The sequence below is a fragment of the Pseudophryne corroboree genome, unplaced genomic scaffold, assembly GCF_028390025.1.
Source record: "Pseudophryne corroboree isolate aPseCor3 unplaced genomic scaffold, aPseCor3.hap2 scaffold_890, whole genome shotgun sequence".
In the NCBI taxonomy this organism is placed as follows: domain Eukaryota; kingdom Metazoa; phylum Chordata; class Amphibia; order Anura; family Myobatrachidae; genus Pseudophryne; species Pseudophryne corroboree.
The window spans coordinates 40594-101541 of NW_026970469.1; the positions used below are offsets into that span (position 1 = coordinate 40594).

Below are 60948 nucleotides of genomic sequence, written 5' to 3' on the forward strand. Positions count from 1 at the left end.
GTCTTGTACCTTTGCATTTTTCTCCCAAACGAAGGACACTAGAAAGAAAATTTTAAAGCCTCCTGTTAGGCTATCATCTACACGGCATAGCCCTGAATTTTCCAATGCGCAGCTCTTTGCAAAATAGAAATATTGGCAAGGAAAAGCTGTCTTGTACCTTTGCATTTTTCTCCCAAACGAAGGACACTAGAAAGAAAATTTTAAAGCCTCCTGTTAGGCCATCATCTACACGGCATAGCCCTGAATTTTCCAATGCGCAGCTCTTTGCAAAAGAGAGATATTGGCAAGGAAAAGCTGTCTTGTACCATTGGATTTTTCTCCCAAACGAAGGACACTAGAAAGAAAATTTTAAAGCCTCCTGTTAAGCCATCATCTACACGGCATAGCCCTGAATTTTCCAATGCGCAGCTCTTTGCAAAAGAGAGATATTGGCAAGGAAAAGCTGTCTTGTACCTTTGCATTTTTCTCCCAAAGGAAGGACACTAGAAAGAAAGTTCTAAAGCCTCCTGTTAGGCCATCATCTACACGGCATAGCCCTGAATTTTCCAATGCGCAGCTCTTTGCAAAAGAGAGATATTGGCAAGGAAAAGCTGTCTTGTACCTTTGCATTTTTCTCCCAAACGAAGGACACTAGAAAGAAAATTTTAAAGCCTCCTGTTAGGCCATCATCTACACGGCATAGCCCTGAATTTTCCAATGCGCAGCTCTTTGCAAAAGAGAGATATTGGCAAGGAAAAGCTGTCTTGTACCTTTGCATTTTTCTCCCAAAGGAAGGACACTAGAAAGAAAATTTTAAAGCCTCCTGTTAGGCCATCATCTACACGGTATAGCCCAGAATTTTCCAATGCGTAGCTCTTTGCAAAAGAGAGATATTGGCAAGGAAAAGCTGTCTTGTACCTTTGCATTTTTCTCCCAAACGAAGGACACTAGAAATAAAATTTTAAAGCCTCCTGTTAGGCCATCATCTACACGGCAGAGCCCTGAATTTTCCAATGCGCAGCTCTTTGCAAAAGAGAGATATTGGCAAGGAAAAGCTGTCTTGTACCTTTGCATTTTTCTCCCAAACGAAGGACACTAGAAAGAAAATTTTAAAGCCTCCTGTTAGGCCATCATCTACACGGCATAGCCCTGAATTTTCCAATGCGCAGCTCTTTGCAAAAGAGAGATATTGGCAAGGAAAAGCTGTCTTGTACCTTTGCATTTTTCTCCCAAACGAAGGACACTAGAAAGAAAATTTTAAAGCCTCCTGTTAGGCCATCATCTACACGGCATAGCCCTGAATTTTCCAATGCGCAGCTCTTTGCAAAAGAGAGATATTGGCAAGGAAAAGCTGTCTTGTACCTTTGCATTTTTCTCCCAAACGAAGGACACTACAAAGAAAATTTTAAAGGCTCCTGTTAGGCCATCATCTACACGGCATAGCCCTGAATTTTCCAATGCGCAGCTCTTTGCAAAAGAGAGATATTGGCAAGGAAAAGCTGTCTTGTACCTTTGCATTTTTCTCCCAAACGAAGGACACTAGAAAGAAAATTTTAAAGCCTCCTGTTAGGACATCATCTACACGGCATAGCCCTGAATTTTCCAATGCGCAGCTCTTTGCAAAAGAGAGATATTGGCAAGGAAAAGCTGTCTTGTACCTTTGCATTTTTCTCCCAAACGAAGGATACTAGAAAGAAAATTTTAAAGCCTCCTGTTAGGCCATCATCTACACGGCATAGCCCTGAATTTTCCAATGCGCAGCTTTGTGCAAAAGAGAGATATTGGCAAGGAAAAGCTGTCTTGTACATTGGATTTTTCTCCCAAACGAAGGACACTACAATGAAAATTTTAAAGCCTCCTGTTAGGCCATCATCTACACGGTATAGCCCTGAATTTTCCAATGCGTAGCTCTTTGCAAAAGAGAGATATTGGCAAGGAAAAGATGTCTTGTAACTTTGCATTTTTCTCCCAAACGAAGGACACTAGAAAGAAATTTTTAAAGCCTCCTGTTAGGCCATCATCTACACGGCATAGCCCTGAATTTTCCAATGCGCAGCTCTTTGCAAAAGAGAGATATTGGCAAGGAAAAGCTGTGTTTGCATTTTTCTCCCAAACGAAGGACACTAGAAAGAAAATTTTAAAGCCTCCTGTTAGGCCATCATCTACACGGCATAGCCCTGAATTTTCCAATGCGCAGCTTTATGCAAAAGAGAGATATTGGCAAGGAAAAGCTGTCTTGTACCTTTGCATTTTTCTCCCAAACGAAGGACACTAGAAAGAAAATTTTAAAGCCTCCTGTTAGGCCATCATCTACACGGCATAGCCCTGAATTTTCCAATGCGCAGCTTTATGCAAAAGAGAGATATTGGCAAGGAAAAGCTGTCTTGTACCTTTGCATTTTTCTCCCAAACGAAGGACACTAGAAATAAAATTTTAAAGCCTCCTGTTAGGCCATCATCTACACGACAGAGCCCTGAATTTTCCAATGCGCAGCTCTTTGCAAAAGAGAGATATTGGCAAGGAAAAGCTGTCTTGTACCTTTGCATTTTTCTCCCAAACGAAGGACACTAGAAAGAAAATTTTAAAGCCTCCTGTTAGGCCATCATCTACACGGCATAGCCCTGAATTTTCCATTGCGCAGCTTTGTGCAAAAGAGAGATATTGGCAAGGAAAAGCTGTCTTGTACCATTGGATTTTTCTCCCAAACGAAGGACACTAGAATGAAAATTTTAAAGCCTCCTGTTAGTGCTTCATCTACACGGTATAGCCCAGAATTTTCCAATGCGTAGCTCTTTGCAAAAGAGAGATATTGGCAAGGAAAAGCTGTCTTGTACCTTTGCATTTTTCTCCCAAACGAAGGACACTAGAAAGAAAATTTTAAAGCCTCCTGGTTAGGCCATCATCTACACGGCATGGCCCTGTATTTTCCAATGCGCAGCTCTTTGCAAAAGAGAGATATTGGCAAGGAAAAGCTGTCTTGTACCTTTGCATTTTTCTCCCAAACGAAGGACACTAGAAATAAAATTTTAAAGCCTCCTGTTAGGCCATCATCTACACGACAGAGCCCTGAATTTTCCAATGCGCAGCTCTTTGCAAAAGAGAGATATTGGCAAGGAAAAGCTGTCTTGTACCTTTGCATTTTTCTCCCAAACGAAGGACACTAGAAAGAAAATTTTAAAGCCTCCTGTTAGGCCATCATCTACACGGCATAGCCCTGAATTTTCCATTGCGCAGCTTTGTGCAAAAGAGAGATATTGGCAAGGAAAAGCTGTCTTGTACCATTGGATTTTTCTCCCAAACGAAGGACACTAGAATGAAAATTTTAAAGCCTCCTGTTAGTGCTTCATCTACACGGTATAGCCCAGAATTTTCCAATGCGTAGCTCTTTGCAAAAGAGATATTGGCAAGGAAAAGTTGTCTTGTACCTTTGCATTTTTCTCCCAAACGAAGGACACTAGAAAGAACATTTTAAAGCCTCCTGTTAGGCCATCATCTACACGGCATAGCCCTGAATTTTCCAATGCGCAGCTCTTTGCAAAAGAGAGATATTGGCAAGGAAATGCTGTCTTGTACCTTTGCATTTTTCTCCCAAACGAAGGACACTAGAAAGAACATTTTAAAGCCTCCTGTTAGGCCATCATCTACACGGCATAGCCCTGAATTTTCCAATGCGCAGCTCTTTGCAAAAGAGAGATATTGGCAAGGAAAAGCTGTCTTGTACCTTTGCATTTTTGTCCCAAACGAAGGACACTAGAAAGAAAATTTTAAAGCCTCCTGTTAGGCCATCATCTACACGGCATATCCCTGAATTTTCCAATGCGCAGCTCTTTGCAAAAGAGAGATATTGGCAAGGAAAAGCTGTCTTGTACCTTTGCATTTTTCTCCCAAACGAAGGACACTAGAAAGAAAATTTTAAAGCCTCCTGTTAGGCCATCATCTACACGGCATAGCCCTGAATTTTCCAATGCGCAGCTCTTTGCAAAAGAGAGATATTGGCAAGGAAAAGCTGTCTTGTACCTTTGCATTTTTCTCCCAAACGAAGGACACTAGAAAGAAAATTTTAAAGCCTCCTGTTAGGCCATCATCTACACGGCATAGCCCTGAATTTTCCAATGCGCAGCTCTTTGCAAAAGAGAGATATTGGCAAGGAAAAGCTGTCTTGTACCATTGGATTTTTCTCCCAAACGAAGGACACTACAATGAAAATTTTAAAGCCTCCTGTTAGTGCTTCATCTACACGGTATCGCCCTGAATTTTCCAATGCGTAGCTCTTTGCAAAAGAGAGATATTGGCAAGAAAAAGATGTCTTGTAACTTTGCATTTTTCTCCCAAACGAAGGACACTAGAAAGAAATTTTTAAAGCCTCCTGTTAGGCCATCATCTACACGGCATAGCCCTGAATTTTCCAATGCGCAGCTCTTTGCAAAAGAGAGATATTGGCAAGGAAAAGCTGTGTTTGCATTTTTCTCCCAAACGAAGGACACTAGAAAGAAAATTTTAAAGCCTCCTGTTAGGCCATCATCTACACGGCATAGCCCTGAATTTTCCAATGCGCATCTCTTTGCAAAAGAGAGATATTGGCAAGGAAAAGCTGTCTTGTACCTTTGCATTTCTCTCCCAAACGAAGGACACTAGAAAGAAAATTTTAAAGCCTCCTGTTAGGCCATCATCTACACGGCATAGCCCTGAATTTTCCAATGCGCAGCTCTTTGCAAAAGAGAGATATTGGCAAGGAAAAGCTGTCTTGTACCTTTGCATTTTTCTCCCAAACGAAGGACACTAGAAAGAAAATTTTAAAGCCTCCTGTTAGGCCATCATCTACACGGCATAGCCCTGAATTTTCCAATGCGCAGCTCTTTGCAAAAGAGAGATATTGGCAAGGAAAAGCTGTCTTGTACCTTTGCATTTTTCTCCCAAACGAAGGACACTAGAAAGAAAATTTTAAAGCCTCCTGTTAGGCCATCATCTACACGGCATAGCCCTGAATTTTCCAATGCGCAGCTCTTTGCAAAAGAGAGATATTGGAAAGGAAAAGCTGTCTTGTACCTTTGCATTTTTCTCCCAAACGAAGGACACTAGAAAGAAAATTTTAAAGCCTCCTGGTAGGCCATCATCTACACGGCATAGCCCTGAATTTTCCAATGCGCAGCTCTTTGCAAAAGAGAGATATTGGCAAGGAAAAGCTGTCTTGTACCTTTGCATTTTTCTCCCAAACGAAGGACACTAGAAAGAAAATTTTAAAGCCTCCTGTTAGGCCATCATCCACACGGCATAGCCCTGAATTTTCCAATGCGCAGCTCTTTGCAAAAGAGAGATATTGGCAAGGAAAAGCTGTCTTGTACCTTTGCATTTTTCTCCCAAACGAAGGACACTAGAAAGAAAATTTTAAAGCCTCCTGTTAGGCCATCATCTACACGGCATAGCCCTGAATTTTCCAATGCGCAGCTCTTTGCAAAAGAGAGATATTGGCAAGGAAAAGCTGTCTTGTACCTTTGCATTTTTCTCCCAAACGAAGGACACTAGAAAGAAAATTTTAAAGCCTCCTGTTAGGCCATCATCTACATGGCATAGCCCTGAATTTTCCAATGCGCAGCTCTTTGCAAAAGAGAGATATTGGCAAGGAAAAGCTGTCTTGTACCTTTGCATTTTTCTCACAAACGAAGGACACTACAATGAAAATTTTAAAGCCTCCTGTTAGTGCTTCATCTACACGGTATCGCCCTGAATTTTCCAATGCGTAGCTCTTTGCAAAAGAGAGATATTGGCAAGAAAAAGATGTCTTGTAACTTTGCATTTTTCTCCCAAACGAAGGACACTAGAAAGAAATTTTTAAAGCCTCCTGTTAGGCCATCATCTACACGGCATAGCCCTGAATTTTCCAATGCGCAGCTCTTTGCAAAAGAGAGATATTGGCAAGGAAAAGCTGTGTTTGCATTTTTCTCCCAAACGAAGGACACTAGAAAGAAAATTTTAAAGCCTCCTGTTAGGCCATCATCTACACGGCATAGCCCTGAATTTTCCAATGCGCAGCTCTTTGCAAAAGAAAGATATTGGCAAGGAAAAGCTGTCTTGTACCTTTGCATATTTCTCCCAAACGAAGGACACTAGAAAGAAAATTGTAAAGCCTCCTGTTAGGCCATCATCTACACGGCATAGCCCTGAATTTTCCAATGCGCAGCTTTATGCAAAAGAGAGATATTGGCAAGGAAAAGCTGTCTTGTACCTTTGCATTTTTCTCCCAAACGAAGGACACTAGAAAGAAAATTTTAAAGCCTCCTGTTAGGCCATCATCTACACGGCATGGCCCTGAATTTTCCAATGCGCAGCTCTTTGCAAAAGAGAGATATTGGCAAGGAAAAGCTGTCTTGTACCTTTGCATTTTTCTCCCAAACGAAGGACACTAGAAATAAAATTTTAAAGCCTCCTGTTAGGCCATCATCTACACGACAGAGCCCTGAATTTTCCAATGCGCAGCTCTTTGCAAAAGAGAGATATTGGCAAGGAAAAGCTGTCTTGTACCTTTGCATTTTTCTCCCAAACGAAGGACACTAGAAAGAAAATTTTAAAGCCTCCTGTTAGGCCATCATCTACACGGCATAGCCCTGAATTTTCCATTGCGCAGCTTTGTGCAAAAGAGAGATATTGGCAAGGAAAAGCTGTCTTGTACCATTGGATTTTTCTCCCAAACGAAGGACACTAGAATGAAAATTTTAAAGCCTCCTGTTAGTGCTTCATCTACACGGTATAGCCCAGAATTTTCCAATGCGTAGCTCTTTGCAAAAGAGAGATATTGGCAAGGAAAAGCTGTCTTGTACCTTTGCATTTTTCTCCCAAACGAAGGACACTAGAAAGAAAATTTTAAAGCCTCCTGTTAGGCCATCATCTACACGGCATGGCCCTGTATTTTCCAATGCGCAGCTCTTTGCAAAAGAGAGATATTGGCAAGGAAAAGCTGTCTTGTACCTTTGCATTTTTCTCCCAAACGAAGGACACTAGAAATAAAATTTTAAAGCCTCCTGTTAGGCCATCATCTACACGACAGAGCCCTGAATTTTCCAATGCGCAGCTCTTTGCAAAAGAGAGATATTGGCAAGGAAAAGCTGTCTTGTACCTTTGCATTTTTCTCCCAAACGAAGGACACTAGAAAGAAAATTTTAAAGCCTCCTGTTAGGCCATCATCTACACGGCATAGCCCTGAATTTTCCATTGCGCAGCTTTGTGCAAAAGAGAGATATTGGCAAGGAAAAGCTGTCTTGTACCATTGGATTTTTCTCCCAAACGAAGGACACTAGAATGAAAATTTTAAAGCCTCCTGTTAGTGCTTCATCTACACGGTATAGCCCAGAATTTTCCAATGCGTAGCTCTTTGCAAAAGAGATATTGGCAAGGAAAAGTTGTCTTGTACCTTTGCATTTTTCTCCCAAACGAAGGACACTAGAAAGAAAATTTTAAAGCCTCCTGTTAGGCCATCATCTACACGGCATAGCCCTGAATTTTCCAATGCGCAGCTCTTTGCAAAAGAGAGATATTGGCAAGGAAATGCTGTCTTGTACCTTTGCATTTTTCTCCCAAACGAAGGACACTAGAAAGAACATTTTAAAGCCTCCTGTTAGGCCATCATCTACACGGCATAGCCCTGAATTTTCCAATGCGCAGCTCTTTGCAAAAGAGAGATATTTGCAAGGAAAAGCTGTCTTGTACCTTTGCATTTTTGTCCCAAACGAAGGACACTAGAAAGAAAATTTTAAAGCCTCCTGTTAGGCCATCATCTACACGGCATATCCCTGAATTTTCCAATGCGCAGCTCTTTGCAAAAGAGAGATATTGGCAAGGAAAAGCTGTCTTGTACCTTTGCATTTTTCTCCCAAACGAAGGACACTAGAAAGAAAATTTTAAAGCCTCCTGTTAGGCCATCATCTACACGGCATAGCCCTGAATTTTCCAATGCGCAGCTCTTTGCAAAAGAGAGATATTGGCAAGGAAAAGCTGTCTTGTACCTTTGCATTTTTCTCCCAAACGAAGGACACTAGAAAGAAAATTTTAAAGCCTCCTGTTAGGCCATCATCTACACGGCATAGCCCTGAATTTTCCAATGCGCAGCTCTTTGCAAAAGAGAGATATTGGCAAGGAAAAGCTGTCTTGTACCTTTGCATTTTTCTCCCAAACGAAGGACACTAGAAAGAAAATTTTAAAGCCTCCTGTTAGGCCATCATCTACACGGCATAGCCCTGAATTTTCCAATGCGCAGCTCTTTGCAAAAGAGAGATATTGGCAAGGAAAAGCTGTCTTGTACCTTTGCATTTTTCTCCCAAACGAAGGACACTAGAAAGAAAATTTTAAAGCCTCCTGTTAGGCCATCATCTACACGGCATAGCCCTGAATTTTCCAATGCGCAGCTTTGTGCAAAAGAGAGATATTGGCAAGGAAAAGCTGTCTTGTACCTTTGCATTTTTCTCCCAAACGAAGGACACTAGAAGAAAATTTTAAAGCCTCCTGTTAGGCCATCATCTACACGGCATAGCCCTGAATTTTCCAATGCGCAGCTCTTTGCAAAAGAGAGATATTGGCAAGGAAAAGCTGTCTTGTACCTTTGCATTTTTCTCCCAAACGAAGGACACTAGAAAGAAAATTTTAAAGCCTCCTGTTAGGCCATTATCTACACGGCATAGCCCTGAATTTTCCAATGCGCAGCTCTTTGCAAAAGAGAGATATTGGCAAGGAAAAGCTGTGTTTGCATTTTTCTCCCAAACGAAGGACACTAGAAAGAAAATTTTAAAGCCTCCTGTTAGGCCATCATCTACACGGCATAGCCCTGAATTTTCCAATGCGCAGCTCTTTGCAAAAGAAAGATATTGGCAAGGAAAAGCTGTCTTGTACCTTTGCATATTTCTCCCAAACGAAGGACACTAGAAAGAGAATTTTAAAGCCTCCTGTTAGGCCATCATCTACACGGCATAGCCCTGAATTTTCCAATGCGCAGCTTTATGCAAAAGAGAGATATTGGCAAGGAAAAGCTGTCTTGTACCTTTGCATTTTTCTCCCAAACGAAGGACACTAGAAAGAAAATTTTAAAGCCTCCTGTTAGGCCATCATCTACACGGCATGGCCCTGAATTTTCCAATGCGCAGCTCTTTGCAAAAGAGAGATATTGGCAAGGAAAAGCTGTCTTGTACCTTTGCATTTTTCTCCCAAACGAAGGACACTAGAAATAAAATTTTAAAGCCTCCTGTTAGGCCATCATCTACACGGCAGAGCCCTGAATTTTCCAATGCGCAGCTCTTTGCAAAAGAGAGATATTGGCAAGGAAAAGCTGTCTTGTACCTTTGCATTTTTCTCCCAAACGAAGGATACTAGAAAGAAAATTTTAAAGCCTCCTGTTAGGCCATCATCTACACGGCATAGCCCTGAATTTTCCAATGCGCAGCTCTTTGCAAAAGAGAGATATTGGCAAGGAAAAGCTGTCTTGTACCTTTGCATTTTTCTCCCAAATGAAGGACACTAGAAAGAAAATTTTAAAGCCTCCTGTTAGGCCATTATCTACACGGCATAGCCCTGAATTTTCCAATGCGCAGCTTTGTGCAAAAGAGAGATATTGGCAAGGAAAAGCTGTCTTGTACCATTGGATTTTTCTCCCAAACGAAGGACACTACAATGAAAATTTTAAAGCCTCCTGTTAGTGCTTCATCTACACGGTATAGCCCTGAATTTTCCAATGCATAGCTCTTTGCAAAAGAGAGATATTGGCAAGGAAAAGCTGTCTTGTACCTTTGCATTTTTCTCCCAAACGAAGGACACTAGAAAGAAAATTTTAAAGCCTCCTGTTAGGCCATCATCTACACGGCATATCCCTGAATTTTCCAATGCGCAGCTCTTTGCAAAAGAGAGATATTGGCAAGGAAAAGCTGTCTTGTACCTTTGCATTTTTCTCCCAAACGAAGGACACTAGAAAGAAAATTTTAAAGCCTCCTGTTAGGCCATCATCTACACGGCATAGCCCTGAATTTTCCAATGCGCAGCTCTTTGCAAAAGAGAGATATTGGCAAGGAAAAGCTGTCTTGTACCTTTGCATTTTTCTCCCAAACGAAGGACACTAGAAAGAAAATTTTAAAGCCTCCTGTTAGGCCATCATCTACACGGCATAGCCCTGAATTTTCCAATGCGCAGCTCTTTGCAAAAGAGAGATATTGGCAAGGAAAAGCTGTCTTGTACCTTTGCATTTTTCTCCCAAACGAAGGACACTAGAAAGAAAATTTTAAAGCCTCCTGTTAGGCCATCATCTACACGGCATAGCCCTGAATTTTCCAATGCGCAGCTTTGTGCAAAAGAGAGATATTGGCAAGGAAAAGCTGTCTTGTACCATTGGATTTTTCTCCCAAACGAAGGACACTACAATGAAAATTTTAAAGCCTCCTGTTAGTGCTTCATCTACACGGTATAGCCCTGAATTTTCCAATGCATAGCTCTTTGCAAAAGAGAGATATTGGCAAGGAAAAGCTGTCTTGTACCTTTGCATTTTTCTCCCAAACGAAGGACACTAGAAAGAAAATTTTAAAGCCTCCTGTTAGGCCATAATCTACACGGCATAGCCCTGAATTTTCCAATGCGCAGCTCTTTGCAAAAGAGAGATATTGGCAAGGAAAAGCTGTCTTGTACCTTTGCATTTTTCTCCCAAACGAAGGACACTAGAAAGAAAATTTTAAAGCCTCCTGTTAGGCCATCATCTTCACGGCATAGCCCTGAATTTTCCAATGCGCAGCTCTTTGCAAAAGAGAGATATTGGCAAGGAAAAGCTGTCTTGTACCTTTGCATTTTTCTCCCAAACGAAGGACACTAGAAAGAAAATTTTAAAGCCTCCTGTTAGGCCATCATCTACACGGCATAGCCCTGAATTTTCCAATGCGCAGCTCTTTGCAAAAGAGAGATATTGGCAAGGAAAAGCTGTCTTGTACCTTTGCATTTTTCTCCCAAACGAAGGACACTAGAAAGAAAATTTTAAAGCCTCCTGTTAGGCCATCATCTACACGGCATAGCCCTGAATTTTCCAATGCGCAGCTTTGTGCAAAAGAGAGATATTGGCAAGGAAAAGCTGTCTTGTACCTTTGCATTTTTCTCCCAAACGAAGGACACTAGAAAGAAAATTTTAAAGCCTCCTGTTAGGCCATCATCTACACGGCATAGCCCTGAATTTTCCAATGCGCAGCTCTTTGCAAAAGAGAGATATTGGCAAGGAAAAGCTGTCTTGTACCTTTGCATTTTTCTCCCAAAGAAGGACACTAGAAAGAAAATTTTAAAGCCTCCTGTTAGGCCATTATCTACACGGCATAGCCCTGAATTTTCCAATGCGCAGCTCTTTGCAAAAGAGAGATATTGGCAAGGAAAAGCTGTGTTTGCATTTTTCTCCCAAACGAAGGACACTAGAAAGAAAATTTTAAAGCCTCCTGTTAGGCCATCATCTACACGGCATAGCCCTGAATTTTCCAATGCGCAGCTCTTTGCAAAAGAAAGATATTGGCAAGGAAAAGCTGTCTTGTACCTTTGCATATTTCTCCCAAACGAAGGACACTAGAAAGAAAATTTTAAAGCCTCCTGTTAGGCCATCATCTACACGGCATAGCCCTGAATTTTCCAATGCGCAGCTTTATGCAAAAGAGAGATATTGGCAAGGAAAAGCTGTCTTGTACCTTTGCATTTTTCTCCCAAACGAAGGACACTAGAAAGAAAATTTTAAAGCCTCCTGTTAGGCCATCATCTACACGGCATGGCCCTGAATTTTCCAATGCGCAGCTCTTTGCAAAAGAGAGATATTGGCAAGGAAAAGCTGTCTTGTACCTTTGCATTTTTCTCCCAAACGAAGGACACTAGAAATAAAATTTTAAAGCCTCCTGTTAGGCCATCATCTACACGGCAGAGCCCTGAATTTTCCAATGCGCAGCTCTTTGAAAAAGAGAGATATTGGCAAGGAAAAGCTGTCTTGTACCTTTGCATTTTTCTCCCAAACGAAGGACACTAGAAAGAAAATTTTAAAGCCTCCTGTTAGGCCATCATCTACACGGCATAGCCCTGAATTTTCCAATGCGCAGCTCTTTGCAAAAGAGAGATATTGGCAAGGAAAAGCTGTCTTGTACCTTTGCATTTTTCTCCCAAATGAAGGACACTAGAAAGAAAATTTTAAAGCCTCCTGTTAGGCCATTATCTACACGGCATAGCCCTGAATTTTCCAATGCGCAGCTTTGTGCAAAAGAGAGATATTGGCAAGGAAAAGCTGTCTTGTACCATTGGATTTTTCTCCCAAACGAAGGACACTACAATGAAAATTTTAAAGCCTCCTGTTAGGCCATCATCTACACGGCATAGCCCTGAATTTTCCAATGCGCAGCTCTTTGCAAAAGAGAGATATTGGCAAGGAAAAGCTGTCTTGTACCTTTGCATTTTTCTCCCAAACGAAGGACACTAGAAAGAAAATTTTAAAGCCTCCTGTTAGGCCATAATCTACACGGCATAGCCCTGAATTTTCCAATGCGCAGCTCTTTGCAAAAGAGAGATATTGGCAAGGAAAAGCTGTCTTGTACCTTTGCATTTTTCTCCCAAACGAAGGACACTAGAATGAAAATTTTAAAGCCTCCTGTTAGGCCATCATCTACACGGCATAGCCCTGAATTTTCCAATGCGCAGCTTTGTGCAAAAGAGAGATATTGGCAAGGAAAAGCTGTCTTGTACCATTAGATTTTTCTCCCAAACGAAGGACACTACAATGAAAATTTTATAGCCTCCTGTTAGGCCATCATCTACACGGCATAGCCCTGAATTTTCCAATGCGCAGCTCTTTGCAAAAGAGAGATATTGGCAAGGAAAAGCTGTCTTGTACCTTTGCATTTTTCTCCCAAACGAAGGACACTAGAAAGAAAATTTTAAAGCCTCCTGTTAGGCCATCATCTACACGGCATAGCCCTGAATTTTCCAATGCGCAGCTCTTTGCAAAAGAGAGATATTGGCAAGGAAAAGCTGTCTTGTACCATTGGATTTTTCTCCCAAACGAAGGACACTAGAAAGAAAATTTTAAAGCCTCCTGTTAGGCCATCATCTACACGGCATAGCCCTGAATTTTCCAATGCGCAGCTTTGTGCAAAAGAGAGATATTGGCAAGGAAAAGCTGTCTTGTACCATTGGATTTTTCTCCCAAACGAAGGACACTAGAAAGAAAATTTTAAAGCCTCCTGTTAGGCCATCATCTACACGGCATAGCCCTGAATTTTCCAATGCGCAGCTCTTTGCAAAAGAGAGATATTGGCAAGGAAAAGCTGTCTTGTACCTTTGCATTTTTCTCCCAAACGAAGGACACTAGAAAGAAAATTTTAAAGCCTCCTGTTAGGCCATCATCTACACGGCATAGCCCTGAATTTTCCAATGCGCAGCTCTTTGCAAAAGAGAGATATTGGCAAGGAAAAGCTGTCTTGTACCTTTGCATTTTTCTCCCAAACGAAGGACACTAGAAAGAAAATTTTAAAGCCTCCTGTTAGGCCATCATCTACACGGCATAGCCCTGAATTTTCCAATGCGCAGCTCTTTGCAAAAGAGAGATATTGCTAAGAAAAAGCTGTCTTGTACCTTTGCATTTTTCTCCCAAACGAAGGACACTAGAATGAAAATTTTAAAGCCTCCTGTTAGGGCTTCATCTACACGGTATAGCCCTGAATTTTCCAATGCGCAGCTCTTTGCAAAAGAGAGATATTGGCAAGGAAAAGCTGTCTTGTACCTTTGCATTTTTCTCCCAAACGAAGGACACTAGAAAGAAAATTTTAAAGCCTCCTGTTAGGCCATAATCTACACGGCATAGCCCTGAATTTTCCAATGCGCAGCTCTTTGCAAAAGAGAGATATTGGCAAGGAAAAGCTGTCTTGTACCTTTGCATTTTTCTCCCAAACGAAGGACACTAGAAAGAAAATTTTAAAGCCTCCTGTTAGGCCATCATCTACACGGCATAGCCCTGAATTTTCCAATGCGCAGCTCTTTGCAAAAGAGAGATATTGGCAAGGAAAAGCTGTCTTGTACCTTTGCATTTTTCTCCCAAACGAAGGACACTAAGAAAGAAAATTTTAAAGCCTCCTGTTAGGCCATCATCTACACGGCATAGCCCTGAATTTTCCATTGCGCAGCTTTGTGCAAAAGAGAGATATTGGCAAGGAAAAGCTGTCTTGTACCATTGGATTTTTCTCCCAAACGAAGGACACTAGAATGAAAATTTTAAAGCCTCCTGTTAGTGCTTCATCTACACGGTATAGCCCAGAATTTTCCAATGCGTAGCTCTTTGCAAAAGAGAGATATTGGCAAGGAAAAGCTGTCTTGTACCTTTGCATTTTTCTCCCAAACGAAGGACACTAGAAAGAAAATTTTTAAGCCTCCTGTTAGGCCATCATCTACACGGCATAGCCCTGAATTTTCCAATGCGCAGCTCTTTGCAAAAGAGAGATATTGGCAAGGAAAAGCTGTCTTGTACCTTTGCATTTTTCTCCCAAACGAAGGACACTAGAAAGAACATTTTAAAGCCTCCTGTTAGGCCATCATCTACACGGCATAGCCCTGAATTTTCCAATGCGCAGCTCTTTGCAAAAGAGAGATATTGTCAAGGAAAAGCTGTCTTGTACCTTTGCATTTTTGTCCCAAGCGAAGGACACTAGAAAGAAAATTTTAAAGCCTCCTGTTAGGCCATCATCTACACGGCATATCCCTGAATTTTCCAATGCGCAGCTCTTTGCAAAAGAGAGATATTGGCAAGGAAAAGCTGTCTTGTACCTTTGCATTTTTCTCCCAAACGAAGGACACTAGAAAGAAAATTTTAAAGCCTCCTGTTAGGCCATCATCTACACGGCATAATTCTGAATTTTCCAATGCGCAGCTCTTTGCAAAAGAGAGATATTGGCAAGGAAAAGCTGTCTTGTACCTTTGCATTTTTCTCCCAAACGAAGGACACTAGAAAGAAAATTTTAAAGCCTCCTGTTAGGCCATCATCTACACGGCATAGCCCTGAATTTTCCAATGCGCAGCTCTTTGCAAAAGAGAGATATTGGCAAGGAAAAGCTGTCTTGTACCTTTGCATTTTTCTCCCAAACGAAGGACACTAGAAAGAAAATTTTAAAGCCTCCTGTTAGGCCATCATCTACACGGCATAGCCCTGAATTTTCCAATGCGCAGCTCTTTGCAAAAGAGAGATATTGGCAAGGAAAAGCTGTCTTGTACCTTTGCATTTTTCTCCCAAACGAAGGACACTAGAAAGAAAATTTTAAAGCCTCCTGTTAGGCCATTATCTACACGGCATAGCCCTGAATTTTCCAATGCGCAGCTTTGTGCAAAAGAGAGATATTGGCAAGGAAAAGCTGTCTTGTACCATTGGATTTTTCTCCCAAACGAAGGACACTACAATGAAAATTTTAAAGCCTCCTGTTAGTGCTTCATCTACACGGTATAGCCCTGAATTTTCCAATGCATAGCTCTTTGCAAAAGAGAGATATTGGCAAGGAAAAGCTGTCTTGTACCTTTGCATTTTTCTCCCAAACGAAGGACACTAGAAAGAAAATTTTAAAGCCTCCTGTTAGGCCATAATCTACACGGCATAGCCCTGAATTTTCCAATGCGCAGCTCTTTGCAAAAGAGAGATATTGGCAAGGAAAAGCTGTCTTGTACCTTTGCATTTTTCTCCCAAACGAAGGACACTAGAAAGAAAATTTTAAAGCCTCCTCCATCATCTTCACGGCATAGCCCTGAATTTTCCAATGCGCAGCTCTTTGCAAAAGAGAGATATTGGCAAGGAAAAGCTGTCTTGTACCTTTGCATTTTTCTCCCAAACGAAGGACACTAGAAAGAAAATTTTAAAGCCTCCTGTTAGGCCATCATCTACACGGCATAGCCCTGAATTTTCCAATGCGCAGCTCTTTGCAAAAGAGAGATATTGGCAAGGAAAAGCTGTCTTGTACCTTTGCATTTTTCTCCCAAACGAAGGACACTAGAATGAAAATTTTAAAGCCTCCTGTTAGGCCATCATCTACACGGCATAGCCCTGAATTTTCCAATGCGCAGCTCTTTGCAAAAGAGAGATATTGGCAAGGAAAAGCTGTCTTGTACCTTTGCATTTTTCTCCCAAACGAAGGACACTAGAAAGAAAATTTTAAAGCCTCCTGTTAGGCCATCATCTACACGGCATAGCCCTGAATTTTCCAATGCGCAGCTCTTTGCAAAAGAGAGATATTGGCAAGGAAAAGCTGTCTTGTACCTTTGCATTTTTCTCCCAAACGAAGGACACTAGAAAGAAAATTTTAAAGCCTCCTGTTAGGCCATCATCTACACGGCATAGCCCTGAATTTTCCAATGCGCAGCTCTTTGCAAAAGAGAGATATTGGCAAGGAAAAGCTGTCTTGTACCTTTGCATTTTTCTCCCAAACGAAGGACACTAGAAAGAAAATTTTAAAGCCTCCTGTTAGGCCATCATCTACACGGCATAGCCCTGAATTTTCCAATGCGCAGCTCTTTGCAAAAGAGAGATATTGGCAAGGAAAAGCTGTCTTGTACCTTTGCATTTTTCTCCCAAACGAAGGACACTAGAAAGACAATTTTAAAGCCTCCTGTTAGGCCATCATCTACACGGCATGGCCCTGAATTTTCCAATGCGCAGCTCTTTGCAAAAGAGAGATATTGGCAAGGAAAAGCTGTCTTGTACCTTTGCATTTTTCTCCCAAACGAAGGACACTAGAAAGAAAATTTTAAAGCCTCCTGTTAGGCCATTATCTACACGGCATAGCCCTGAATTTTCCAATGCGCAGCTTTGTGCAAAAGAGAGATATTGGCAAGGAAAAGCTGTCTTGTACCATTGGATTTTTCTCCCAAACGAAGGACACTACAATGAAAATTTTAAAGCCTCCTGTTAGTGCTTCATCTACACGGTATAGCCCTGAATTTTCCAATGCATAGCTCTTTGCAAAAGAGAGATATTGGCAAGGAAAAGCTGTCTTGTACCTTTGCATTTTTCTCCCAAACGAAGGACACTAGAAAGAAAATTTTAAAGCCTCCTGTTAGGCCATAATCTACACGGCATAGCCCTGAATTTTCCAATGCGCAGCTCTTTGCAAAAGAGAGATATTGGCAAGGAAAAGCTGTCTTGTACCTTTGCATTTTTCTCCCAAACGAAGGACACTAGAAAGAAAATTTTAAAGCCTCCTGTTAGGCCATCATCTTCACGGCATAGCCCTGAATTTTCCAATGCGCAGCTCTTTGCAAAAGAGAGATATTGGCAAGGAAAAGCTGTTTTGTACCTTTGCATTTTTCTCCCAAACGAAGGACACTAGAGAGAAAATTTTAAAGCCTCCTGTTAGGCCATCATCTACACGGCATAGCCCTGAATTTTCCAATGCGCAGCTCTTTGCAAAAGAGAGATATTGCTAAGAAAAAGCTGTCTTGTACCTTTGCATTTTTCTCCCAAACGAAGGACACTAGAATGAAAATTTTAAAGCCTCCTGTTAGGGCTTCATCTACACGGTATAGCCCTGAATTTTCCAATGCGCAGCTCTTTGCAAAAGAGAGATATTGGCAAGGAAAAGCTGTCTTGTACCTTTGCATTTTTCTCCCAAACGAAGGACACTAGAAAGAAAATTTTAAAGCCTCCTGTTAGTTCTTCATCTACACGGTATAGCCCTGAATTTTCCAATGCGTAGCTCTTTGCAAAAGAGAGATATTGGCAAGGAAAAGCTGTCTTGTACCTTTGCATATTTCTCCCAAACGAAGGACACTAGAAAGAAAATTTTAAAGCCTCCTGTTAGGCCATCATCTGCACGGCATAGCCCTGAATTTTCCAATGCGCAGCTCTTTGCAAAAGAGAGATATTGGCAAGGAAAAGCTGTCTTGTACCTTTGCATTTTTCTCCCAAACGAAGGACACTAGAATGAAAATTTTAAAGCCTCCTGTTATTGCTTCATCTACACGGTATAGCCCTGAATTTTCCAATGCGCAGCTCTTTGCAAAAGAGAGATATGGGCAAGGAAAAGCTGTCTTGTACCTTTGCATTTTTCTCCCAAACGAAGGACACTAGAAAGAAATTTTAAAGCCTCCTTTTAGGCCATCATCTACACGGCATAGCCCTGAATTTTCCAATGCGCAGCTCTTTGCAAAAGAGAGATATTGGCAAGGAAAAGCTGTCTTGTACCTTTGCATTTTTCTCCCAAACGAAGGACACTAGAAAGAACATTTTAAAGCCTCCTGTTAGGCCATCATCTACACGGCATAGCCCTGAATTTTCCAATGCGCAGCTCTTTTCAAAAGAGAGATATTGCTAAGGAAAAGCTGTCTTGTACCTTTGCATTTTTCTCCCAAACGAAGGACACTAGAATGAAAATTTTAAAGCCTCCTGTTAGTGCTTCATCTACACGGTATAGCCCTGAATTTTCCAATGCGTAGCTCTTTGCAAAAGAGAGATATTGGCAAGGAAAAGCTGTCTTGTACCTTTGCATTTTTCTCCCAAACGAAGGACACTAGAAAGAAAATTTTAAAGCCTCCTGTTAGGCCATCATCTACACGGCATAGCCCTGAATTTTCCAATGCGCAGCTCTTTGCAAAAGAGAGATATTGCTAAGAAAAAGCAGTCTTGTACCTTTGCATTTTTCTCCCAAACGAAGGACACTAGAATGAAAATTTTAAAGCCTCCTGTTAGGGCTTCATCTACACGGTATAGCCCTGAATTTTCCAATGCGCAGCTCTTTGCAAAAGAGAGATATTGGCAAGGAAAAGCTGTCTTGTACCTTTGCATTTTTCTCCCAAACGAAGGACACTAGAAAGAAAAATTTAAAGCCTCCTGTTAGGCCATCATCTACACGGCATAGCCCTGAATTTTCCAATGCGCAGCTCTTTGCAAAAGAGAGATATTGGCAGGGAAAAGCTGTCTTGTACCATTGGATTTTTCTCCCAAACGAAGGACACTAGAAAGAAAATTTTAAAGCCTCCTGTTAGTGCTTCATCTACACGGTATAGCCCTGAATTTTCCAATGCGTAGCTCTTTGCAAAAGAGAGATATTGGCAAGGAAAAGCTGTCTTGTACCTTTGCATTTTTCTCCCAAACGAAGGACACTAGAATGAAAATGTTAAAGCCTCCTGTTAGTGCTTCATCTACACGGTATAGCCCTGAATTTTCCAATGCGTAGCTCTTTGCAAAAGAGAGATATTGGCAAGGAAAAGCTGTCTTGTACCTTTGCATTTTTCTCCCAAACGAAGGACACTAGAAAGAAAATTTTAAAGCCTTCTGTTAGGCCATCATCTACACGGCATAGCCCTGAATTTTCCAATGCGCAGCTCTTTGCAAAAGAGAGATATTGCTAAGAAAAAGCTGTCTTGTACCTTTGCATTTTTCTCCCAAACGAAGGTCACTAGAATGAAAATTTTAAAGCCTCCTGTTAGGGCTTCATCTACACGGTATAGCCCTGAATTTTCCAATGCGCAGCTCTTTGCAAAAGAGAGATATTGGCAAGGAAAAGCTGTCTTGTACCTTTGCATTTTTCTCCCAAACGAAGGACACTAGAAAGAAAATTTTAAAGCCTCCTGTTAGGCCATCATCTACACGGCATAGCCCTGAATTTTCCAATGCGCAGCTCTTTGCAAAAGAGAGATATTGGCAAGGAAAAGCTGTCTTGTACCTTTGCATATTTCTCCCAAACGAAGGACACTAGAAAGAAAATTTTAAAGCCTCCTGTTAGGCCATCATCTACACGGCATAGCCCTGAATTTTCCAATGCGCAGCTCTTTGCAAAAGAGAGATATTGCTAAGAAAAAGCTGTCTTGTACCTTTGCATTTTTCTCCCAAACGAAGGTCACTAGAATGAAAATTTTAAAGCCTCCTGTTAGTGCTTCATCTACACGGTATAGCCCTGAATTTTCCAATGCGTAGCTCTTTGCAAAAGAGAGATATTGGCAAGGAAAAGCTGTCTTGTACCTTTGCATTTTTCTCTTAAACGAAGGACACTAGAAAGAAAATTTTAAAGCCTCCTGTTAGGCCATCATCTACACGGCATAGCCCTGAATTTTCCAATGCGCAGCTCTTTGCAAAAGAGAGATATTGGCAAGGAAAAGCTGTCTTGTACCTTTGCATTTTTCTCCCAAACGAAGGACACTAGAAAGAAAATTTTAAAGCCTCCTGTTAGGCCATCACCTACACGGCATAGCCCTGAATTTTCCAATGCGCAGCTCTTTGCAAAAGAGAGATATTGCTAAGGAAAAGCTGTCTTGTACCTTTGCATTTTTCTCCAGCATTCATCTAAAACGTTTCCTAGAAAAACTTTAAAAAGTCAATAATCTGGAGAGTTTTTGTAAGATGTTTCTTCCATCCACCAACGAAGAAACACATTGGTACTTTCCCATGATGAGTGAGTGCTTCAGGATCTCATGCACTTAAATGTGCAGCAAAGTACTGCAATGGAAGCATGCTGGGCCCATAACCCAGAGGTAGGCAGATTAAAACTATCCTCTGCTATATGCATTTTTTTTGTTAATTAAAGTAATCCAAAACTGGGATTGATATTTTTGCTCTTTTATTTTTCATTAAAGTACAATAACTTTTACCATTTTAATTTGTTTTAATAGTATATTGAAAGTATTGTTTTCTTTTAAAAATCCACTTAATTTTCTTTACCCTATTATTAAAATGGTAATTGACAAAAACAAACTACATTGTCACCAGAAGAGCAATACAAAATGTACAAGTGATATATTAAAATCATCTTTCCAGCTTGAATTTCAATGATGCATTCGGGTAACGATTTTGTGAGAAACATTTTCACCCTTAAATAAAGATTTTCTTAATTCCTTACCTGTGTGCTAATTAGATATCACCTTGTTTTCACATTAAACAGACTTCCACATGAGAAAGCAGCAAGGATGCAGTGGCGTTAATGTTTCCTGGTGTCAACCTGTATTATTTCAGTAGACATTGAAATGAGGATGCATCTTGCTGCCTTTCCAATGAAGCAAGTTTAATTTAGTAATAGGTGAAAAACCATCCTTACAAAGGTGTTAATCAGAGACTTGGCTTTGTGGACACTTTTCAGAGAACAAATTTGTTAGCATAAAAATAAAGCCAGAAAATGAAGAGCTGTTTAATCACTCAATTGGATTTTTTTGCCAGCATATTTCTTTTTCTCTGCAACCCACTGCTAAATTGTGCTTCCTAGCTGTTTTTATAAAATCACTGAATCAAATCTAACTCTGATTACATCAGAGAAGGCCAGGTACCCTACACCATAAGAGGGGGTTTGAAATTTTGACTTGTCTACTTAAAGATCACCAAAATCTGATAACAAGGTCAATTACGTCCCTGGGTGGGATTGAACCACCAACCTTTTGGTTAATAGCCATACACACTAACTGATTGCGCCACACAGACACTTTGTAAAAGTACATACTGACAAAGGCTAATAAGCATTCATCTAAAACGTTTCCTAGAAAAACTTTAAAAAGTCAATAATCTGGAGAGTTTTTGTAAGATGTTTCTTCCATCAACCAACGAAGAAACACATTGGTACTTTCCCATGATGAGTGAGTGCTTCAGGATCTATTGCACTTACATGTGCAGCAGAGTACAGCAATGGAAGCATGCTGGGCACATAACCCAGAGGTAGGCAGATTGAAACTATCCTCTGCTATGTGCATTTTTTTTTGTTATTAAAGTAATCCAAAACTGGGATTGATATGTTGGCTCTTTTATTTTTACTTACAGTACAATAACTTTTACAATTTTAATTTGTTTTAATAGTATATTGACAGTATAGTTTTCTTTAAAAAATCCACTTAATTTTCTTTACCCTATTATTAAAAGGGTAATTGACAAAAACAAACTACATTGTCACCAGAAGAGCAATACAAAATGTACAAGTGATATATTAAAATCATCTTTCCAGCTTGAATTTCAATGATGCATTGGGGCAACGATTTTGTGAGAAACATCTTCACCCTTAAATAAAGATTTTCTTAATTCCTTACCTGTGTGCTAATTAGATATCACCTTGTTTTCACATTAAACAGACTTCTACATGAGAAAGCAGCAAGGATGCAGTGGCGTTAATGTTTCCTTGTGTCAACCTGTATTATTTCAGTAGACATTGAAATGAGGATGCATCTTGCTGCCTTTCCAATGAAGCAAGTTTAATTTAGTAATAGGTGAAAAACCATCCCTACAAAGGTGTTAATCAGAGACTTGGCTTTGTGGACACTTTTCAGAGAACAAATTTGTTAGCATAAAAATAAAGCCAGAAAATGAAGAGCTGTTTAATCACTCAATTGGATTTTTTTTGCCAGCATATTTCTTTTTCTCTGCAACCCACTGCTAAATTGTGCTTCCTAGCTGTTTTTATTAAATCACTGAATCAAATCTAACTCTGATTACATCAGAAAAGGCCAGGTACCCTACACCATAACAGGGGGTTTGAAATTTTGACTAGTCTACTTAAAGATCACCAAAATCTGATAACAAGGTCAATTACGTCCCTGGGTGGGATTGAACCACCAACCTTTTGGTTAGTAGCCGGACACACTAACCGATTGCGCCACAGAGACACTTCGCAAAAAGTACATACTGACAAAGGCTAATAAGCATACATTTAGAACGTTTCCTAGAAAAACTTTAAAAAGTCAATAATCTGGAGAGTTTTTGTAAAATGTTTCTTCCATCAACCAACGAAGAAACACATTGGTACTTTCCCATGATGAGTGAGTGCTTCAGGATCTCTTGCACTTACATGTGCAGCAGAGTACTGCAATGGAAGCATGCTGGGCCCATAACCCAGAGGTAGGCAGATTGAAACTATCCTTTGCTATATGCATTTTTTTTGTTAATTTAAGTAATCAAAACTGGGATTGATATTTTTGCTCTTTTATTTTTACTTGAAGTACAATAACTTTTACCATTTTAATTTGTTTGAATAGTATATTGACAGTATAGTTTTCTTTAAAAAATCCACTTAATTTTCTTTACCCTATTATTAAAAGGGTAATTGACAAAAACAAACTACATTGTCACCAGAAGAGCAATACAAAATGTACAAGTGATATATTAAAATCATCTTTCCAGCTTGAATTTCAATGATGCATTGGGGCAACGATTTTGTGAGAAACATCTTCACCCTTAAATAAAGATTTTCTTAATTCCTTACCTGTGTGCTAATTAGATATCACCTTGTTTTCACATTAAACAGACTTCCACATGAGAAAGCAGCAAGGATGCAGTGGCGTTAATGTTTCCTGGTGTCAACCTGTATTATTTCAGTAGACATTGAAATGAGGATGCATCTTGCTGCCTTTCCAATGAAGCAAGTTTAATTTAGTAATAGGTTAAAAACCATCCTTACAAAGGTGTTAATCAGAGACTTGGCTTTGTGGACACTTTTCAGAGAACAAATTTGTTAGCATAAAAATAAAGCCAGAAAATTAAGAGCTGTTTAATCACTCAATTGGATTTTTTTGCCAGCATATTTCTTTTTCTCTGCAACCCACTGCTAAATTGTGCTTCCTAGCTGTTTTTATAAAATCACTGAATCAAATCTAACTCTGATTACATCAGAGAAGGCCAGGTACCCTACACCAGAACAGGGGGTTTGAAATTTTGACTTGTCTACTTAAAGATCACCAAAATCTGATAACAAGGTCAATTACGTCCCTGGGTGGGATTGAACCACCAACCTTTTGGTTAATAGCCGTGCACACTAACTGATTGCGCCACAGAGACACTTTGCGAAAGTCCATACTGACAAAGGCTAATAAGCATTCATCTAAAACGTTTCCTAGAAAAACTTTAAAAAGTCAATAATCTGGAGAGTTTTTGTAAGATGTTTCTTCCATCAACCAACGAAGAAACACATTGGTACTTTCCCATGATGAGTGAGTGCTTCAGGATCTCTTGCACTTACATGTGCAGCAGAGTACTGCAATGGAAGCATGCTGGGCCCATAACCCAGAGGTAGGCAGATTGAAACTATCCTTTGCTATATGCATTTTTTTTTTGTTAATTTAAGTAATCAAAACTGGGATTGATATTTTTGCTCTTTTATTTTTACTTAAAGTACAATAACTTTTACCATTTTAATTTGTTTTAATAGTATATTGACAGTATAGTTTTCTTTAAAAAATCCACTTAATTTTCTTTACCCTATTATTAAAAGGGTAATTGACAAAAACAAACTACATTGTCACCAGAAGAGCAATACAAAATGTACAAGTGATATATTAAAATCATCTTTCCAGCTTGAATTTCAATGATGCATTGGGGCAACGATTTTGTGAGAAACATCTTCACCCTTAAATAAAGATTTTCTTAATTCCTTACCTGTGTGCTAATTAGATATCACCTTGTTTTCACATTAAACAGACTTCCACATGAGAAAGCAGCAAGGATGCAGTGGCGTTAATGTTTCCTAGTGTCAACCCGTATTTTTTCAGTAGACATTGAAATGAGGATGCATCTTGCTGCCTTTCCAATGAAGCAAATTTAATTTAGTAATAGGTGAAAAACCATCCCTACAAAGGTGTTAATCAGAGACTTGGCTTTGTGGACACTTTTCAGAGAACAAATTTGTTAGCATAAAAATAAAGCCAGAAAATGAAGAGCTGTTTAATCACTCAATTGGATTTTTTTTGCCAGCATATTTCTTTTTCTCTGCAACCCACTGCTAAATTGTGCTTCCTAGCTGTTTTTATAAAATCACTGAATCAAATCTAACTCTGATTACATCAGAGAAGGCCAGGTACCCTACACCATAAGAGGGGGTTTGAAATTTTGACTTGTCTACTTAAAGATCACCAAAATCTGATAACAAGTTCAATTACGTCACTGGGTGGGATTGAACAACCAACCTTTTGGTTAGTAGCCAGACACACTAACCGATTGCGCCACAGATACACTTTGTAAAAAGTGCATACTGACAAAGGTTAATAAGCATACATCTAGAACGTTTCCTAGAAAAACTTTAAAAAGTCAATAATCTGGAGAGTTTTTGTAAGATGTTTCTTCCATCAACCAACGAAGAAACACATTGGTACTTTCCCATGATGAGTGAGTGCTTCAGGATCTCTTGCACTTACATGTGCAGCAGAGTACTGCAATGGAAGCATGCTGGGCCCATAACCCAGAGGTAGGCAGATTGAAACTATCCTTTGCTATATGCATTTTTTTTGTTAACTTAAGTAATCAAAACTGGGATTGATATTTTTGCTCTTTTATTTTTACTTAAAGTACAATAACTTTTACCATTTTAATTTGTTTTAATAGTATATTGACAGTATAGTTTTCTTTAAAAAATCCACTTAATTTTCTTTACCCTATTATTAAAAGGGTAATTGACAAAAACAAACTACATTGTCACCAGAAGAGCAATACAAAATGTACAAGTGATATATTAAAATCATCTTTCCAGCTTGAATTTCAATGATGCATTGGGGCAACGATTTTGTGAGAAACATCTTCACCCTTAAATAAAGATTTTCTTAATTCCTTACCTGTGTGCTAATTAGATATCACCTTGTTTTCACATTAAACAGACTTCCACATGAGAAAGCAGCAAGGATGCAGTGGCGTTAATGTTTCCTGGTGTCAACCCGTATTTTTTCAGTAGACATTGAAATGAGGATGCATCTTGCTGACTTTCCAATGAAGCAAATTTAATTTAGTAATAGGTGAAAAACCATCCCTACAAAGGTGTTAATCAGAGACTTGGCTTTGTGGACACTTTTCAGAGAACAAATTTGTTAGCATAAAAATAAAGCCAGAAAATTAAGAGCTGTTTAATCACTCAATTGGATTTTTTTGCCAGCATATTTCTTTTTCTCTGCAACCTACTGCTAAATTGTGCTTCCTAGCTGTTTTTATAAAATCACTGAATCAAATCTAACTCTGATTACATCAGAGAAGGCCAGGTACCCTACACCATAAGAGGGGGTTTGAAATTTTGACTTGACTACTTAAAGATCACCAAAATCTGATAACAATGTCAATTATGTCCCTGGGTGGGATTGAACCACCAACCTTTTGGTTAATAGCCGTACACACTAACTGATTGCGCCACAGAGACACTTTGCAAAAGTACATACTGACAAAGGCTAATAAGCATTCATCTAAAACGTTTCCTAGAAAAACTTTAAAAAGTCAATAATCTGGAGAGTTTTTGTAAGATGTTTCTTCCATCCACCAACGAAGAAACACATTGGTACTTTCCCATGATGAGTGAGTGCTTCAGGATCTCTTGCACTTACATGTGCAGCAGAGTACTGCAATGGAAGCATGCTGGGCCCATAACCCAGAGGTAGGCAGATTAAAAATATCCTCTGCTATATGCATTTTTTTTGTTAATTAAAGTAATCCAAAACTGGGATTGATATTTTTACTCTTTTATTTTTCATTAAAGTACAATAACTTTTACCATTTTAATTTGTTTTAATAGTATATTGAAAGTATTGTTTTCTTTTAAAAATCCACTTAATTTTCTTTACCCTATTATTAAAATGGTAATTGACAAAAACAAACTACATTGTCACCAGAAGAGCAATACAAAATGTACAAGTGATATATTAAAATCATCTTTCCAGCTTGAATTTCAATGATGCATTGGGGCAACGATTTTGTGAGAAACATTTTCACCCTTAAATAAAGATTTTCTTAATTCCTTACCTGTGTGCTAATTAGATATCACCTTGTTTTCACATTAAACAGACTTCCACATGAGAAAGCAGCAAGGATGCAGTGGCGTTAATGTTTCCTAGTGTCAACCTGTATTATTTCAGTAGACATTGAAATGAGGATGCATCTTGCTGCCTTTCCAATGAAGCAAGTTTAATTTAGTAATAGGTTAAAAACCATCCTTACAAAGGTGTTAATCAGAGACTTGGCTTTGTGGACACTTTTCAGAGAACAAATTTGTTAGCATAAAAATAAAGCCAGAAAATTAAGAGCTGTTTAATCACTCAATTGGATTTTTTTTGCCAGCATATTTCTTTTTCTCTGCAACCAACTGCTAAATTGTGCTTCCTAGCTGTTTTTATAAAATCACTGAATCAAATCTAACTCTGATTACATCAGAGAAGGCCAGGTACCCTACACCAGAACAGGGGGTTTGAAATTTTGACTTGTCTACTTAAAGATCACCAAAATCTGATAACAAGGTCAATTACGTCCCTGGGTGGGATTGAACCACCAACCTTTTGGTTAATAGCCGTGCACACTAACTGATTGCGCCACAGAGACACTTTGCAAAAGTCCATACTGACAAAGGCTAATAAGCATTCATCTAAAACGTTTCCTAGAAAAACTTTAAAAAGTCAATAATCTGGAGAGTTTTTGTAAGATGTTTCTTCCATCAACCAACGAAGAAACACATTGGTACTTTCCCATGATGAGTGAGTGCTTCAGGATCTCTTGCACTTACATCTGCAGCAGAGTACAGCAATGGAAGCATGCTGGGCCCATAACCCAGCGGTAGGCAGATTGAAACTATCCTCTGCTATATGCATTATTTTTTGTTAATTAAAGTAATCCAAAACTGGGATTGATATTTTAGCTCTTTTATTTTTACTTAAAGTACAATAACTTTTACCATTTTAATTTGTTTTAATAGTATATTGACAGTATTGTTTTCTTTAAAAAATCCACTTAATTTTCTTTACCCTATTATTAAAATGGTAATTGACAAAAACAAACTACATTGTCACCAGAAGAGCAATACAAAATGTACAAGTGATATATTAAAATCATCTTTCCAGCTTGAATTTCAATGATGCATTGGGGCAACGATTGTGTGAGAAACATCTTCACCCTTAAATAAAGATTTTCTTAATTCCTTACCTGTGTGCTAATTAGATATCACCTTGTTTTCACATTAGGGTAATCTCCTGTTTGCGGTCAGCACACTCTTTGAGGGTAGCCGTATCCTGGGACGGGAGGGCTACCTTCTTGGATAAGCGTGTTATCCACGGGAGGATTCCCATCGTAACCTATCCGTTGATGGGAAAGGATACGCCATAAGAATCCTTTTGGAAATCTGCAGTCTTTTATCTGGAGATTTCCAAGCTTTTTCACATAACTCGTTCAGCTCGTGTGAGGGGGGAAAGGTTACCTCAGGCTTCTTTCCCTTGTACATATGTACCCTCTTGTCAGCGACAGGGGGTTACTCTGTGATGTGCAAAACATCTTTTATTGCCATAATCATAAATCGAATGGATTTTGCCAATTTTGGCTGTAACTTTGCATCATCGTAATCGACACTGGAGTCAGAATCCGTGTCGGTATCTGTGTCAACAAACTGGTATAGTGGGCGCTTATGAGACCCTGACAGTCCCTGCAACATAGGATCAGGCATGGGTTGAGACCCTGACTGTCCCAAAGCTTCTGCCTTGTCTAATCTTTTGTGCAATGAGTTTACACTAGCATTTAAAACATTCCACATATCCATCCAATCAGCTGTCGGCGGAGACACCACATTCATTTGCTCCCGCTCCTCTCTAATATAGCCTTCTTCGTCAGACATGTCGACACACGTGTACCGACACACCACACACACAGGGAATGCTTTTTCTGAAGACAGTTTCCCCACAAGGCCCTTTGGAGAGACAGAGAGGGAGTATGCCAGCACACACCCCAGCGCTATATAACCCAGGAATAAAACAGTAACTTAATGTTTGCCCAGTAGTGCTGCTGTATGTAATTTGCGAATTATGTGCCCCCCCCCCCTCTTTTCAACCCTCTTGTCTAACGTGGTATAAGCAGGGTAGAGTCCGGGGAGCTTCCTCTCAGCGGTGCTGTGGAGAAAAAATGGCGCTGGTGAGTGCTGAGGGAGAAGCCGCGCCCCCTCGGAGGCGGGCTTCTGTCCCGCTTAAACTGTAAAATTGGTGGGGGCTCATACATATATACAGTGCCCAGCTGTATATATGTTATATTTTTGCGAAATAGGTTTATATTGCTGCCCAGGGCGCCCCCCCTGCGCCCTGCACCCTTACAGTGACCGGAGTATGTGAGGTGTATGGGAGCAAAGGCACACAGCTGCAGTGCTGTGCGTTACCTCAGTGAAGATCATGAAGTCTTCTGCCGCCTCTGAAGTCTTCTTTTCTTCTCATACTCACCCGGCTTCTATCTTCCGGCTCTGCGAGGGGGACGGAGGCGCGGCTCTGGGACGGACGGCGAGGGTGAGATCCTGCGTACCAATCCCTCTGGAGCTAATGGTGTCCAGTAGCCTAAGAAGCAGGACCTTGCAACTCAGAGAGTAGGGCTGCTTCTCTCCCCTCAGTCCCTCGATGAGGGAGTCTGTTGCCAGCAGTGCTCCCTGAAAATTAAAAACCTAACAAAATACTTTCTGTCAGAAAGCTCAGGAGAGCTCCTGAAAAGCACCCAGTCTCCACTGGGCACAGTATCAAACTGAGATCTGGAGGAGGGGCATAGAGGGAGGAGCCACTGCACACCCAGAACTAAAGTCTTTCTTAAAGTGCCCATGTCTCCTGCGGAGCCCGTCTATCCCCATGGTCCTTACGGAGTCCCCAGCATCCTCTAGGACTTTAGAGAAAATAGGATTTTAATACCTACTGGTAAATCCTTTTCTCTTAGTCCGTAGAGGATGCTGGGCACCCGTCCCAGTGCGTACTGTGTCTGCAGTTATTAAATGGCCCTTAACTCCAGAATATTTATGTGGAGACAACTTTCCTGACTTGACCATCTTCCTTGGATGTTTTCCCCCTGTGTGACTGCTCCCCAGCCTCGGAGGGTTGCATCCGTGGTCCCTAGGATCCCGTCCTGGATCCCAAACCATCGCCCCTCTAGGTGGTGAGAACTGTGCAGCCACCAATGGAGTGAGATTCTGGTCTTGGAAGACAGGATTATCCTCCGGTGCATGTGTAGGTGGGATCCGGACCACTTGTCCAACAGGTCCCACTGGAACACTCTGGCATGGAGCCTGCCAAACTGAATGGCCCTCGTAGGCCGCAACCATCTTCCCCAGCAACCGAATGCATTGATGGATTAACACTCTTGCTGGTTTCAGAATTTGTTTGACCAGACTCTGGATCTCCAGAGCCATTCCACTAGAAGAAAACCTCTTCTGTGTCCAGTATCACTCCCAAAAACAACAACCGCGTCATTAGGACCAACTGCGATTTTGGCAAGTTTAGGAGCCAACCATGTTGTTAAAGAACTGTCAGGGAGAGTAGATGTTTTGCACCAACTGGTACCTGGATCTCGCCTTTATCAGGAGATCATCCAAGTACGGGATAATTGTGACTCCTTGCTAGCGAAGGAGAACCATCATTTCCGCCATCACCCCGGTGAAAATCCTCGGAGCCGTGGACAGACCAAACGGCAACGTCTGAAATTGGTAATGACAATCATGAATTGCAAACCTCAGGTAGCTTGATGCAGTGGCTAAATGGGAACATGTAAGTAGGCATCCTTTATGTCTACCAAAACCATGAAATCTCCTTTATCCCCCGGACTGGAGATCACTACCCTGAGAGATTCCATCTTGAAATTTAATTTCTTTAGGTAGAAATTAAGGGATTTCAGATTTAAGATTGGTCTGACTGAGCCGTCCGGCTTCGGGACCACGAAGAGGCTTGAATAAAAACCTTCTCCCTGCTGACTAAGGCTGATTTGAACAATCGGTGAGGGGGAACTTCTTGAAACCCCAGTTTGTACCCTTGGGACACTATTTGTAAAACCCACGAGTCGAGGTCCGAATGAATCCAGAACTGACTGAAGAGTTTTAGACGTGCCCCCCAGTGGCGGAACTAGCGAGCAGTGGGCCCATGTGCGACAAAATGGCTTGGGCCCCCACCCCATCCCATCCAAGTCCACCCCCTCACCCCTGGAGAGGATCTGGTGAGGGGGGCCTGCTCAGGGAAGTGGATACCTAGCAACAGTGCCGTAACTAGACATTTTAGCAGTGTGTGCAAGAAACGGCATTGGAGCCCCACCCCTGCATGCAAAACAGGGGCAGTGCGCGCCGTAGGCGCGTGCAAAAAAACATAGTGGCGTGGCTTCGTGGTTAAGGGGTGTGGCCACAAAATAATACCAATTCATCAAACGGTGCACAGTAGTCTCCATTATTCAAATTACGCCCCACAGTAGCACCACTACACCAGGTAGAGACCCTTTTACACCTTACGGCGGACAGATTCCTCTTTTTACACATTACAGCAGACAGCGTCCTCTTTTTACACATTACAGCAGACAGCGTCCCCTTTTTACACATTACGGCAGACAGCATCCCCCTTTTTTACACAACGGCAGACAGCGTGCCCTTGTTACACATAGCGGCAGACAGCGTACATTTTTTTCACATAACGGCAGACAGCCTGCCCTTGTTAAACATAGCGGCAGACAGCGTACACTTTTTACACATAACGGCAGACAGCCTGCCCTTGTTAAACATAGCGGCAGACAGCGTACACTTTTTACACATAACGGCAGTCAGCCTGCCCTTGTTACACATAATGGCAGACATCGTACACTTTTTACACATTACAGCAGACAGCTTGCCCTTGTTACACATTACAGCAGACAGCTTGCCCTTGTTACACATTTTGGCAGACAGCGTGCCCTTGTTACACATTACGGCAGACAGCATCCCCCTTGTTACACATTACGGCAGGCAGATTCCCCCTTGTTACACATTGCGGCAAGCAGATTCCCCCTTTTTACACATTGCGGCAAGCAGCTTCCCCCTTTTTACACATTGCGGCAGGCAGATTCCCCCTTTTTACACATTGCGGCAGGCAGTCCCCCTTTTTACACATAGCTGCAGGCAGATTCCCCCTTTTTACACATAGCGGCAGGCAGATTCCCCCTTTTTACACATTGCGGCAGGCAGTCCCCCTTTTTACACATAGCTGCAGGCAGATTCCCCCTTTTAACACATAGCTGCAGGCAGATTCCCCCCTTTTACACATAGCTGCAGGCAGATTCCCCCTTTTTACACATAGCGGCAGGCAGATTCCCCCTTTTTACACATAGCGGCAGGCAGATTCCCCCTTTTTACACATAGCGGCAGGCAGATTCCCCCTTTTTACACATAGTGGCAGGCAGTCCCAAGAAAGAAAGAGTAGAAAGAAAGAAAGAAAGAAAGAAAGAAAGAAAGAAAGAAAGAAAGAAAGAAAGAAAGAAAGAAAGAAGAATTATACTTACCCTCTCCGCTGGCTCAGGCTCCTCGTGCAGCTTGACGATTCCCGGGCAGTAGAGAAGGAGGAGGAGGGAGGTAGAGGAGGGAGCCGCAGCAGCACTGTGTTATTGGTGGAGGCGCTGCTGCTGCTGCCCCTCTGCTTCACTATAGGCTGTTCTCGGAAGACAGCCTATAGTGAAGCAGAGGGGCAGCAGCAGCAGCGCCTCCACCAGTAACAAAGCGCTGCTGCGGCTCCTTCCTTCACCTCCCTCCTCCTCCTCCACCCCCCTCCGTGCCGCTGCTCCTCTCATCTCCAAGCGACCCTCCTCCCTCTTCGAGTGTTACAGAGGCGGCAGCGTGTCTGGTGCTGCGGCTGCTGCCCGTAGTGCCCTGGCCTGATCTGTTCGTTACGACGGGCGGGCGGCGGGAGTCGCAGGACGCAGACCCGACGGGAGCGCTGGTGTGCGGCTGCGGCATGATACAATGAGTCATTGTGACTCATTGTAATGCCGGCGGCTGTGGGCCCTTGAGTGCGGCGGGGCCCCAGTGCAATGCACTGCCTGCCCTGCCAGTAGTTCCGCCCCTGGTGCCCCCCACTGGTGTGGGCTCCTGCAAGAGAGCCCCAGCGTCATGCAGTGGATTTGGCAGAAGCAGAGGACTCTGCTCCTGCGATCTTGAAGAGGCTTCTTGGAGTCAGCATCAGCATTCCCTTGGTGAATCCACAATGCCCTCCTATCCGAGACTGCCATGAAATTGGCCCGTGAGCACTTGTGCCCGGTGTAGGATTTTTAAATATGTGTAGTTTACTGTATGCAAGGGTTTAAAACCTTTTAGGAACTGAGATCTAAGGTGTATTACATGTAGTTTAAAAAAAAACAAAAAAGGTTTATTTTATGGCAGTAGTTTCCAAACTGGGGTTCTTGCACTGGTAGCATAGTTTGGTGGTCCAGGACCAATTAAAATTATTTATACTTTATTAAATTGGCAAAACCATTCCCTCACAACATAACTGAACCTGAGGATGACATGCTATAAACACAATTTACTTAATTTTATATTTTTTTCTGAATTTCTCAATAAAAAAAACTTTGGCCTAGGGGTGCCGTGAAACAAATTTTGATACTATTTATTTATATAGTGCTCTTTCTCCAACAGGACTCAAGGCGCTTGAGATATGGCTTCTGGAACTGAACACAGGATTCTAAATGTGGCTGTACCAAGGACCTATACAGTGGCATTACAGGTTGAGTATCCCTTATCCAAAATGCTTGAGACCAGAGGAATTTTGGATATCGGATTTTTCTGTATTTTGGAATAATTGCATACCATAACGAGATATTATGGTGATGGGACCTAAATCTAAGCACAGAATGCATTTATGTTTCATATATACCATATACACACAGCCTGAAGGTCATTTTAGCCAATATTTTTTATAACTTTGTGCATTAAACAAAGTGTGTGTACATTCACAGAATTCATTTATGTGTCATATACACCTTATACACACAGTCTGAAGTTCATTTAATACAATATTTTTAATAACTTTGAGTATTAAACAAAGTTTGTGTACACTGAGCCATCAAAAAACAAAGGTTTCACTATCTCAGTCTCACTCAAAAAAGTCCGTATTTCGGAATATTCCGTATTTCGGAATATTTGGATATGGGATACTCAACCTGTATTACTTTTTTCTGCTACTGGTTCTTTACCTATGCAAACAAGCATCTGACTTGCCTTTCCTATTGCTTTGTTACATTGCTCACCTGAAATAGTAATACTTAGATAGCTTTCCTCTTGCCATTATTATGCCCTTAATATTATAGTTAGCCTTTGTATTTTTGAGACGTGTATGATTTTGCATTTTTTGGCATTAAATGTTGCCATGTTCTTGACCATTCCTCTAGTCCAGGGGCGGAACTGCCAGAGACAACGGAGTCAGTTGCCGCCGGGCTCCAGCCCTAAAGGGGCTTCCTCCATTGCCCTCCGGCTGTTACGTGCCCTTCCTACTAAATAGACAAAGGCGCTACCAGCAGGGTCTCGCAGTTTGTACATTCCATGCCGTAACACCCTTCTTTCCACCTTTTTCAAGACCCAGCCCAGCAGCCTCGCCGCTGCCACCACCGCTCCAAAGCACCTCTGCTGCCCAGTGATCCAGGAGCCTGCTGCTAGGAAGAAGTGGCCGAGCTTCAGCAAGCGAGTCTGGACACTGGCGGAGGAAGCCATGATAACCAGATAATGGGGAGTGGAGAGCCAGTTCCAAGGTAATACTTTATACAGCTGGTTGAGATCCTGGTCGGTGGATATGGATTCCAAGAAAACCCTGGAGGTGCTTCCTTTCAAGGGAGACACTCTCTTTGGAGAAGACCTCAATAAGATTGTAGCTGATCTGGCTACTGCTAAAACAGCTTGCCTACCTAGTATGACTCCTACCACGCAGAAGGCTAAAAGTACTTTCCCTTGGCCCTTTCATCCTCAAGGTAAAGCGTACCCAAGGTCAGGCATACCCAAAGCAAGCTCATGCTTCCAGACCTGCCAAGCCCAGACTGAAGCAAGCCTGGGCTGCCCATCAGCCTGCTTCCAAAACGGACAAGCCTGCCGCATGACGGTGCAGGCCTCCCTCTGGTTTGGACTTCTAGGTTTGGCATAATTCTAAGCTAGAGAATTCTGTTTGGAGCTCACCTTGTACTTTGTGAAGAAATAATCAGCATTGTGGCTGAGCAGATACATGTAGTGTGTGGCTGCAAACTGCATGGATCTGCTGCGTTGTAATGCTGATACTTTTTTTTTCAAAGTACCAATAGCTTCATATAATATTCACAATTTTTATGCAGGATCAAATAGCTCAATAGGTAGGGTGTTTGATTAGAATTCAACAGGTTATTGGTTTGAATCCTGGGTATGGTAGTTTGAGATGTGTTATTTAATAAAGTATGTTGTTCTGACTGCCGGCATCCTATCACCTGGGATATCATACTAAATAAATGGAGTTGATCAATTTTTTTTATTTTATTTTTAAACTAGGGACAATTTCCAGATACTTTTCTTTATAACTGAGATTGCCCCCTGGAACTTCACATCAGTTGACAACTATGCATGAGTGGGCAGTGCTTGCTCTGGATCTGCCCACCCATTTATGTGCCGTCATAAAAGAAAGCACAACTGACAGTTATCCTGGGCGTACACTACACAATTATCTGTCAGGCTATCTATCCAGTCTGGATGGATGGAATGAAAATCTGGTAATGTATAGGAGCAAATGTCAATTAACCATTTGCTCCCAAACACTAGAAAAGTGGTCAAAAATGGTCATTACACAAATTAGTTAAACCCAAAATTGAACCAATTTGTTTAGGGGACCATTTTTGTCCATTTTCTAGTGTTTGAGAGTAAATCGTTGATGGTCATTTGCTCACATAGATAACCGGATTTCTATTCCAACCAGCCAGTGTTGGAGATATGGTCTGCCAGATTACATAATGCATACCAGAGCCATAACTAGACTTTTTGGTGCCCTGTGACAGATAATTATATGCCCCCCCCCCTCCCCATTTTTGCAATATGGAAAAAAGGCGCATGCCTTGTGGGGAAGGGGCATAACAAGATTGGTCTCAGAGAAAGCACATGAGATATGAAGATATATCTAGTATACTTGACACTCAATGGTTTGTGGTATTGCCGGGGTGCCCTCCTTAAATGCATATACAGTCACACATGGCGTGTTTGTGCAAATGGCATATCAGCAGTCAGCACTAACTGGTGACATGCCATTTGTACAAGTAAGCCATGTGTGACTAATATATAAACATACTTTATTAAATAACACCTCAAACTATCATACCCAGGATTCAAACCTATAACCTGTTGAATTCTAATCAAATACCCTACCCATTGAGCTACTTGATCCTGCATCTATTCTAACCTCCAAAAACAGATTCAGTTGCATTTTCCAGCGTGTTTTGTTTGCGCCTTTGCAAATGTCTTACATCGACAAACTTATTTAGTACTATTTTGCAAATAGGGTTACATTGTCGCAACATTGTGTTCCCTAATTGCTTGATTTTTTTAAATGCAACAATTGATAAAGACACCTGATAATTGCTCTGTGGAGTCTTATTTTGTGTCTACTTCTTATCTACATTTAATTCCCTACCTCTAATCAAGGCATTTTTAAATGCTGGGGGCTGCCAGGACGTGAGGCCTACCTAGACTTTAGATCTGAATTTGAATGTACTTGTGAACTAACTTAATTTCCTACTTCTAAATTCATTCCTAAATTCACTACTTACATTAATCCTGTAGTTGGGCATTTTGAGCCTTCAATTGTGGGCATTGTTTTGTGTCCAGACCAGCAGCTGGTGGTGTGCATTTGCTGGAAAGGCATCGAAGACCTCCGATATGCTGCATCTCCTGATGTGTGTCTCCCTCAAGTGGCTGTCAGCAAATGCATGCTAGACACCCCATTCCAAGCTGATTGTGACATCACGGAACATGCATCATAGAACAGGCATGCTAGAATATGGGTCTTCAACCTGCGACCCTCCAGCTGCTGTGGAACTACATATACCAGCACGCCCTGCCTCAGTTTTAGCATACCTTAATAGCAAAACTGTGGCAGGGCATGCTGGGATGTGTAGTTTCACAGCAGCTGGAGGGCCACAGGATGAAGACCCATGTGCTAGAGCCAAGCCGCAGCTACATTGAATGCTAGCAAGCTGAATGTTTAAATCATTTTTGTTCCGCAGCATTCCAATGCGGAAGATTCCATGGAACCAGAGATTATTCTATTGAGAAGGACATGCTGCCTGGATGACTGCACTGTGCAAATTAAATCACGGAGCCAGTTGGCTTGTGGGTGGCTCTGGTGACTGGGTGGTTGGGTGGGTGGTGTGTCGGAGGTGGAGCACATGCAAATGAATGTGTATCATCCAGCTAGTGAGAGTGAAAACTCATGCAGGAGTGTGCCTGCTTGTCAGTGGGTTATGCACCTTGCCAGACGTCAAATCTACATAGAGCAGCTGGAGGGGACAAGAGCAGGTTTGCAAAATATAGATAGAAGAGCATATATGCTGGCACATTCTCCATGATTGTGTCAGCTTATGTTTTGGTGCACTGCACTTTCCTCCACTAAGTTTTAGCCATTTTTGTTAAGCTCAAGTGTAGTTGCTTCTCGGCCTTTTGGCTGTGATCTTGTATCGTGGTTGAAGGGTCTGCTGGAGGGAGGGATTGTTTTCTTCATTGGCGAAAGACCAAAAATATTCCAGGATGGAAGGCTTGGGAACACTATCCGTTTTTCAGTTGTGGAAGAGCACAGAGGTCGGATTGGACTACATTCTATAGTAAAGGATACCTTTCTATTTATTGCCCCTCCCCTTATATGTGACTGTGTTACAATAAAGCTTCGGTCTTGTGATTCCCTCACCCTCTTACACTCCACACACATAGCCTTATTAACTGTTGTATTATTGTATAGTTTAAATGTATAGTGCAGTTCATGATTTATAGTGTAGGCTGGCCTGTGCTGTAGTTCTTGAACTGTACTATACCGACAGCATTTGTATTGTGTTTTATCTGTGCTGCAACACAGTACTTATGTGTGTAATGTTTATGTATGTTTTTTTGCTTCTTTATGTCAATAAAGACTGCTTTTTCAATCCAATATCTGAAAACAATCAATGTTTATCTTTGATGGCAATAGAAGTGGTATGATATTTGCTGCTTTTGAAAGGCAATATCTGATATGTCCCCTATCTGGGAACCATATATTAAATGGCTTTTCAGAAAAGGAAGATGGTAGAAGAGCTTTCAGTACTTGTTGGACCGATGCACATTTCCTATTCTAGCCTCCAAAAACAGATTCAGTTGCATTTTCCAGTGTGTTTTAAATGCGCCTTTGCAAATGTCTTACATCGACAAACTTATTTAGTACTATTTTGCAAATAGGGTTACATTGTTGCAACATTGTGTTCCCTAATTGCTTGATTTTTTAAATGCAACAATTGATAAAGACACCTGATAACTGCTCTGTGGAGTCTTATTTTGCGTCTACTTCTTATCTACATTTAATTCCCTACCTCTAATCAAGGCATTTTTAAATGCTGGGGGCTGCCAGGACGTGAGGCCTACCTAGACTTTAGATCTGAATTTGAATGTACTTGTGAACTAACTTAATTTCCTACTTCTAAATTCATTCCTAAACTCACTACTTACATGAATCCTGTAGTTGGGCATTTTGGGACTTCAATTGTGGGCATTGTTTTGTGTCCAGACCAGCAGCAGGTGGTGTGCATTTGCTGGAAAGGCATCGAAGACCTCCGATATGCTGCATCTCCTGATGTGTGTCTACCTCAAGTGGCTGTCAGCAAATGCCTGCTAGATATCCCAATCCAAGCTGATTGTGACATCACGGAACATGCATCATAGAACAGGCATGCTAGAACATGGGTCTTCAACCTGCGACCCTCCAGCTGCTGTGGAACTACACATCCCAGCATGCCCTGCCTCAGTTTTAGCATACCTTAATAGCAAAACTGTGGCAGGGCATGCTGGGATGTGTAGTTTCACAGCAGCTGGAGGGCCACAGGATGAAGACCCATGTGCTAGAGCCAAGCCGCAGGTACATTGAATGCTAGCAAGCTGAATGTTTAAATCCTTTTTGTTCCGCAGCATTCCAATGCGGAAGATTCCATGGAACCAGAGATTATTCCATTGAGAAGGACATGCTGCCTGGATGACTGCACTGTGCAAATTAAGTCACGAAGCCAGTTGGCTTGTGGGTGGCTCTGGTGACTGGGTGGTTGGGTGGGCGGTGTGTCGGAGGTGGAGCACATGCAAATGAATGTGTATCATCCAGCTAGTGAGAGTGAAAACTCATGCAGGAGTGTGCCTGCTTGTCAGTGGGTTATGCACCTTGCCAGACGTCAAATCTACATGGAGCAGCTGGAGGGGACAAGAGCAGGTTTGCAAAATATAGATAGAAGAGCATATATGCTGGCGCATTCTCCATGATTGTGTCAGCTTATGTTTTGGTGCACTGCACTTTCCTCCACTAAGTTTTAGCTATTTTGGTTAAACGCAAGTGTAGTTGCTTCTCGCCCTTTTGGCTGTGATCTTGTATCGTGGTTGAAGAGTCTGCTGGAGGGATTGTTTTCTTCATTGGCGAGAGACTGAAGATATTCCAGGATGGAAGGCTTGGGAACACTATCAGTTTTTAAGTTGTGGAAGAGTTGAAAGACCGGATTGGACTACATTCTATAGTAAAGGATATCTTTGTATTTATTAATCCTCCCTTTATATGTGTCTGTCTTTCAATAAAGCTTCGGGCTTGTGATTCCCTCACCCTCTTACACTCCACACCCATAGCCTTATTAACTGTTGTATTATTGTATTGTTTAAATGTATAGTGCAGTTCATGATTTATAGTGTAGGCTGGCCTGTGCTGTAGTTCTTGAACTGTACTATACCGACAGCATTTGTATTGTGTTTTATCTGTGCTGCAACACAGTACTTATGTGTGTAATGTTTATGTATGTTTTTTTGCTTCTTTATGTCAATAAAGACTGCTTTTTCAATCCAATATCTGAAAACAATCAATGTTTATCTTTGATGGCAATAGAAGTGGTATGATATTTGCTGTTTTTGAAAGGCAATATCTGATATGTCCCCTATCTGGGAACCATATATTAAATGGCTTTTCAGAAAAGGGAGATGGTAGAAGAGCTTTCAGTACTTGTAGGACCGATGCACATTTCCTATTCTAGCCTCCGAAAACAGATTCAGTTGCATTTTCCAGCGTGTTTTGGATGCGCCTTTGCAAATGTCTTACATCGACAAACTTATTTAGTGCTATTTTGCAAATAGGGTTACATTGTTGCAACATTGTGTTCCCTAATTGCTTGATTTTTTAAATGCAACAATTGATAAAGACACCTGATAACTGCTCTGTGGAGTCTTATTTTGTGTCTACTTTTTATCTACATTTAATTCTCTACCTCTAATCAAGGCATTTTTAAGTGCTGGGGGCTGCCAGGACGTGAGGCCTACCTAGACTTTAGATCTGAATTTGAATGTACTTGTGAACTAACTAAATTTCCTACTTCTAAATTCATTCCTAAATTCACTACTTACATGAATCCTGTAGTTGGGCATTTTGGGACTTCGATTGTGGGCATTGTTTTGTGTCCAGACCAGCAGCAGGTGGTGTGCATTTGCTGGAAAGGCATCGAAGACCTCCGATATGCTGCATCTCCTGATGTGTGTCTCCCTCAAGTGTCTGTCAGCAAATACCTGCTAGACACCCCATTCCAAGCTGATTGTGACATCACGGTACATGCATCATAGAACAGGCATGCTAGAACATGGGTCTTCAACCTGCGACCCTCCAGCTGCTGTGGAACTACACATCCCAGCATGCCCTGCCTCAGTTTTAGCATCCCTTAGTAGCAAAAATGTGGCAGGGCATGCTGGGATGTGTAGTTTCACAGCAGCTGGAGGGCCACAGGATGAAGACCAATGTGCTAAAGCCAAGCCGCAGGTACATTGAATGCTAGCAAGCTGAATATTTAAATCCTTTTTATTCCGCAGCATTCCAATGTGGAAGATTCCATGGAAACAGAGATCCTTCCATTGAGAAGGACATGCTGCCTGGATGACTACACTGTGCAAATTAAATCACGGAGCCAGTTGGCTTGTGGGTGGCTCTGGTCACTGGGTGGTTGGGTGGGTGGTGTGTCGGAGGTGGAGCACATGCAAATGATTGTGTATCATCCAGCTAGTGAGAGAGAAAACTCATGCAGGAGTGTGCCTGCTTGTCAGTGGGTTATGCACCTTTCCAGACGTCAAATCTACATGGAGCAGCTGGAGAGGACAAGAGCAGGTTTGCAAAATATAGACAGAAGAGCTCTCCAGCCTAGTTTGCTGTCTGTTTCCACTTCTCTTTTCTTGAGCCGCTCCCTTCTATGCCCTTGCGCACTATCCTGACTTCTCCCATCTGCTTACTTTGTGCCTTCCAACGCACAATGCGAACTACAGGTAGTGCTGCAGGGCCCACACCCTTTTACTTGCCATACAGAGCAGCTCTGGAGCTGTTACAGTGCCCAGCTTCTGCAAGAAATCAGCTTGAATGCTTCAGGGGCTGGGGCATAGCCAACATGAGCCCCACACCGAAGGAGGGTGGAGGTGTTTAATGCGAACTAGGGGTCATCCAAGCGCCGCAAAAGGCCGCCATGCCCTGCACGCCCCTTTTCTCTTTTCATATGCAGACGAGGGTTGATGCCAACTTTGACCCACTGCTTGGATGACATCACCATATGCAAATCCATCTGCTGCAGGCTTTCCCCCAGGAATGCTTGCACTAGTTGTTGCATTTGGTTTGTTGTTTGGGGGTGCTTCAGTATTAGGCAGCCTTCTGCCCTCCCATGTTCATCTGAAAATATGTGTTCTCCCTGCAGTTGTTGTCCCCAGATGAGAGTTCCCTTGTGCTGCCTCAGTTGAATCTTCTTTACTTGACAGAGATGTGCCTGAGCAGCGGCCCTCCCCAGCCCTATCCCAAATCATACTTATTTTGCATAGGAGATACCATGGTCATGAAGATTGCTCTCCCAGGGTGAGGTTCATTCATTGCATTCTGGGATATCTGACCCCTGTGATTTCCCCAAATGTGGGAAACTTGACTGCATTATTTGTGGTAGTGGGGGACTGTGTTTGTGCTTTCCTCTGGTCAGCTCTGGTAAAAGTCAGATTTCTTTGTCTCAGATCTTCCTCTAGCCTTGTTCTTCTTTCGAGAGTTCCCTTGTGCTGCCTCAGTTGGATCTCCTTTACTTGACAGGGGGGTGCCCAAGCAGCGACCCTCCCCAGCTCTAGCCCAACTCCTACTTACCTGCCAGGTGAGATACTATGATCATGAAGGTGCTTCTCCCAGGGCAAGGCTCACCCATTGCACTCTGGGTGTGCTGCCCCTGTGATTTCCCCAAATGTGGGAAACTTGACTGCATAATTTGTGTTTCCACTGGTCGGCTTTCATATAATTCAGATCTCTTTGTCTCAGGTCTCTCTCCAGCCTAGTTTGCAGTCTGTTTCCACTTCTTTTTTTTTGAGCCCCTCCCTTCTATACCCTTGTGCACTATCCTGACTTCTCCTCCTGTCTGCTTACTTTGTGCCTTCCAATGCACAATGCAAACTACAGGTAGTGCTGCAGGGCCCACAAACTTTTACTTGCATTACAGAGCAGCTCTGGAGCTGTTACAGTGCCAAGCTGCTGCAAGAAATCAGCTTGAATGCTTCAGGGGCTGGGGCATTGCCAACATGAGCCCCACACCGAAGGAGGGTGGGGGTGTTTAATGCGAACTAAGGGTCATCCAAGCGCCGCAAATGGCCGCCATTCCCTGCATACCCCTTTTCTCTTTTCATATGCAGATGAGGGTTCCAGCCAACTTTGGCCCACTGCTTGGATGACATCACTGTATGCAAATCCGTCTTCTGCAGACCTTCCCCCAGGAATGCTTGTACTAGTTGTTGCATTTGGTTTGTTGTTTGGGGGTGCTTCAGTATTAGGCAGCCTTCTGCCCTCCCATGTTCATCTGAAAATATGTGTTCTCCCTGCAGTTGTTGTCCCGAGATGAGAGTTCCCTTGTGCTGCCTCAGTTGAATCTCCTTTACTTGACAGAGATGTGCCTGAGCAGCGGCCCTCCCCAGCCCTATCCCAAAGCATACTTATTTTGCATAGGAGATATCATGGTAATGAAGACTGTTATCCCAGGGTGAGGTTCATTCATTGCATTCTGGGTATGCTGACCCCTGTGGTTTCCCCAAATGTGGGAAACTCGACTTCATTATTTGTGGTAGTGGGGGACTGTGTTTGTGCTTTCCTCTGGTCAGCTCTGGTAAAAGTCAGATTTCTTTGTCTCAGATCTTCCTCTAGCCTTGTTCTTCTTTCGAGAGTTCCCTTGTGCTGACTCAGTTGGATCTCCTTCACTTGACAGGGAAGTGCCCGAGCAGTGACCCTACCCAGCTCTAGCCCAACTCCTACTTACCTGCCAGGTGAGATACTATGATCATGAAGGTGCTTCTCCCAGGGCAAGGCTCACCCATTGCACTCTGGGTGTGCTGCTCTTGCGATTTCCCCAAATGTGGAAAACTTGACTGCATAATTTGTGTTTCCCCTGGTCGGCTCACGTATAATTCAGATCTCTTTGTCTCAGGTCTCTCTCCAGCCTAGTTTGCTGTCTGTTTCCACTTCTCTTTTCTTGAGCCGCTCCCTTCTATGCCCTTGCGCACTATTATGACCTCTCCTGTCTGCTTACTTTGTGCCTTCCAACGTCAATGCAAACTACAGGTAGTGCTGCAGGGCCCTCATCCTTTTACATGCTTTACAGAGCAGCTCTGGAGCTGTTACAGTGCCCAGCTGCTGCAAGAAATCAGCTTGAATGCTTCAGGGGCTGGGGCATAGCCAACATGAGCCCCACACCGAAGGAGGGTGGAGGTGTTTAATGTGAATTAGGGGTCATCCAAGCGCCGCAAAAGGCCGCCATGCCCTGCACATCCCTTTTTTCTTTTCATATGCAGACGAGGGTTGAAGCCAACTTTGACCCACTGCTTGGATGACATCACCATATGCAAATCCATCTGCTGCAGGCCTTCCCGCAGGAATGCTTGCACTAGTTGTTGCATTTTATTTTGTTGTTAGGGGGTGCTTCAGTATTAGGCAGCCTTCTGCCCTCCCATGTTCATCTGAAAATATGTGTTCTCCCTGCAGTTATTGTCCCCAGATGAGAGTTCCCTTGTGCTGCCTCAGTTGAATCTTCTTTACTTGACAGAGATGTGCCTGAGCAGCGGCCCTCCCCAGCTCTATCCCAAATCATACTTATTTTGCATAGGAGATACCATGGTCATGAAGATTGTTCTCCCAGGTTGAGGTTCATTCATTGCATTCTGGGTATGCTGACCCCTGTGATTTCCCCAAATGTGGGAAACTTGACGGCATTATTTGTGGTAGTGGGGGACTGTGTTTGTGCTTTCCTCTGGTCAGCTCTGGTAAAAGTCAGATTTCTTTGTCTCAGATCTTCCTCTAGCCTTGTTCTTCTTTCGAGAGTTCCCTTGTGCTGCCTCAGTTGGATCTCCTTCACTTGACAGGGGGGTGCCCGAGCAGCGACCCTCCCCAGCTCTAGCCCAACTCCTACTTACCTGCCAGGTGAGATACTATGATCATGTAGGTGCTTCTCCCAGAGCAAGGCTCACCCATTGCACTCTGGGTGTGCTGCCCCTGTGATTTCCCCAAATGTGGGAAACTTGACTGCATAATTTGTGTTTCCCCTGGTCGGCTCTCGTATAATTCAGATCTCTTTGTCTCAGGTCTCTCTCCAGCCTAGTTTGCTGTCTGTTTCCACTTCTCTTTTCTTGAGCCGCTCCCTTCTATGCCCTTGCGCACTATTCTGACCTCTCCTGTCTGCTTACTTTGTGCCTTCCAACGCACAATGCAAATTACAGGTAGTGCTGCAGGGCCCACACCCTTTTACATGCTTTACAGAGCAGCTCTGGAGCTGTTACAGTGCCCAGCTGCTGCAAGAAATCAGCTTGAATGCTTCAGGGGCTGGGGCATAGCCAACATGAGCCCCACACCGAAGGAGGGTGGAGATGTTTAATGCGAATTAGGGGTCATCCAAGCGCCGCAAAAGGCCGCCATTCCCTGCACATCCCTTTTTTCTTTTCATATGCAGACGAGAGCTGAAGCCAACTTTGACCCACTGCTTGGATGACATCACCATATGCAAATCCATCTGCTGCAGGCCTTCCCCAGGAATGCTTGCACTAGTTGTTGCATTTGGTTTGTTGTTTGGGGGTGCTTCAGTATTAGGCAGCCTTCTGCCCTCCCATGTTCATCTGAAAATATGTGTTCTCCCTGCAGTTGTTGTCCCAAGATGAGAGTTCCCTTGTGCTGCCTCAGTTGAATCGCCTTTACTTGACAGAGATGTGCATGAGCAGCGGCCCTCCCCAGCCCTATCCCAAATCATACTTATTTTGCATAGGAGATACCATGGTCATGAAGATTGTTCTCCCAGGGTGAGGTTCATTCATTGCATTCTGGGTATGCTGACCCCTGTGATTTCCCCAAATGTTGGAAACTCGACTGCATTATTTGTGGTAGTGGGGGGCTGTGTTTGTGCTTTCCTCTGGTCAGCTCTGGTAAAAGTCAGATTTCTTTGTCTCAGATCTTCCTCTAGCCTTGTTCTTCTTTCGAGAGTTCCCTTGTGCTGCCTCAGTTGGATCTCCTTCACTTGACAGGGGGGTGCCCGAGCAGCGACCCTCCCCAGCTCTAGCCCAACTCCTACTTACCTGCCAGGTGAGATACTATGATCATGTAGGTGCTTCTCCCAGAGCAAGGCTCACCCATTGCACTCTGGGTGTGCTGCCCCTGTGATTTCCCCAAATGTGGGAAACTTGACTGCATAATTTGTGTTTCCCCTGGTCGGCTCTCGTATAATTCAGATCTCTTTGTCTCAGGTCTCTCTCCAGCCTAGTTTGCTGTCTGTTTCCACTTCTCTTTTCTTGAGCCGCTCCCTTCTATGCCCTTGCGCACTATTCTGACCTCTCCTGTCTGCTTACTTTGTGCCTTCCAACGCACAATGCAAATTACAGGTAGTGCTGCAGGGCCCACACCCTTTTACATGCTTTACAGAGCAGCTCTGGAGCTGTTACAGTGCCCAGCTGCTGCAAGAAATCAGCTTGAATGCTTCAGGGGCTGGGGCATAGCCAACATGAGCCCCACACCGAAGGAGGGTGGAGATGTTTAATGTGAATTAGGGGTCATCCAAGCGCCGCAAAAGGCCGCCATTCCCTGCACATCCCTTTTTTCTTTTCATATGCAGACGAGGGTTGAAGCCAACTTTGACCCACTGCTTGGATGACATCACCATATGCAAATCCATCTGCTGCAGGCCTTCCCCAGGAATGCTTGCACTAGTTGTTGCATTTGGTTTGTTGTTTGGGGGTGCTTCAGTATTAGGCAGCCTTCTGCCCTCCCATGTTCATCTGAAAATATGTGTTCTCCCTGCAGTTGTTGTCCCAAGATGAGAGTTCCCTTGTGCTGCCTCAGTTGAATCGCCTTTACTTGACAGAGATGTGCATGAGCAGCGGCCCTCCCCAGCCCTATCCCAAATCATACTTATTTTGCATAGGAGATACCATGGTCATGAAGATTGTTCTCCCAGGGTGAGGTTCATTCATTGCATTCTGGGTATGCTGACCCCTGTGATTTCCCCAAATGTTGGAAACTCGACTGCATTATTTGTGGTAGTGGGGGGCTGTGTTTGTGCTTTCCTCTGGTCAGCTCTGGTAAAAGTCAGATTTCTTTGTCTCAGATCTTCCTCTAGCCTTGTTCTTCTTTCGAGAGTTCCCTTGTGCTGCCTCAGTTGGATCTCCTTCACTTGACAGGGGGGTGCCCGAGCAGCGACCCTCCCCAGCTCTAGCCCAACTCCTACTTACCTGCTAGGTGAGATACTATGATCATGAAGGTGCTTCTCCCAGGGCAAGGCTCACCAATTGCACTCTGGGTGTGCTGCTCCTGCGATATCCCCAAATGTGGGAAACTTGACTGCATAATTTGTGTTTCCCCTGGTCGGCTCTCGTATAATTCAGATCTCTTTGTCTCATGTCTCTCTCCAGCCTAGTTTGCTGTCTGTTTACACTTCTCTTTTCTTGAGCCGCTCCCTTCTATGCCCTTGCGCACTATCTTGACTTCTCCCGTCTGCTTACTTTGTGCCTTCCAACGCACAATGCGAACTACAGGTAGTGCTGCAGGGCCCACACCCTTTTAGTTGCCTTACAGAGCAGCTCTGGAGCTATTACAGTGCCTAGCTGCTGCAAGTAATCAGCTTGAATGCTTCAGGGGCTGGGGCATAGCCAACATGAGCCCCTCACCGAAGTAGGGTGGAGGTGTTTAATGTGAATTAGGGGTCATCCAAGCGCCGCAAAAGGCCGCCATGCCCTGCACGCCCCTTTTCTCTTTTCATATGCAGACGAGGGTTGAAGCCAACTTTGACCCACTGCTTGGATGACATCACCATATGCAAATCCATCTGCTGCAGGCCTTCCCCCAGGAATGCTTGTACTAGTTGTTGCATTTGGTTTGTTGTTTGGGGGTGCTTCAGTATTAGGCAGCCTTCTGCCCTCCCATGTTCATCTGAAAATATGTGTTCTCCCTGCAGTTGTTGTCCCCAGATGAGAGTTCCCTTGTGCTGCCTCAGTTGAATCTCCTTTACTTGACAGAGATGTGCCTGAGCAGCGGCCCTCCCCAGCCCTATCCCAAATCATACTTATTTTGCATAGGAGATACCATGGTCATGAAGATTGTTCTCCCAGGGTGAGGTTCATTCATTGCATTCTGGGTATGCTGACCCCTGTGATTTCCCCAAATGTGGGAAACTCGACTGCATTATTTGTGGTAGTGGGGGACTGTGTTTGTGCTTTCCTCTGGTCAGCTCTGGTAAAAGTCAGATTTCTTTGTCTCAGATCTTCCTCTAGCCTTGTTCTTCTTTCAAGAGTTCCCTTGTGCTGCCTCAGTTGGATCTCCTTCACTTGACAGGGGGGTGCCCGAGCAGCGACCCTCCCCAGCTCTAGCCCAACTCCTACTTACCTGCCAGGTGAGATACTATTAAGTTGATTTTTGAAAGAAAACAATACTGTCAATATACTATTAAAACAAATTAAAATGGTAAAAGTTATTGTACTTTAAGTAAAAATAAAAGAGCTAAAATATCAATCCCAGTTTTGGATTACTTTAATTAACAAAAAAAATGCATATAGCAGAGGATAGTTTCAATCTGCCTACCTCTGGGTTATGGGCCCAGCATGCTTCCATTGCAGTACTCTGCTGCACATGTAAGTGCAAGAGATCCTGAAGCACTCACTCATCATGGGAAAGTACCAATGTGTTTCTTCGTTGGTTGATGGAAGAAACATCTTACAAAAACTCTCCAGATTATTGACTTTCTAAAGTTTTTCTAGGAAACGTTCTAGATGAATGCTTATTAGCCTTTGTCAGTATGCACTTTTGCAAAGTGTCTCTGTTGCGCAATCAGTTAGTGTGTTCGGTTACTAACCAAAAGGTTGATGGTTCAATCCCACCCAGGGATGTAATTGACCTTGTGGTCAGGTTTTGGTGATCTTTAAGTAGACAAGTCAAAATTTCAATCCCCCTCTTATGATGTAGGGTACCTGGCCTTCTCTGATGTAACCAGAGTTCGTTTTGATTAAGTGATTTTATAAAAAACAGCTAGGAAGCACAATTTAGCAGTGGGTTGCAGAGAAAAAAAAATATGCTGGCAGAAAAATCCAATTGAGTGATTGAACAGCTCTTCATTTTCTGGCTTTATTTTAATGCTAACAAATTTGTTCTCTGAAGTGTCCACAAAGCCAAGTCTCTGATGAACACCTTTGTAGGGATGGTTTTTCACCTATTACTAAATTAAACTTGCTTCATTGGAAAGGCAGCAAGAAGCATCCTCATTTCAATGTCTTCTGAAATAATACGGGTTGACACCAGGAAACATTAACACCAATGCATCCTTGCTGCTTTCTCATGTGGAAGTCTGTTTAATGTGAAAACAAGGTGATATCTAAGTGGCACACAGGTAAGGAATTAAGAAAATCTTTATTTAATGGTGAAGATGTTTCTCACAAAATTGTTGCCCCAATGCATCATTGAAATTCAAGCTGGAAAGATGATTTTAATATATCACTTGTACATTTTGTATTGCTCTTCTGGTGACAATGTAGTTTGTTTTTGTCAATTACCATTTTAATAATAGGGTAAAGAAAATTAAGTGGATTTTTGAAAGAAAACAATACTGTCAATATACTATTAAAACAAATTAAGATGGTAAAAGTTATTATACTTTAAGTAAAAATAAAAGAGCTAAAATATCAATCCCAGTTTTGGATTACTTTAATAAAAAAAAATGCATATAGCAGAGGATAGTTTCAATCTGCCTACCTCTGGGTTATGGGCCCAGCATGCTTCCATTGCAGTACTCTGCTGCACATGTAAGTGCAAGAGATCCTGAAGCACTCACTCATCATGGGAAAGTACCAATGTGTTTCTTCGTTGGTTGTTGGAAGAAACATCTTACAAAAACTCTCCAGATTATTGACTTTTTAAAGTTTTTCTAGGAAACGTTTTAGATGAATGCTTATTAGCCTTTGTCAGTATAGACTTTTGCAAAGTGTCTCTGTGGCGCAATCAGTTAGTGTGCACGGCTATTAGCTAAAAGGTTGGTGGTTCAATCCCACCCAGGGACGTAATTGACCTTGTTATCAGATTTTGGTGATCTTTAAGTAGACAAGTCAAAATTTCAAACCCCCTGTTATGGTGTAGGGTACCTGGCCTTCTCTGATGTAATCAGAGTTAGATTTGATTCAGTGATTTTATAAAAACAGCTAGGAAGCACAATTTAGCAGTGGGTTGCAGAGAAAAAGAAATATGCTGGCAAAAAAAATCCAATTGAGTGATTAAACAGCTCTTCATTTTCTGGCTTTATTTTAATGCTAACAAATTTGTTCTCTGAAAAGTGTCCACAAAGCCAAGTCTCTGATTAACACCTTTGTAGGGATGGTTTTTCACCTATTACTAAATTAAACTTGCTTCATTGGAAAGGCAGCAAGATGCATCCTCATTTCAATGTCTACTGAAATAATACAGGTTGACACCAGGAAACATTAACACCACTGTATCCTTGCTGCTTTCTCATGTGGAAGTCTGTTTAATGTGAAAACAAGGTGATATCTAATTAGCACACAGGTAAGGAATTAAGAAAATCTTTATTTAAGGGTGAAGATGTTTCTCACAAAATCGTTGCCCCAATGCATCATTGAAATTCAAGCTGGAAAGATGATTTTAATATATCACTTGTACATTTTGTATTGCTCTACTGGTGACAATGTAGTTTGTTTTTGTCAATTACCATTTTAATAATAGGGTAAAGAAAATTAAGTGGATTTTTGAAAGAAAACAATACTGTCAATATACTATTAAAACAAATTAAAATGGTAAAAGTTATTGTACTTTAAGTAAACATAAAAGAGCTAACATATCAATCCCAGTTTTGATTACTTAAATTAACAAAAAAAAATGCATATAGCAGAGGATAGTTTCAATCTGCCTACCGCTGGGTTATGGGCCCAGCATGCTTCCATTGCTGTACTCTGCTGCACATGTAAGTGCAAGAGATCCTGAAGCACTCACTCATCATGGGAAAGTACCAATGTGTTTCTTCGTTGGTTGATGGAAGAAACATCTTACAAAAACTCTCCAGATTATGGACTTTTTAAAGTTTTTCTAGGAAACGTTCTAGATGTATGCTTATTAGCCTTTGTCAGTATATACTTTTTACAAAGTGTCTCTGTGGCGCAATCGGTTAGTGTGGCTGGCTACTAACCAAAAGGTTGGTGGCTCAATCCCACCCCGGGACGTAATTGACCTTGTTATCAGATTTTGGTGATCTTTAAGTAGACAAGTCAAAATTTCAAACCCCCTGTTATGGTGTAGGGTACCTGGCCTTCTCTGATGTAATCAGAGTTAGATTTGATTCAGTGATTTTATAAAAACAGCTAGGAAGCACAATTTAGCAGTGGTTTGCAGAGAAAAAGAAATATGCTGGCAGAAAAATCCAATTGAGTGATTAAACAGCTCTTCATTTTCTGGCTTTATTTTTATGCTAACAAATTTGTTCTCTGAAAAGTGTCCACAAAGCCAAGTCTCTGATTAACACCTTTGTAGGGATGGTTTTTCACCTATTACTAAATTAAACTGCTTCATTGGAAAGGCAGCAAGATGCATCTTCATTTCAATTTCTACTGAAATAATACAGGTTGACACCAGGAAACATTAACGCCACTGCATCCTTGCTGCTTTCTCATGTGGAAGTCTGTTTAATGTGAAAACAAGGTGATATCTAATTAGCACACAGGTAAGGAATTAAGAAAATCTTTATTTAAGGGTGAAGATGTTTCTCACAAAATCGTTGCCCCAATGCATCATTGAAATTCAAGCTGGAAAGATGATTTTAATATATCACTTGTACATTTTGTATTGCTCTTCTGGTGACAATGTAGTTTGTTTTTGTCAATTACCCTTTTAATAATAGGGTAAAGAAAATTAAGTGGATTTTTTAAAGAAAACTATACTGTCAATATACTATTAAAACAAATTAAAATGGTAAAAGTTATTGTACTTTAAGTAAACATAAAAGAGCTAACATATCAATCCCAGTTTTGGATTACTTTAATTAACAAAAAAAATGCATATAGCAGAGGATAGTTTCAATCTGCCTACCTCTGGGTAATGGGCCCAGCATGCTTCCATTGCAGTACTCTGCTGCACATGTAAGTGCAAGAGATCCTGAAGCACTCACTCATCATGGGAAAGTACCAATGTGTTTCTTCATTGGTTAATGGAAGAAACATCTTACAAAAACTCTCCAGATTATTGACTTTTTAAAGTTTTTCTAGGAAACGTTCTAGATATATGCTTATTAGACTTTGTCAGTATGTACTTTTTGCAAAGTGTCTCTGTGGCGCAATCGGTTAGTGTGTCCGGCTACTAACCAAAAGGTTGGTGGTTCAATCCCAACCAGGGACGTAATTGACCTTGTTGTCAGATTTTGGTGATCTTTAAGTAGACAAATCAAAATTTCAAACCCCATGTTATGGTGTAGGGTACCTGGCCTTCTCTGATGTAATCAGAGTTAGATTTGATTCAGTGGGTTGCAGAGAAAAAGAAATATGCTGGCAAAAAAAATCCAATTGAGTGATTAAACAGCTCTTCATTTTCTGGCTTTATTTTTATGCTAACAAATTTGTTCTCTGAAAAGTGTCCACAAAGCCAAGTCTCTGATTAACACCTTTGTAGGGATGGTTTTTCACCTATTACTAAATTAAACTTGCTTCATTGGAAAGGCAGCAAGATGCATCCTCATTTCAATGTCTACTGAAATAATACAGGTTGACACCAGGAAACATTAACACCACTGTATCCTTGCTGCTTTCTCATGTGGAAGTCTGTTTAATGTGAAAACAAGGTGATATCTAATTAGCACACAGGTAAGGAATTAAGAAAATCTTTATTTAAGGGTGAAGATGTTTCTCACAAAATCGTTGCCCCAATGCATCATTGAAATTCAAGCTGGAAAGATGATTTTAATATATCACTTGTACATTTTGTATTGCTCTTCTGGTGACAATGTAGTTTGTTTTTGTCAATTACCATTTTAATAATAGGGTAAAGAAAATTAAGTGGATTTTTGAAAGAAAACAATACTGTCAATATACTATTAAAACAAATTAAAATGGTAAAAGTTATTGTACTTTAAGTAAACATAAAAGAGCTAACATATCAATCCCAGTTTTGGATTACTTTAATTAACAAAAAAATGCATATAGCAGAGGATAGTTTCAATCTGCTTACCTCTGGGTAATGGGCCCAGCATGCTTCCATTGCAGTACTCTGCTGCACATGTAAGTGCAAGAGATCCTGAAGCACTCACTCATCATGGGAAAGTACCAATGTGTTTCTTCATTGGTTAATGGAAGAAACATCTTACAAAAACTCTCCAGATTATTGACTTTTTAAAGATTTTCTAGGAAACGTTCTAGATATATGCTTATTAGACTTTGTCAGTATGTACTTTTTGCAAAGTGTCTCTGTGGCGCAATCGGTTAGTGTGTCCGGCTACTAACCAAAAGGTTGGTGGTTCAATCCCAACCAGGGACGTAATTGACCTTGTTATCAGATTTTGGTGATCTTTAAGTAGACAAGTCAAAATTTCAAACCCCCTGTTATGGTGTAGGATACCTGGCCTTCTCTGATGTAATCAGAGTTAGATTTGATTCAGTGATTTTATAAAAACAGCTAGGAAGCACAATTTAGCAGTGGGTTGCAGAGAAAAAGAAATATGCTGGCAAAAAAAATCCAATTGAGTGATTAAACAGCTCTTCATTTTCTTGCTTTATTTTTATGCTAACAAATTTGTTCTCTGAAAAGTGTCCACAAAGCCAAGTCTCTGATTAACACCTTTGTAGGGATGGTTTTTCACCTATTACTAAATTAAACTTGCTTCATTAGAAAGGCAGCAAGATGCATCCTCATTTCAATGTCTACTGAAATAATACAGGTTGACACCAGGAAACATTAACACCACTGTATCCTTGCTGCTTTCTCATGTGGAAGTCTGTTTAATGTGAAAACAAGGTGATATCTAATTAGCACACAGGTAAGGAATTAAGAAAATCTTTATTTAAGGGTGAAGATGTTTCTCACAAAATCGTTGCCCCAATGCATCATTGAAATTCAAGCTGGAAAGATGATTTTAATATATCACTTGTACATTTTGTATTGCTCTACTGGTGACAATGTAGTTTGTTTTTGTCAATTACCATTTTAATAATAGGGTAAAGAAAATTAAGTGGATTTTTGAAAGAAAACAATACTGTCAATATACTATTAAAACAAATTAAAATGGTAAAAGTTATTGTACTTTAAGTAAACATAAAAGAGCTAACATATCAATCCCAGTTTTGATTACTTAAATTAACAACAAAAAATGCATATAGCAGAGGATAGTTTCAATCTGCCTACCGCTGGGTTATGGGCCCAGCATGCTTCCATTGCTGTACTCTGCTGCACATGTAAGTGCAAGAGATCCTGAAGCACTCACTCATCATGGGAAAGTACCAATGTGTTTCTTCGTTGGTTGATGGAAGAAACATCTTACAAAAACTCTCCAGATTATGGACTTTTTAAAGTTTTTCTAGGAAACGTTCTAGATGTATGCTTATTAGCCTTTGTCAGTATATACTTTTTACAAAGTGTCTCTGTGGCGCAATCGGTTAGTGTGGCTGGCTACTAACCAAAAGGTTGGTGGCTCAATCCCACCCCGGGACGTAATTGACCTTGTTATCAGATTTTGGTGATCTTTAAGTAGACAAGTCAAAATTTCAAACCCCCTGTTATGGTGTAGGGTACCTGGCCTTCTCTGATGTAATCAGAGTTAGATTTGATTCAGTGATTTTATAAAAACAGCTAGGAAGCACAATTTAGCAGTGGTTTGCAGAGAAAAAGAAATATGCTGGCAGAAAAATCCAATTGAGTGATTAAACAGCTCTTCATTTTCTGGCTTTATTTTTATGCTAACAAATTTGTTCTCTGAAAAGTGTCCACAAAGCCAAGTCTCTGATTAACACCTTTGTAGGGATGGTTTTTCACCTATTACTAAATTAAACTTGCTTCATTGGAAAGGCAGCAAGATGCATCTTCATTTCAATTTCTACTGAAATAATACAGGTTGACACCAGGAAACATTAACGCCACTGCATCCTTGCTGCTTTCTCATGTGGAAGTCTGTTTAATGTGAAAACAAGGTGATATCTAATTAGCACAAAGGTAAGGAATTAAGAAAATCTTTATTTAAGGGTGAAGATGTTTCTCACAAAATCGTTGCCCCAATGCATCATTGAAATTCAAGCTGGAAAGATGATTTTAATATATCACGTGTACATTTTGTATTGCTCTTCTGGTGACAATGTAGTTTGTTTTTGTCAATTACCCTTTTAATAATAGGGTAAAGAAAATTAAGTGGATTTAAACAAATTAAAATGGTAAAAATTATTGTACTTCAAGTAAAAATAAAAGAGCAAAAATATCAATCCCAGTTTTGATTACTTAAATTAACAAAAAAAATGCATATAGCAAAGGATAGTTTCAATCTGCCTACCTCTGGGTTATGGGCCCTGTATGCTTCCATTGCAGTACTCTGCTGCACATGTAAGTGCAAGAGATCCTGAAGCACTCACTCATCATGGGAAAGTACCAATGTGTTTCTTTGTTGGTTGATGGAAGAAACATTTTACAAAAACTCTCCAGATTATTGACTTTTTAAAGTTTTTCTAGGAAACGTTCTAGATGTATGCTTATTAGCCTTTGTCAGTATGTACTTTTTGTGAAGTGTCTCTGTGGCGCAATCGGTTAGTGTGTCCGGCTACTAACCAAAATGTTGGTGGTTCAATCCCACCCAGGGACGTAATTGACCTTGTTATCAGATTTTGGTGATCTTTAAGTAGACAAGTCAAAATTTCAAACCCCCTGTTATGGTGTAGGGTACCTGGCCTTTTCTGATGTAATCAGAGTTAGATTTGATTCAGTGATTTAATAAAAACAGCTAGGAAGCACAATTTAGCAGTGGGTTGCAGAGAAAAAGAAATATGCTGGCAAAGAAAATCCAATTGAGTGATTAAACAGCTCTTCATTTTCTGGCTTTATTTTTATGCTAACAAATTTGTTCTCTGAAAAGTGTCCACAAAGCCAAGTCTCTGATTAACACCTTTGTAGGGATGGTTTTTCACCTATTACTAAATTAAACGCTTCATTGGAAAGGCAGCAAGATGCATCCTCATTTCAATGTCTACTGAAATAATACAGGTTGACACCAGGAAACATTAACGCCACTGCATCCTTGCTGCTTTCTCATGTGGAAGTCTGTTTAATGTGAAAACAAGGTGATATCTAATTAGCACACAGGTAAGGAATTAAGAAAATCTTTATTTAAGGGTGAGAATGTTTCTCACAAAATCGTTGCCCCAATGCATCATTGAAATTCAAGCTGGAAAGATGATTTTAATATATCACTTGTACATTTTGTATTGCTCTTCTGGTGACAATGTAGTTTGTTTTTGTCAATTACCCTTTTAATAATAGGGTAAAGAAAATTAAGTGGATTTTTTAAAGAAAACTATACTGTCAATATACTATTAAAACAAATTAAAATGGTAAAAGTTATTGTACTTTAAGTAAACATAAAAGAGCTAACATATCAATCCCAGTTTTGGATTACTTTAATTAACAAAAAAAAAATGCATATAGCAGAGGATAGTTTCAATCTGCCTACCTCTGGGTAATGGGCCCAGCATGCTTCCATTGCAGTACTCTGCTGCACATGTAAGTGCAAGAGATCCTGAAGCACTCACTCATCATGGGAAAGTACCAATGTGTTTCTTCATTGGTTAATGGAAGAAACATCTTACAAAAACTCTCCAGATTATTGACTTTTTAAAGTTTTTCTGGGAAACGTTCTAGATATATGCTTATTAGACTTTGTCAGTATGTACTTTTTGCAAAGTGTCTCTGTGGCGCAATCGGTTAGTGTGTCCGGCTATTAACCAAAAGGTTGGTGGTTCAATCCCAAGCAGGGACGTAATTGACCTTGTTATCAGATTTTGGTGATCTTTAAGTAGACAAATCAAAATTTCAAACCCCATGTTATGGTGTAGGGTACCTGGCCTTCTCTGATGTAATCAGAGTTAGATTTGATTCAGTGATTTTATAAAAACAGCTAGGAAGCACAATTTAGCAGTGGGTTGCAGAGAAAAAGAAATATGCTGGCAAAAAAAATCCAATTGAGTGATTAAACAGCTCTTCATTTTCTGGCTTTATTTTTATGCTAACAAATTTGTTCTCTGAAAAGTGTCCACAAAGCCAAGTCTCTGATTAACACCTTTGTAGGGATGGTTTTTCACCTATTACTAAATTAAACTTGCTTCATTGGAAAGGCAGCAAGATGCATCCTCATTTCAATGTCTACTGAAATAATACAGGTTGACACCAGGAAACATTAACACCACTGTATCCTTGCTGCTTTCTCATGTGGAAGTCTGTTTAATGTGAAAACAAGGTGATATCTAATTAGCACACAGGTAAGGAATTAAGAAAATCTTTATTTAAGGGTGAAGATGTTTCTCACAAAATCGTTGCCCCAATGCATCATTGAAATTCAAGCTGGAAAGATGATTTTAATATATCACTTGTACATTTTGTATTGCTCTACTGGTGACAATGTAGTTTGTTTTTGTCAATTACCATTTTAATAATAGGGTAAAGAAAATTAAGTGGATTTTTGAAAGAAAACAATACTGTCAATATACTATTAAAACAAATTAAAATGGTAAAAGTTATTGTACTTTAAGTAAACATAAAAGAGCTAACATATCAATCCCAGTTTTGATTACTTAAATTAACAAAAAAAAAATGCATATAGCAGAAGATAGTTTCAATCTGCCTACCGCTGGGTTATGGGCCCAGCATGCTTCCATTGCTGTACTCTGCTGCACATGTAAGTGCAAGAGATCCTGAAGCACTCACTCATCATGGGAAAGTACCAATGTGTTTCTTTGTTGGTTGATGGAAGAAACATTTTACAAAAACTCTCCAGATTATTGACTTTTTAAAGTTTTTCTAGGAAATGTTCTAGATGTATGCTTATTAGCCTTTGTCAGTATGTACTTTTTGTGAAGTGTCTCTGTGGCGCAATCGGTTAGTGTGTCCGGCTACTAACCAAAAGGTTGGTGGTTCAATCCCACCCAGGGACGTAATTGACCTTGTTATCAGATTTTGGTGATCTTTAAGTAGACAAGTCAAAATTTCAAACCCCCTGTTATGGTGTAGGGTACCTGGCCTTTTCTGATGTAATCAGAGTTAGATTTGATTCAGTGATTTAATAAAAACAGCTAGGAAGCACAATTTAGCAGTGGGTTGCAGAGAAAAAGAAATATGCTGGCAAAAAAAATCCAATTGAGTGATTAAACAGCTCTACATTTTCTGGCTTTATTTTTATGCTAACAAATTTGTTCTCTGAAAAGTGTCCACAAAGCCAAGTCTCTGATTAACACCTTTGTAGGGATGGTTTTTCACCTATTACTAAATTAAACGCTTCATTGGAAAGGCAGCAAGATGCATCCTCATTTCAATGTCTACTGAAATAATACAGGTTGACACCAGGAAACATTAACGCCTCAGCATCCTTGCTGCTTTCTCATGTGGAAGTCTGTTTAATGTGAAAACAAGGTGATATCTAATTAGCACACAGGTAAGGAATTAAGAAAATCTTTATTTAAGGGTGAAGATGTTTCTCACAAAATCGTTGCCCCAATGCATCATTGAAATTCAAGCTGGAAAGATGATTTTAATATATCACTTGTACATTTTGTATTGCTCTTCTGGTGACAATGTAGTTTGTTTTTGTCAATTACCATTTTAATAATAGGGTAAAGAAAATTAAGTGGATTTTTGAAAGAAAACAATACTGTCAATATACTATTAAAACAAATTAAAATGGTAAAAGTTATGGTACTTTAAGTAAAAATAAAAGAGCAAAAATATCAATCCCAGTTTTGATTACTTAAATTAACAAAAAAAAAAATGCATATAGCAAAGGATAGTTTCAATCTGCCTACCTCTGGGTTATGGGCCCAGCATGCTTCCATTGCAGTACTCTGCTGCACATGTAAGTGCAAGAGATCCTGAAGCACTCACTCATCATGGGAAAGTACCAATGTGTTTCTTCGTTGGTTGATGGAAGAAACATCTTACAAAAACTCTCCAGATTATTGACTTTTTAAAGTTTTTCTAGGAAACGTTCTAGATGTATGCTTATTAGCCTTTGTCAGTATGTACTTTTTACAAAGTGTCTCTGTGGCGCAATCGGTTAGTGTGTCTGGCTACTAACCAAAAGGTTGGTGGTTCAATCCCACCCAGGGACGTAATTTACCTTGTTATCAGATTTTGGTGATCTTTAAGTAGACAAGTCAAAATTTCAAACCCCCTTTTATGGTATAGGGTACCTGGCCTTCTCTGATGTAATCAGAGTTAGATTTGATTCAGTGATTTTATAAAAACAGATAGGAAGCACAATTTAGCAGTGGTTTGCAGAGAAAAAGAAATATGCTAGCAAAAAAAATCCAATTGAGTGATTAAACAGCTCTTCATTTTCTGGCTTTATTTTTATGCTAACAAATTTGTTCTCTGAAAAGTGTCCACAAAGCCAAGTCTCTGATTAACACCTTTGTAGGGATGGTTTTTCACCTATTACTAAATTAAACTTGCTTCATTGGAAAGGCAGCAAGATGCATCCTCATTTCAATGTCTACTGAAATAATACAGGTTGACACCAGGAAACATTAACGCCACTGCATCCTTGCTGCTTTCTCATGTGGAAGTCTGTTTAATGTGAAAACAAGGTGATATCTAATTAGCACACAGGTAAGGAATTGAGAAAATCTTTATTTAAGGGTGAAGATGTTTCTCACAAAATCGTTGCCCCAATGCATCATTGAAATTCAAGCTGGAAAGATGATTTTAATATATCATGTGTACATTTTGTATTGCTCTTCTGGTGACAATGTAGTTTGTTTTTGTCAATTACCCTTTTAATAATAGGGTAAAGAAAATTAAGTGGATTTAAACAAATTAAAATGGTAAAAATTATTGTACTTCAAGTAAAAATAAAAGAGCAAAAATATCAATCCCAGTTTTGATTACTTAAATTAACAAAAAAAATGCATATAGCAAAGGATAGTTTCAATCTGCCTACCGCTGGGTTATGGGCCCAGCATGCTTCCATTGCTGTACTCTGCTGCACATGTAAGTGCAAGAGATCCTGAAGCACTCACTCATCATGGGAAAGTACCAATGTGTTTCTTCGTTGGTTGATGGAAGAAACATCTTACAAAAACTCTCCAGATTATTGACTTTTTAAAGTTTTTCTAGGAAACGTTTTAGATGAATGCTTATTAGCCTTTGTCAGTATGGACTTTTGCAAAGTGTCTCTGTGGCGCAATCATTTAGTGTGCACGGCGATTAACCAAAAGGTTGGTGGTTCAATCCCACCCAGGGACGTAATTGACCTTGTTATCAGATTTTGGTGATCTTTAAGTAGACAAGTCAAAATTTCAAATCCCCCTGTTCTGGTGTAGGGTACGTGGCCTTCTCTGATGTAATCAGAGTTAGATTTGATTCAGTGATTTTATAAAAACAGCTAGGAAGCACAATTTAGCAGTGGGTTGCAGAGAAAAAGAAATATGCTGGCAAAAAAAATCAAATTGAGTGATTAAACAGCTCTTAATTTTCTGGCTTTATTTTTATGCTAACAAATTTGTTCTCTGAAAAGTGTCCACAAAGCCAAGTCTCTGATTAACACCTTTGTAAGGATGGTTTTTAACCTATTACTAAATTAAACTTGCTTCATTGGAAAGGCAGCAAGATGCATCCTCATTTCAATGTCTACTGAAATAATACAGGTTGACACCAGGAAACATTAACACCACTGCATCCTTGCTGCTTTCTCATGTGGAAGTCTGTTTAATGTGAAAACAAGGTGATATCTAATTAGCACACAGGTAAGGAATTAAGAAAATCTTTATTTAAGGGTGAAAATGTTTCTCACAAAATCGTTGCCCCAATGCATCATTGAAATTCAAGCTGGAAAGATGATTTTAATATATCACTTGTACATTTTGTATTGCTCTTCTGGTGACAATGTAGTTTGTTTTTGTCAATTACCATTTTAATAATAGGGTAAAGAAAATTAAGTGGATTTTTGAAAGAAAACAATACTGTCAATATACTATTAAAACAAATTAAAATGGTAAAAGTTATTGTACTTTAAGTAAACATAAAAGAGCTAACATATCAATCCCAGTTTTGGATTACTTTAATTAACAAAAAAAATGCATATAGCAGAGGATAGTTTCAATCTGCCTACCTCTTGGTAATGGGCCCAGCATGCTTCCATTGCAGTACTCTGCTGCACATGTAAGTGCAAGAGATCCTGAAGCACTCACTCATCATGGGAAAGTACCAATGTGTTTCTTCATTGGTTAATGGAAGAAACATCTTACAAAAACTCTCCAGATTATTGACTTTTTAAAGTTTTTCTAGGAAACGTTCTAGATATATGCTTATTAGACTTTGTCAGTATGTTCTTTTTGCAAAGTGTCTCTGTGGCGC

The 60948-nt window shown here is 41.0% G+C and overlaps 11 non-coding genes and 1 pseudogene across 11 annotated transcripts; all 12 read left to right on the forward strand.

Moving 5' to 3' along the window:
• The first annotated feature begins 41679 nt into the window (after nucleotides 1-41679).
• On the forward strand, nucleotides 41680-41843 carry LOC135044082 (U1 spliceosomal RNA). The gene has a single exon (XR_010236825.1). It is a non-coding gene; the product is annotated as a U1 spliceosomal RNA (small nuclear RNA).
• A 152-nt stretch (nucleotides 41844-41995) lies between these two features.
• Nucleotides 41996-42158, forward strand: LOC135044087 (U1 spliceosomal RNA). Its single transcript, XR_010236829.1, has one exon. It is a non-coding gene; the product is annotated as a U1 spliceosomal RNA (small nuclear RNA).
• A 674-nt stretch (nucleotides 42159-42832) lies between these two features.
• LOC135044086 (U1 spliceosomal RNA) lies at nucleotides 42833-42996 on the forward strand. The gene has a single exon (XR_010236828.1). It is a non-coding gene; the product is annotated as a U1 spliceosomal RNA (small nuclear RNA).
• Nucleotides 42997-43148: 152 nt separating this feature from the next.
• On the forward strand, nucleotides 43149-43300 carry LOC135044088 (U1 spliceosomal RNA; annotated as a pseudogene).
• Nucleotides 43301-43982: 682 nt separating this feature from the next.
• LOC135044083 (U1 spliceosomal RNA) lies at nucleotides 43983-44146 on the forward strand. Its single transcript, XR_010236826.1, has one exon. It is a non-coding gene; the product is annotated as a U1 spliceosomal RNA (small nuclear RNA).
• Nucleotides 44147-44298: 152 nt separating this feature from the next.
• LOC135044089 (U1 spliceosomal RNA) lies at nucleotides 44299-44461 on the forward strand. Its single transcript, XR_010236830.1, has one exon. It is a non-coding gene; the product is annotated as a U1 spliceosomal RNA (small nuclear RNA).
• A 670-nt stretch (nucleotides 44462-45131) lies between these two features.
• On the forward strand, nucleotides 45132-45295 carry LOC135044079 (U1 spliceosomal RNA). The gene has a single exon (XR_010236823.1). It is a non-coding gene; the product is annotated as a U1 spliceosomal RNA (small nuclear RNA).
• A 152-nt stretch (nucleotides 45296-45447) lies between these two features.
• LOC135044090 (U1 spliceosomal RNA) lies at nucleotides 45448-45610 on the forward strand. The gene has a single exon (XR_010236831.1). It is a non-coding gene; the product is annotated as a U1 spliceosomal RNA (small nuclear RNA).
• A 670-nt stretch (nucleotides 45611-46280) lies between these two features.
• On the forward strand, nucleotides 46281-46444 carry LOC135044081 (U1 spliceosomal RNA). The gene has a single exon (XR_010236824.1). It is a non-coding gene; the product is annotated as a U1 spliceosomal RNA (small nuclear RNA).
• A 152-nt stretch (nucleotides 46445-46596) lies between these two features.
• Nucleotides 46597-46759, forward strand: LOC135044091 (U1 spliceosomal RNA). The gene has a single exon (XR_010236832.1). It is a non-coding gene; the product is annotated as a U1 spliceosomal RNA (small nuclear RNA).
• Nucleotides 46760-47430: 671 nt separating this feature from the next.
• Nucleotides 47431-47594, forward strand: LOC135044078 (U1 spliceosomal RNA). The gene has a single exon (XR_010236822.1). It is a non-coding gene; the product is annotated as a U1 spliceosomal RNA (small nuclear RNA).
• An 11035-nt stretch (nucleotides 47595-58629) lies between these two features.
• Nucleotides 58630-58703, forward strand: TRNAS-ACU (transfer RNA serine (anticodon ACU)). The gene has a single exon. It is a non-coding gene; the product is annotated as a tRNA-Ser (tRNA).
• The last annotated feature ends 2245 nt before the right edge of the window (nucleotides 58704-60948 follow it).